Genomic DNA, 72,089 nt, shown 5'->3' on the forward strand with positions numbered 1-72,089 from the left:
TCCCAGGACACCCTGCGAGGCCCACCTAAGTCCAAGTGGCCCGGGTCACTAAGGGCTTCTCCCTGGGGGGACCTCGGGCTTCCAGTGGTGAAGCTCTACACCGCCTCTGTCTCCTTCTGTGCTCCGCCCCCGGGGCAGTTCCCGCACTGTTCCAGGACAAAGGGTCCACCTCCGAGTGCAACAATTATAGATAAACAATTCTATGCCAAAGTATTAAATATATTGGTCTTTTATTTGATTTATTCATTTTTATGGTTTTTACGATTATAGATATCTTATAGTGGCTTTGGGATTTTATAATTATATATATGTTTACTACTAAGGAGGTTTTATGTTGTACACCACTCCAAGCTGGCCTACTAGCCAAGAAGTGCAGTTTATAAATGCTCAAATGAAATTAAATTTATTCCTTTATGCACTGCAAACAAGCCGAACCGCTCATGACATTTTTAGTGATATGACACTGTGTTTACAGATATCTTTTTTTTTTTTTTACTATCAATAAATGGATCATTTCTCTCTGTTTTAAAAAGATTGATAGCAGAGAGAGGGGGCAGGAGTTAACCTATACGTGAGGCTGGAACTAAGTGCCATCCCTGTTGTGGGGAGAGGGAGAAAGAGAGAGAAGAAAGGAGGGAAAGGGTCTCTGTGGGGAGAGGATCTGGGAACGAGTAGAATGATGAAACCTATCTTGCCATTTGTCAGAAAGTACTAAATAGCAATGAGGAACAAGCAAAGGGTGGACAGAATGAGGCAGACAGGTAAGTCTTCTGGGCCTTAGCAGCAGGAGATTAGAAAACATTTCAATATCAGTGACCAGGGAAAGTAAGCTAAGGAGGGGATGGAGAGGGAAAGAGGAGGAGGAGAAACTTGAACTGGCGTCTCTCTTCATGTGTCAGCCTAGAGAAAATATAACAAAAAGAGCAGGGATTGAATTTTATATACAGTTAAAGGGAGCAGCGCTTTTTTTCAATTATTACGCAGCTAATTTAATTAATGCTTAATAACATTTCAAAAATTGTACAGTTTATAATTTAAAAATTTCAAACTCATAATCACTGTATAAGTTATGTTTTTTTTCTACCTTTGTTGCCTTGAGTTTTTTCTCCTTGTCACTGTTTTCATTCTCTCTCTCCCCCCTCCACACTCTTTTTTCCGGTTTCCCCATTTTATCTTCTTTTTTTTTTGCTGCTTCCCCTTTCTCCTAACATCCTCCTCTCTTTTATTCCGCGCCTCCCCTCTCTGCCTCTCTCCCCTTGATAATCTCTTCACCGCAGAAAAGAAAAGGATACAGGAGAATGGTTTCTAGGAAGGAAAAGGAACAGGAGCACGGCAAAGTAAAGGGTCAGGAGAAAAGCAGGAAGAGAAAGAACTGGAGCTGAAAAACAAACAAACAACAAAACAAAATGAGAAGGAAATCACAGGATGGTTTGTGGAATAGGAAAAAAAAAAAGGAGATGGAAAGAGGCCGTGAAGAGAATCAGAGATGGAGCAGGAGACCAAGTGATTACAACTGCAGAAAATATTTTATGCTCTATAGTGTCTTTGAAAGACCCCTTGAAGTATGGAAAGCTTTACAGGACTTCCTAGAGTTTCCTGACATGTTGACGGCTCTTACTGGATATATTCCCTTGCATGGCGTTAGCGACGCCATAAAGCGATGCATTACACACATTACAGGGCTTGTCAGTCCCATGCACGTTACGACCCCGCATTGGACGGGATCTGTGCTTCTGAAAGCCCAGGATGTGTCCAGCTCCAGAGTTTGCCTCCTGACTCTGACCTCAGCAGATAGCCTGGCAGCCCTCAATATCCTGACCTAAGGCCCCCTCTCTGAAAAAAAATAATAATTCAGGTGACATCCTGTTATTGTTATGTGGTATCTAAATAACAAAACAAAAACAAACAAAAAAAACTGGCCGGAGATATTACCCCTTAAAGATGTAACAGGGGAAATCACAGTCATGCAGAAAAGCAGACATATTATAACATTTTTGCATCTGTTTTTACTAAAAAAATCCATTAGCAGAGCATGCTACAATCTATAAACTAATACATTACAGGACGCTGGAGAAAATAAGCTTTACTGGGGTGGGGAAAAGTGACTTGAAGCAAAGTTAATAACGCACCAGGTCCAGGTGGAACTCATCCAAGGGTTGTTAAAAACACAGTAAAGTCCTTGCAGGACACTAGCCTTCCTCTTCCAGGGCCTTCTCAGAGGGGGCGAATGTGTCAGAGTGCACTAGTTCATAGGCTACCTACTGACAGGAAGAGCTCTAAACCAGTAAAGCCTCAGTGCCACTCCATGAGGGACATTAAGAATGAGGCATAAAGTGAGGAGAGAATCAGCAACACGGATCCGATTCAAAGCAACCTCAGTACAAGCAGATCCATTGGTATATGGGTGAAAAGATAGATATGCATTATTTGGACTTTTCTAAAACTTGAAAGTTTTCTTCACCACAAGGTAAAGAAAAAAATGGAGGGAGAACCAATATGGCTGCCACACTGTGAGCACGAGAAATCCTCTCTCCTGAGGCTCTCTTCTTTAGCTTTTCTAAATATTGAGTTACCTTTGAAATTTTTTCCTTATGCCTCATTCAAAAAGGAAAGCAAAAATCCAGGAAGTTCTTACCTCAACTCCAGATACTTTTTCTCGACAGCCGAGGATTGAGGAGATTTTTCGTCCTGCACAACAGACGCCGGAGAGCGTGGCCGCTGGCGTCGGAGGCGGAGAGAGGCCGCCTGACGCCTTGGCCGATGAGGCATCGTTAAGCCCCGGAGCACCAACAGTTCCTTCTTTGATCTACAGGTCCCCGGTTGGAGGGGGAACGGAACATCTGAATATGCCATGGCTATTGACATCAGATGGCCGCGCTGAAACCCAGAGGAGAGATGGAGAGATACCACCGACTCCGGAGAGCCCGATGGCTGAGGGCTCCAGGGACAGTAGCGGCGTAGCACGGCAGAAAGAGGCAGATAAAGAAGGCCCTTTGCAATCAGGAGGTAAGGAGCCGGAGATACAAGTGGTGTTAGCTCCTTTGGAAATGCCCGAAAAGGTGACTCTTGTTGAGATTTGGAAAGTCTTAACCAACATAAGTGTGGCAATAAATGATTTATCTAAATCTGTTAAAAGGAATATGGAGGAAACCCAAAAGCTTGAAAATAAAGTACAAATACTTGAGAATTTTTCGACTAAAGTGGAAAAAGAACTTAAAGATGTGAAAGAATTGCAAACTAAATTTATAAAATCTGAGAATATGGTTATGAGGAAAATGGACTTTTCTAGAGAACGAACTGAGGAGGAATAATTTCAGATTTTTAAATTTTCCCAAGACAAAATAGGCGAAACCCGCAGACCTTTTGAAAAGTTACTTAGTCAACATTTTGAGTATTCCAGAAACGAGTATCCCAAAGATTTCCAAGATTTATTATGTTCCAGGAAATGATAAAAACAAGCAACAAGAAGAACAAGATAAAGTTTCCTTCGATAATTTATCTGATTTTTTAGAAAAATCTTATGAAGCAAAAATAGAGTTGAGAGCTACGCTGTTGGTGTCGTTTCTGTATAATAAAGACAGAGATGATATATTGAAAAAATCTTTTCAGAAACATACACAGCTTTTTTATGGTGCCTCAATAAGAGTATTCCCAGACATTACCAAAAGGACACAGGAGATAAGGAAAATATTTTTATCATTGAAAAATCAAGTGCTCTCTAGAGGGGCCAGATTCTACTTAAAATTCCCTTGCAGGTGTATGATAATTTACCAAAATGATAGATATATTTTCACAGACTCAGAACACCTACGTGTCTATTTAGACTCCCACTCCTGAAAATATTGCAAAGGGTGTTGGTCATTGTATTTATCTGTTGAGCAACACAGTGTTTCAGTTATATATTGTTTAAGATGAAAATAGAGTCTTATGAATCCGCTTAATTAATGGTTCTCCCCTATATTCTTATAAAGTGGAATTGAAATACAATCTGTATAATTTATGTTATATTGATGGAAATTTTTCTCCTTTTTTTTCTGTTTTTGCATTGTTTTCAATGTATTTATATTGAAACTTCAATAAAGAAAAAAAAGATAAAAAGAAAAAAATGAAATGGAAACTCCATTTGTCGTGGGATCAGAACTGTCTTGAAGCAGTCTCCAGCGAATCCTAGGATTGCATGGAGGGCAGTGCTAAGCCTCAAAGCTTCCGGTTAGATATGTTTTTATTTGACTTGATCGACTGATTGAGTAAATCTAATTTAATTTATAAGCTGCCTGCCCTATATTTTGGTCCAGCTTTCAGGTCAATCAGAATGTGTCTTTACCAGCGCTATGGCACTATAAGCCTTCATCTGCCACTGTTTGGGAGTCTTCCTTATTTTTAAGCTTTTCTACACTCCTGTTTATCCAAGCTAGTTCAGCAGCCGTCTTCAATCCCTGGACAACAGACTGCAATTCCCTCTGAAACCCAGTTCACAAGCAATACGAGTTTGGTTAGATGGAGTCACTGATGTATGAAAACTGGCCTCCCTGCTCACTTGGGAGCGAATGATGCCTTCACAGCAGCCCTGATCAATCTGAGGAGTAGAAGACGCTCAGGAATTGAATCTGCATCCAGATTTGTCCCTAATTAACCATACATGATCAGGAAAGATCAATTACCGGAATCATATAGCTAGTTTCAGGGTTGTTAGGTTGTAAACACTATTCAGACATGACAGTAAAGTTTTTATACAAAGGAATCAGTTCATGCTTGGTAAATACATTGCCAGCCCTTAAAAGGTGTTTCATTTTGCTGTGGTTTGATTTCAGTTTTGCCAATTATTGGTTATACAGGCAGGTTTGCCATTTCCATATGGCGCCTGAGACTGCTGAGATATCTCGAAGGCTAGCACTTCAGGTAGCAGAGCCATAGTGTGCCAATGGCCAATATGGCTACGGCCAAAAGCGCCTCTACCAAAAGGCACCATGTGCCAATCAGAGCAGTACGGTCGGCCGGCCGCCAGCAGGTCCTCAGCAAAAGAAAAGCAGTGCAGCTCTATCAAAACTGACAGCATGAGAAGCACGGCCTTAGCAAGTGGAAAAGCAGCGTGGTCCCGCTGGCAATGCTGCCGATTCTGGCGAGGCCATGCTGCTTTTCCATTTTCTAAGGCCACACTTACCACGCCGTCAATTTTGGCGGGGCTGCACTGCTGAGGAGGAGGAGCGCCCCTGATGGAAGTAGTCCAGTTCTAGAGCTGGCTTGGCCCCGTGGCCAGAAGTCGTTCCCATGGCCACGGGGGCTGAAGTAGGAGATTGCTGCTGCCTGCTACTTCAAGGAGGAAGTGAGTGAGAAAGAGAGCATATGTGTGGGAGAGTGAGCATGTATGCTTGAATGCGGGAAAGTGAGAATGAGCATGTGTGCAGTATGTGTGGGAGAGTGAACATGCATGCCGAAGAGTGAGAGCATATATGTGGGAGAGTGAGAGCATGTGTGCATGTGTGTGGGAAGAGCATGTGTGCATGTGTGGGAGAGAGAGAGCATGTGTGCATGTGTGGGAGAGAATGAGAAAGCATGTATGTGAGAGAGCATGTGTGCATGTGTGTGGGAGAGAGAGAGCATGTGTGCATTGTGTGGGAAGAGCATGTGTGCATGTGTGGGAGAGAGACAGCATGTGTGCAAGTGTGGGAGAGAATGAGAAAGCATGTATGTGAGAGAGTGAGAGAGCATGTGTGCATGTGTGTGGGAGAGAGAGAGCATGTGTGCATGTGTGTGAGAGAATGAGAAAGCATGAATGTGGGAGAGTGAGAGAGCATGTGTGCATGTGTGTGGAAGAGTGAGAGCATGTGTGCATGTGTGTGAGAGAATGAGAAAGCATGAATGTGGGAGAGTGAGAGCATGTGTGAATGTGTGGGGGAGAATGAAAAAGCATGTATGTGGGAGAGTGAGAGAGCATGTGTGCATTTGTGGGAGAGTGAGAGCATGTGTGCATGTATGTGGGAAAGTGAGCATATGTGTATGGGAGAGAGCATGTGTGCAGGAGAATGAGAAAGCATGTATGTGGGAGAGTGAGAGAGCATGTGTGGGAGAGAGAGCATGTGTGCTTGTATGTGGGAGAGTGAGAGCGCATGTGTGCTTGTAATTGGGAGAGTGAGAGAGTATGTGGGAGAGTGATAAACAGCATGTATGCAAAAGAGAGCATGTGTGTTTGGGTTTTTTTTAATTATAATTTTTATTTGTCATCATAAGAAGAAAATACATTACAATGATGAAAACATGACAATAAAAATGTTCTTAATATACAGAACTTACCCCCCCCCCCAACTGAGAACATGATAGTCACGTAATTAAAGATCAAGTACTTATTATAATTTTACACAGTTTCAAATAAACAGACATAGGTCATGTACCATCAACAGTTAGCCCTGGTGTATCTTTATTAATCAGTTGCTTGCTCTTTCTGCCATGTTATGTAGGGATTCCAAATCCTATAGAATCTGGGTAGGCTGTGATTTTTTAACGCAGTCAATTTATACATTAAACAATTATGCTCTAGGCGGGTACCCACTTCCGCCATTGTAGGTTGGGTGGTCTGTATCCAATAGAGAGCAAGCTCACATCTTGCCACTAGGATAATTTGGTGAGCCGGCAACCACTTTGTAGTTTGTAGTAGGTACATCTGGTGGCATATTCAGCAAAAAATGTTCGGAGGCATAAGGTATGGGTTGACCAATAATGGCTGTAAGAAAACTGATGAGTGTTTTCCAGAACTGCTTCAGAGGAGGGCAACTCCACCACATATGGAAGTATGTGCCTTTCGCTCCACACTTTTTCCAGCAGGTGTCACCTATCATTGGCCGCATCTTATGGAGCCTTTCAGGCGTGAGATGCCATCTCATGAGCACCTTCCAACTATTTTCCGACAATAGGGCGGAGAGCGAACTACGTTTGGTATTAGAAAATATCAAATCCCATTGTTCCGCGGTGAGTGGTTTACCCAAATCTCTTTCCCATGCCATTACATATGGAGCCTGTATCTTCTTTGCATGGCCAAGAAACCCATAAAGAGTAGCGATGACACCTGTCATGTGGTCAGCCTTGTTACACCAGTGTTCCAATTGTGTCTTGCCCTGTTTTAGCTCTATCCCGATTTTTTCCGCCATCACAAAGTGATATAATTGTATATAATGGAAACAGGCCTCCCTGCCCAATTGATATTTCTCCATGAGTTCCTGTAAGGTGTAGAACTTTTGTATTCCCCAGATATGCTCCAGGCGGACTATGCCCTTACAGAACAGCGGTTGAAAGTTTGCGAGTTCTCTGCCAGCCGGGAATTTAGTATTATAATCTATGGCCGTACTATAAAAGTAATGTCATGCTATTTAATGCACAATCACTTTCCAAGAAATCACTGATCTTAAATGACCTTCTCCTAGATTCAAATCCAGACCTCTGTGCTATAACAGAAACATGGCTTAAATCTACAGATATAGCTTTGATTAACCAGCTACCAACTGAAACATACGACTTTTTCTCCATTCCCCGACAGAAGAAAAGAGGTGGGGGCATTCTCCTAGCAGCTAAAAAAGATTTTAGACTCACACACCACCCAATTAAATCGGACTCAAAACTAGAAACAGGCCTGTTCACATCAGACACTCTCCAAATCCTTCTAGTATACGCCCCTCCAGGCCTCCTAGAAGCAGACGCTTCGCCTATCCTAGAAATTATAGCATCTTATCTCAAACCAGACTCCCCAACGATAATCCTAGGAGACTTTAACTTACACGTAGACAACCCCACACTCTCAACCAGCTGCGAAACATTCCTTACCGCTATGTCCGCAATGGGATTCAGACAAATAATCAATGAACCTACACACAAGGCAGGTCACACACTGGACCTTATCTTTCTGAACTCAGGTATAACAAATTCAGCACACCACATATGTAAACCAGTTCCCTGGTCGGACCATTCACTAATCTCCACAACCTTGTCGATGACCCAAACGAGCAACAAACAACCACCTCAACACTCATTTATCTACAGAAAAGTATGCTCATCTGACGAACTCAGCAATCATCTAATCACAGATCTCTTACGCATAGACTATACGACACCTAATTCAGCGATAAATTCCTGGTCAACCATAACGGAAACAGTGGCAAACAAACTATGTCCACTGATAACAAAAAAAGTCAAACAAGGTGCGACAAAAAGACAGCCTTGGTTTACAAACGAACTAAAAACCCTTAAACTTAATTTACGTCAGAAAGAAAGTAAATGGCGTAAAGCCCCTTCCGCTACTACACTCTCTATCTACAAACTCGCCCTCCACTCATACAAGAGTTCCACCTTAAAAACAAAAAGAGACTATTACGCACACAAGATTCATGACATCATCTACGACCCCAAAGCGCTTTTCACTCTCGTCTCCAATTTAACTCAGGCAAATACACCGGACATACCATCTAACCTAGCTCAATCAAGAGCGGATGAGCTAGCACTCTTTTTTAGTAATAAAATCACGAACCTTCTAACACAACTTAAGCCCAGTACAAGCACAACAGCCAGCACATACGTACTCCACAACAAGGAAATAACCCTCCAATCTTTTGAACTCACCACATCCGCAGAGATCCAAACACTTCTGAAGAAAATGAAACCCTCTTCCCATCCCTTCGACCAAATCCCATCTAAACTACTACTTCTAATCCCGGACACCATAAACAAAACTCTTGCAGACATCATAAATTGCTCATTCTCCCAGGGTCACTACCCCGATGACCTTAAACTAGCTTCAATCAAACCGCTTCTCAAGAAACCAAACTTGGACCCCAAAGATCCTAATAGTTACCGTCCAATTTCCAATCTTCCTTTCATTGCCAAGGTGATGGAGAAACTAGCAAATACGCAACTATCGGATTACATAGAAGAACACAAAATTCTATTCCCTACTCAATTCGGTTTCAGAAAAGCCTCAAATACCGAATCACTACTCATATCACTGACGGACTACCTGACTTTGGGCCTTGACAAAGGACAGGCCTTCCTTTTGATTTTATTAGATCTATCTGCAGCTTTTGACACTGTAAACCACGCCATATTACTAAACCAACTGGCTAACATCGGTATTGCAGGATCAGCGCTGACTTGGTTTAAGACTTTTCTAGAAAACAGAGGTTTCAAAGTCAAAATCCTGAACAAAGAATCCCATAGATACCCATCATCACAAGGAGTTCCTCAGGGCTCCTCTCTCTCACCTACACTCTTCAATCTATACCTTCTCCCACTTTGCCAACTTCTAAACAAATTGAATCTAAAACACTTTATTTATGCCGACGACGTCCAGATTGTGATCCCCCTCCAAGAATCCATTAATAAAACTCTAAAACTGTGGGAAAACTGTTTCAAAGAAATTAATGACCTCCTATCCAGCTTAAACCTAATTCTAAACCAATCAAAAAGTGAATTCCTGCTAATCTCACCGGATAACTGCAAAATCACTACGAACCCGCCAGCCAACTTACAAATATCAAAAGTAAGAGATCTAGGAGTATCCATAGACAACAGACTAAACCTAAAAGCATTTATTAAGCAAACAACTAAAGACTGCTTCCACAAACTACACACATTAAAAAGAATAAAACCCCTATTTCATTTCCATGATTATAGAACAGTGCTCCAAACAATAATCTTTGCGAAAATAGATTATTGCAACGCTATACTACTAGGCCTCCCATCATCCCATACCAAACCTCTCCAAATGATTCAAAACACGGCAGCAAGAATCCTAACTAACAAGAAAAGAAGAGATCACATCACGCCGGTCCTTAAAGACCTTCACTGGCTGCCAATTCACTTCAGGATAATCCATAAATCCCTAACCACAATCTTCAAAAATATCCATGGACTAGCTCCACTCCATCTACAAATAGCACTTAAAAAACACTCCTCCAACAGACCCACTAGAGAAGTGTACAGAGAACTTCTACAGGTACCACACGCCAATACCACCCAACACATAACCCTGAGAGACAGGGCCTTCTCTACAGCAGGCCCCCCACTATGGAACTCAATCCCCTTAGAATTACGACAGGAACCATGTCTTCCAACCTTCAGAAAGAGACTTAAGACATGGCTGTTCAAGAAAGCCTTTCCGGACTCTGACTGATGATCTCACCAAATACAGAAAGACGGTCTATCTCCCACTAAACTGATACGGACATACCAAACACTACACGTTCTTATTCTTGTTAAATTTCTATCGTCTTATTCTTCTTCTTTTCCCAGTTAGAACCATCCTTGTTTTATTGTAACTGATTTTTTCTGCGCACTGTTATAACTTGTTATAATTTGTAAATATATAAAATGTATACTCATGTTATATTTATACACGTTTATAATGTATTGATCACCCCTGTTTTATGTAAACCGACATGATACGAATCTCCGTGAATGCCGGTATAGAAAAACTCAAATAAATAAATAAATAAATAAAATGCTCCCACAAAATATACACGCCATTTTCCCCCAAATATCCAGGGTTAATCGCGTGGTGGGAATCATATGAACTGTCCTGGGCCAGATGTCCCTGGGTTGCCAGACGCTAGTCTGCAAAGGCACAGCCCGCACCTGTTCTTGCTCTATTTTTGCCCACTGTTGGAGTTCTTTGTCTCTGTGCCAGTCGATGAGTGCCCTCAGCTGGGTCACTACCCAGTACCATTGAAGGTTTGGGACTCCCAGCCCTCCCCCAGGAGTGGGTTGATACATGACATCTCTCCTGATCCTGGATGGCTTCTGTTTCCAAATATAAGGAAAGATACGCTGCTGCCAACATTTCAACATAGCATTAGGTATAGAGATCGGAAGGGCTTGAAATAAATATAAAAATCTAGGGAGTATATTCATTTTCACTGCTGCCATCTGACCAAACCAGGAGAGCAAGTATGGGGCCCATGTTTCCAGTTCTTTTGATAAGATTTGCCAAAGCGGTTTATAATTCAACTCAACCAAATCTTCATAATTCTTGCTGATCCTGATGCCTAGATATTTTATACTTTGTTTAGCCCATTTAAAAGGAAGCTGTGATCGTAATCTAGCCTGCTGCTCCTCCCCCAGTGTCAGATTTAATACCTCAGATTTTTCTAGAATTAACCGGAACCCTGAAACCCTACTAAACTCCTGCAGTAAAGCTATAGTCTCTGGTAATGAAGTTTCCGGTTGTGTTAAGGTAAACAATACATAAGCAGCAGCATGTGTGTTTGTGAGAGAGGGAGAGAGCATGTGTGCATATATGTGGGAGAGTGAGAGGCAGCATGTGTGTATGTATGTAGGGGAATGACAGAGGGCATGTGTATGTATGAGAGGGAGCATTAACGTCAGGGGGAAAAGAGGAAAAGGGGAATTAGATTCAGACAGCAACCAACAAGGACAATGAATTTTACAGTCTGGGAAAACAAATAAGAACAGGTAACTTCCTGATGCGGCTGTTACTACCCTTAACCAATAAGCCTGATACCTTTGATGCAACTCCAACATTGCTCTCTGCTTCAATGGCAAGAGGTAACAGGGAACTGGAATCAGACAGCAATCAACAAGGGCCCTGACTTTGACGGTCTGGGAAACTGAGTATGGGGGTGACCTGTATGGCGCGGCAGATGCTACCATAAGCTTGCTGGGCAGACTGGATAGACTGTTTGGTCCTTTTCTGCCGTCATTTCTATGTTTACCATGTTACTCTGTCTGCTAATCCATGACAATTTCAGGGCATCTGGACATCAAAAGTTCCAAGGTATGGATAACGGGGTTTTTAAAAAATCCTTATTTTAATTGTTGGGTGTTATTTGATGTGTCTATTTTGAAATATTGTATTGATGTTTGCAATATTTTTATATGAGTTTTAATTATTGAATGTTTTTCTATTTATTAAAAAGTAGATTTTTAAAAAAATGAGTGGACGTCCATGTGTGTGCAGTTCCCAGCATGCGCAAATGGACGTGCTGATTTTATAACATGCGCACGCCACCTCACACATTATAAAATCCAATGCCCACGTGCACATGCACGCCTGATTTTGTTTCGGTGCACGCATGTGCGCGCGGGTGACCAGTTGGGCGAGTAGGCAACATGAGTAGGCCTTTCCCAGTTCACCGACAGTTCACCGACTGTCCGCTCCAATTCCCTATCCCCCTATCTACCCTTCCTACCCCTCCCCCTCTCCTCCCCGACCCCTAACTATTAGATTTTTTTTTGTTTCAAAACTTACGTCATTTTCTGATGTGAAGTAAGTGTTGCGGGCCGGCAGCCAGCCGGCTCGCACTTCCCCGGGACAGGGCCTAATGGTCGCCGTCCTGGTCGGCCCCCCCCCATGGCCTGCCCCTTTCATAAAGCCAGGCACTTCTATGCATATCTCCTGATACGCGCATGGCTGGGCCATTTTTTAAATGCGCTCAGCACGCGCACGGCCCAGCCACACGTCTAACTCCCATTTGTGCACGCGCTAGTCCTTTAAAATTTGAGCTTAATTGATTAGAATTATTCTTTTTATTGGTATGGTTTTACTAATTTTGTTTTATGAGCAATGGTAATGTTTCTGTTTTTTATATTGTTGTAGTACTTACAGAATTTGGCTTGTGGTTGTTTCCAGTTCAGTTTTTGTCTGCACATTTCTGTTTGTACTGTATGGTCTCTTTATTCTGTATTTGAGGGACTATCTGTGTTTTTCATGAGTGACTGAAGTGAGTTATTCTGTTAGTGTGTAGTTTCTATGTAGGGATCTATAGCAGCTTGGATTGTTCTGTTTACCTAATAGGGGGTTTAAGAACATAAGAACATAAGAAAATGTAATTTTTATAGTATTTTTATAGTATTAACTTTCTTAGGTAGGGCTGTTGCTGTTTGAGTGGCTCTCTGAGGGTCATGCCCATGCCCAAGACGCATTACAGTAGGCCCAATACATATAGGGGCGTATTTTCAAAGGGTTACGCGTGTTACAGGCAAGCTCTGATGACGTGCTGCTCTCTACTGCGCATTTGCGGCACGTCGGTCAAGCTTCATTTATCTAGTAGATAAATGCATAATTTTTAATTGTGTGTGATGGGGGCGGGGGTGCAAGGCTGTAAGGTTTTCTTAGGGCACCTTGTACTGGCCATGGGCATTGCTGTACAAACATTGAACAGAGTCTCCCAATTGGTGGTGTCATGTGTTGTGTAATGGGTGAGGGCACAGTTTTTCACTTGGGCTATGGCTCTGGCAGGGAGAGGGGCGGCAAGCAGTGGAAATCCACAGCTCACGGGGAGGTGCTTAGGTTGGAAGAACAAGCATGCAGAACAGAAACTAAATGGGCAGTGATTTCTGCAATCATCCAGGAAAAGCACTTAAGGCAACAAGCCAGGGATGAGATTTAAAAAGCCTTGTGGCAGTCGCTCAGGTTGGAAGTGTGCGGTTACGTTTCCAACCTGGATGCATGGCATGGCCTTCCAGAGGAGACAAGGGAGGCAAAATCAGTAACGCAAAAAAGCTTGGAACATCAGAAAGGAATCTTAGCTGCAGAAAAGTAAAGAGGAAGCCAACGATCAACTGGGGTTCTATGGCAATGCTTCAGAAGTAAACCGGGCCATCATATTCTATGAACAGAACTAAGGGACAAGGAGATTATCTTGCGATCACACAGGACCCTTGTAAAAAAAAAAAAAAAAACACACCTACAGTATGGTTCTGGCTATCTAGGAACTAAAAAAGGTACAAAGAAGATCAATTGACTTAATTTGAATTAACGAAAGAGAAAGATTTGCCCTATAAGGAGAAGCTCATCAAGCCAGAGTAAAAAAAAAAGATTGAGATAGACCATGCTTATAATTTGCAAACACATTAAAGGGGAAGGGTAACATAAGGTATGTTTTCAGAAGACGTTGTGCAAGCTACATCTACTAGGGACATCTTTAAAAGATTAGCTGAAAGAAATCAGTGAGTAAGATGTAACCTTCAGGTGCTGCTCTAAGGAGATGCCATTTTGTGATCATGAAACTGCTGCTTCCACCAGGAGACAAATGATGGTCATAAAAGAGAGCTTCTTTCTCTCTTCCCCTGAATTGCCGCTAGAGAGATGATAAAGGCAATCAGAGAATTGAACTCAGTGAACGTTTGGTCTCAGTAAAACCCAACAGAGCAAATTTCTATGCAGTTAGAAGGCTATAACGGGATCACAAAGGACCACGTGACTCAAGATGGCGGTTTAGCGAGGCATTTGGGCGTCTGGTTTCCTTACCTGATTTTTTTTTTCCTCGCAGATTATGCCACATTCGGCCCGAAAACATAGGGCGAGGGAGCGCCTAGCCCCGGAGACATCCTCGCCACAAGTTTTGGTGGGGCCGATGGACGTATATCGGGTCACAGAAAAAGCCATGGAGGGCTCGCTGGGAGTCGAGCAAGGGGCAGAGGAGCCTGCACCCTCCCCTGAGCTGATGACAACGTTATCCCCGGTTGAGAGATCACCGCCCAAGAATCCAGCGGAGGCCAGACCCCAACATCGGTGGAGGGACTCGGAGGGATAGGAAGTCAGTGCCCTGGGTGAGTCCCTTGTTCCGGAGCCCCCGCTATTGGAAGGAGAGGCCCCTTTGTATCCGGGTGAAATTTTTGCTCCAACTGCCCTATTCCAGGACTGTGGGACAGAATCCAAATATTCCTCATTTCAGATAACAGAGTTGGTGAGGCCTCCTCAGTTTAACCTTGAAACGATTTGGGAAGCTATCAATACTTTGAATATCAATGTTTCATCACAAGTTATTAACATTTCTAAAACAGTGCAAGAAGTGGATAAAAGATTGGGACTAGTAGAAAAATATTTGGGTGAAATTAAAAAGATTCCAGACTCACATTGTACAAAAATTGAAATTTTAATGCTCACCCAATAAGAGATCATCAAGGAGAATAATTCATTTAATTTCAAGTTGGAAAACTTGGAAAATATGGCTCCAGCAAAGAATATATGTTGCATAAATTTTCCGAAGATTCCATATATTTCTCCTAAAGATATTTGGAAAAGGTATTTAATAGAATCTTTAAAGATTCCAGAAGAAACACTTCCTATAGTAGCTAAAGTATATTACATGCCACTAATAAAGAAGGTCTCTTCTCAAGAAGAAAAAGAGATTCAACTGAAAGAAGCACCAAAGATGAATATTTCTGATAATCGGATGAAGATGTAGCAGTGCCATCTACGTTGATTATAACGTTTCTACTTGATTCAGACAAGGAGTGGATCATTAAAAAGTATTTTCAACATCGAAAGGAACTTTTCTTGAATTGTAAAATACAGATGTTCCCTGATCTCTCCAGGCATACGCAGAAGCGTAGGCGCCAATTCTTGTTATTAAGACCTAGAGTTTTACAATTGGGAGCAGTATATGTTCTTAAATTTCCATGTAAATGCTTCTTGAAATATCAAGGGGTTTCATACCATTTTTTTCCCTTCCTTCCCAATTAGTAAATTTTCTTAGTAATAAGGGGGAAGGTATGGGTCAGTTCCCAGTCACTGGTTAAAGGAGATTATGGAGTGCAATTGATCTTGTATTAGTGTAATTGACCCGTTACCGCTAATTTCTTGAGCATTTCCCCTAGATTGTGAATATCAGGTGCACGATTGGTCTGTATTGAGGTCTAAAATATAACGTGTATTATTTGTTTTTTTCCTTAAAATCTCTTTATTGATGTAACTTTGCTTGATCATATGTTTTTGCATTTCAATTGTTTTTTTTTGCTTGATAAATAATGTAAAAGACTGATAAATAAAAAAATAAAATAAAAGAAGGCTATAACGGACTGGCGCAATGGTATAAATGGCGCAATAATATAAATGTATTATTTATATTTACATGTTATATGTTACTCATATGTCAAGAAACGCTGTTTAATGTAACGCCTTTATTGCGACAGTTTTGTTCTATGTAAACCGACCTGATTCGATACTTGTATTGAGAATGTCGGTATATAAAAATCCGAAATAAATAAATAAATAAATAATGGCTTAGTGGCAGCGTTGCTCACCGCCCTGCAGAAAATCCCCAGTTAGATCCCTAAGTTGGGTCCTGCACCCTCCGGCTAGGGCTGGTGATATTGGCGGAGGCAGCATTCACGGCTCCCTGCGGGTCATGATCATTGTTTAAGGGGGATGCCTACTGGCTAGACTGTGGGTCCATAAATGCAGGGACCCAGAAGGAGCCCTGAGCCTCCAGCCCAGGACCAATCACCAATGACCAAACTAAGTATGTTGGGTGTGGGCAAGGGGAATATAAAACAGGAGAAAACTCCCCAGGTATATGGGAGCAAATAACTGCTCATGGTATCCCATCCCTGGTTCCGAATAAGCTGGAAGTAGAAAGGAGGAGGAAACTACTGGGTCAAAAAAAAAAAAAAGAAGAAGATTAAATAAACACATTTGGTAACATCTGGACAGGGGATGGCCGTCCATCCTAATCCCTGTGGGAAAAAGTGACTCCTGGAGGAGGACACGAGGGCAGGACAGTGCATACTCATTTATTCTGATACTTGGGTTTCAGTACATACTGACCACATAGTTTGTCAGCATCTGTAACTTCAAAGCCATGGCCCAGCTGTACAAAAGCAGTTAAAACTTTACCATTTAGAAGGGCTGATGTAAATAGCTGAGCCTTAAAACTATGCGCCGAAATTCAGGACATCGTTTCTGAACACACAAATATGATTTATGCACAAAAAAAAAAATGCTTTCTGTTCAGAGCATTTTTTGTGCTGCTCATAATTCATATTTTATGCACCGAAAACATGATTTGTGCACAAAACCCATGGTTTCTATGCATAAAATTAGATTTATGCACACAAAAATTGTTTTCTATGCAGAAAGCATTTTTTTGTGCGCATAAATCATATTTCATGCGCAGAAAATATGCTTTTTGTACACATAGCATGTTTTTTGCCCACACAATACTGGCTACAGGTACCTGAACTCCAGCTTCTGGTGTGGACTCACAGAAGTGCTGGAAACTTCACTCCATCTCAGACCAGGAGTAAAACGAGCAGCTTTAAACAGCAGGGTTTAAGTCAACACGACTCTCTCCACTGGGGGTAATCAGGTCTTCATTTGCTAAGCAGTACATAAAGATCTACACAGACAGTTTTTATGCGCAAAACGTCTTGCTGCATCAGGAATAAAGTTTGTGCAAAAAATGCGTGTGTGCACAACTGCAGGTACAACTGTGCGCCCTGCTGAGCGCACCTTGTTACATCGGGCCCACGGTACGTGGCATGAAATCTAAGCTGGAAAATGTAAAGCACCTGCAGTCTTAACCCCTATTAAGTAGGATAAAAATCACATTAAGGGGCTGACTTGCGACACTGTTAACGACCAGCAGTCAGTGTTCACGTTGTACCGCAGCACCAGAACATCTGGCTTTGGCTGCTGCATCCAGCAGACTACTTGGATGGGATACACTCTTCACTGACACAATAATATAATAACAACACACCGAGTCTGATTAGTGCAGGAACTTCGGAATGCAGACCTTTACAGAGACAATAAGGCCCACGAGGGTGTGGGCGCGTGCTTCTGATCAGCTAGTGACCTCACTGGGTCTTTACAAAGACTGTGAGAGGGCCAAGTCTCTTTAATCTGCACCCCAGGGCCTAGCTCTCACTTCACCTCTTCACTTGCCCTGTGTGATTAAATGCTTGGGGTTTGTTTTTTTTTTGTGGGCAGTATTCTGCGGTTTGGAGCCAGTTTAGGCTGTTGAATGGTTTCCATCCATTAATCCAGCCTTTGGAAAGCTGCTCGGTCAGTCAGAGTTGTATTGTCAGGTGAAAGCACAGTTCTCCTGAGGGGTGGTGGAGTAAGGGAGGCAGTCACGCAGTGTGGAGATGATCTGATTCAACGTGGAGATAGCGCCCTAAACCAGGATGCTGTACAACAAATTACATACAGGTACAAAAAGTTCCAACGGAGTACTCGAGGCAAGCAGAGAAAACATTATTTGTCCAAGGTCACAACAGCCCCCATTTTGTTTCTCTTCAAATTGCTAAAAGGAGTATGCTCACACATACACACATGAACACAGACACCCTGTACCCAGACTGACAAAGAGCGAAACAGACACCTCATACCCAGACAGACACAAGTCACTCCACACTCAGACAGACAGAGAGTGAAACAGACACCTCATACCCAGACAGACACAGACACTTCACACCCAGACTGATAGAGAGTGAAACAGACACGTCATACCCAGACAGACACAGACACTTCACACCCAGACTGATAGAGAACAAAACAGACACCTCATACCCAGACTGATAGAGAACAAAACAGACACCTGATACCCAGACAGACACAAGTCACTCCACACCCAGACTGATAGAGAGCAAAACAGACACCTCATACCCAGACAGATACAGACACTTCACACCCTGACTGATAGAGAGCAAAACAGACACCTCATACCCAGACACAAGTCACTCCACACCCAGACTGACAGAGAGCAAAACAGACACCTCATACCCAGACAGACACAGACACTCCACACCCAGACTGATAGAGAACAAAACAGACACCTCATACCCAGACAGACACAGACACTCCACACCCAGACTGATAGAGAACAAAACAGACCCTCATACCCAGACACAAGTCGCTCCATACCCAGACTGACAGAGAGTGAAACAGACACCTCATTCCCAGACAGACACAGACACTTCACACCCAGACTGATAGAGAACAAAACAGACACCTCATACCCAAACACAAGTCACTCCACACCCAGACTGACAGAGAGTGAAACAGACACCTCATACCCAGACAAACACAGACACTTCACACCCAGACTGATAGAGAGCAAAACAGACACCTCATACCCAAACACAAGTCACTCCACACCCAGACTGACAGAGAGTGAAACAGACACCTCATACCCAGACAAACACAGACACTCCACACCCAGACTGATAGAGAGCAAAACAGACACCTCATACCCAAACACAAGTCACTCCACACTCAGACTGACAGAGAGTGAAACAGACACCTCATACCCAGACAAACACAGACACTCCACACCCAGACTGATAGAGAGCAAAACAGACACCTCATACCCAGACACAGACACTCCACACCCAGACTGATAGAGAACAAAACAGACACCTCATACCCAGACACAAGTCACTCCACACCCAGACTGACAGAGAGTGAAACAGACACCTCATACCCAGACAGATACAGACACTTCACACCCAGACTGATAGAGAACAAAACAGACACCTCATACCCAGACAGACACAAGTCACTCCACACCCAGACTGACAGAGAGCAAAACAGACACCTCATACCCAGACAAACACAGACACTCCACACCCAGACTGATAGAGAGCAAAACAGACACCTCATACCCAAACACAAGTCACTCCACACCCAGACTGACAGAGAGCAAAACAGACACTCCACACCTAGACTGACAGAGAGCGAAATGCATGTACAGACAAACATAGAGGGAAAAACAGCCCATACCGAGACAGAGACAGAATCCCAACACCCCAGACAGGTAGAGACACAGACACACCACACCTAGACAGAAAAACTCAGACATGTCACCCCCAGACAGAAGACAGAAACCCAGACACACCACAGACAGACACAGAGAGAGGCATAGACACAACACAACCAGTCAAACACAGACAGTCACACCACATCCAGACAGAGAGAGAAATACAGGCAGACAGACCACACACACAGACCAAAGCACACCAGACAACACAGAGACACTCTCTCCACACCACATTCAGACACACAGGCCACACACCACACACCACAATGGTAAGCGTGGAAAAATTTTTAAAAACTTTAGATACCAGCCAAAATTGTTTTTTTAGGAGCTGAGAAAAACTCCATTCTGCCCTGCCCAACTTTTTTGTTTTTTGCTTTTTTCCTGTTTTCACTAATTTTTGCTGTTTTCTCTATTATTGTATTTTCTTGTCTTTTTATTTTCTCATATTTTCCTTTGCTTATTTAACTTTTTTTTTTTTTACACTTTTTGCCTTTATTCTCCCTTCCCCATCTCCTCCCTCTATCCTCTCCAATTCCTCATTCTCTCTGGCCTCTTCACCGGAGGCCAGGCCGGTGGCAGCTGAAGAGCGGAGGCCAGGCTTATTAGACCAAACAATGAGAAGAGGCTCCACGTGAGAGAGGAAACTTGCTTTTGTGGGTATGTGAGTGGCAGCTTTGTGTGTCTGTATCTGTGTGAGTAGCAATTTTATGTGTGTGTGGTAGAATGGGTGCCTGAATGGAAGCTTTGTGTGTGTTTGTGTGGTAGAATGTGTGCCTGGGTGAGTGAGTGGCAACTTTGTGTGTGTAGTAGAATGGGTGCCTGGGTGCCTGAATGGCAGCTTTGTGTGTGTTTGTGTGGTAGAATGGGTGCCTAATGTGTGGAATACATCTGGTCTGAGCTTCCAAGATGGTATTTCTATACATTGTCCATGCCTGATGTAAACTTGTAACCTTTGCAGCTACTCCTTTCAGTTTATTCCTAAACATTTTCCACATTTTATCATAGTCACTTTTCTGAAAGTTAATTGCTGTCACAGTAGATTTTTTTTAGTGTCCTCTCTCCAGTTAAGTCAAATTTGATCATATTATCTGTTATCTGTACCCACTTGTTATCTGTACCCACTTGTTTGATGTAATTTCCAACTTTGGTTCTATGTAAACCGACGTGATATGTACTAGTACATGAACACCGGTATATAAAAGCCTTTAAATAAACAAATAAACAAATAAACAAATAAAATAAATATTGTGATCACTATTGCCAAGTGACACTAACACTGTTATCTCATGCACCAAATCCTATGTTCTACTAAGGACTAGGTCTAAAATTGTTTCCCCTCTTGTTGGCTCTTGTACCAGCTGGCTTGTCTGGCTTGTCCTGATGTGACATCCAGCCAGTCAGTACTGGGGCAAAGTACGAACAATTAAACACCCACACACACACTGCAGTAATCACTAAGGGGTAGATCTTAAAAAAATACGTGATCGCGTACTTTTGTTCGCGCACCAGGCACGAACAAAAGTACGCTGGATTTTATAAGATACGCGCGTAGCCGCGCGTATCTTATAAAATCCGGGGTCGGCGCGCACAAGGGGGTGCACATTTGTGCAACCTGCACGCGCCAAGCCCAGTGGCGCTGCCTGTTCCCTCCGAGGCCGCTCCGATTTCGGAGCGGCCTCGGAGGAACTTTCCTTCACCCTCCCCCCACCTTCCCCTCCCTTCCCCTACCTAACCCACCCCCCCGGCCCTATCTAACCCCCCCCCCCCTACCTTTGTCGGCAAAGTTACGCCTGCTGAAAGCAGGCGTAACTTTGCGCACGCCAGCCGGCAGCCCTGCTCATGTTCCGGTCCCGGGGGCTGGTCCGGAGGCCTCGACCACGCCCCCGGGCCGGTGCCACGCCCCCGGGCCCACCCCCGAAATGCCGCGGCATGCCCCGTCGTTTCGGGAACGCCTCAGACACGCCCCCTCCCGCCCCTTTTCAAAAGCCCCGGGACTTATGCGCGCCGGCGGCCTATGCAAAATAGGCGCGCGAGGGCCCTGCGAGCGTAAATCCAGAAGGATTTACGCGCACAGGGCTTTTAAAATCCACCCCTAAGTGTGTAGTTTTTTTTTTTTTTTAATAGATAGCGCATCACTAAAGGATAAGTTACAATTTCAAAGATAGTTTTGTACTTAAAACTGAGTGAGACCCAGATATGATTCTTCACACTTAACAATTAACATTGATAAGAAACTATGTTACTGAACCTTATGGCACCCGTGCAAACTGACAAAGTTTAGCATCATTACTTTTATGTGCCTTATTCTAAACCGTTGTGACGGTCCCCACCGAACGACGGTATAGAAAAGATTTAAAATAAATAAATATGCTGCTGATTTTGTTAGCTTCCCTAATTTCTTTTAGCATGTGTCTGTTAGTTTATTCTGACCAGGTGGACAGTAAATCACCCCCACTGCTATTTTATTCCCCTTTTCACCCAGAATTTTTATCCATAACGATTCAACATTGCATTTTGTTTCCTGCAGAACTTGTATCCTGTTTGATTCAATGCCCTCTTTAATATATAGTGCCACCCTTCCACCAATTTGATCCATCCTATCATTTCGATATAATTTGTATCCTGGTATCACAGTGTCCCATTGATTATCCTCCATCCACCAGGTCTCTGAGATACCAACGATATCTACCTCTTCATCCAGGGAGGAGAATACCCGGAGTGAAGCTGGGGAGATGGGGAAAGGGGAGGGGGCAATAGTGCCTGGAGAGAGGGAGAGTGAATGCATGGATGGAAAGGAGATGGGTTAAGGGGTGAGACTATCTGAAAGAGGGAGGGAAAAAGAGGAGAGAATAGATGGAAAGAGAAAGGGGGAGGGGGATTTATTTTGCTTCTTCTACCTATTTGCCGCTTCCTGAGGCCCACGGTGAATTTACAACCACATACAACATAAAATACATCAAATATATATAAAATATAAAAGCCAACCACCACGGAGGAAGGGGTGAAGGAAAGAATGCACGGAAGAGGAAGGGGGCAATGTCTGAAGGAGAGAGATTGCCTGGAAGGAAGGAAGGAAGGGAGCAGAGTTGATGGAGAAAGAGAGACGGGGGAAGGATGCCTGGAAGGAGGGAGAATGGGGAGGGGAGGGGAACACATTTAATTATTTTTCCCTCAGGGTGCCACTTGCTCTGGAGCAGGCCCTGATGTGGCATCCTTCTGTTTTACCTTCCCATCTGTTATCCAGTTCTTATCATGGATGAGGAGTTTAGCTCATCTCTCCATGAATTCTTCCGGCTGAGGCTCTGCCAGGGGGTGGAGGAAACTCTACCAGTCCAGCACCCTCCTCAGTGCAGTAGGGAATTCTTCCATCTTCATCACTGTGCCGGAGGAAAGACAAGGAAACTGCCTTTAGTGTACAGGGATGGGGGTTACCCACAGCCTACACTGGCCTGCATGCTATGTGGCATTGATTGGACGTTTTCAACTCTCGGCTGTAGATTTTGAGCACAGGACGCACACTGGAGAGCAAAAGAAAATATGGGACCTTGAGAATGTGCACAGTAACCATTAATGCTCTAGATGCCAAGCCTGCTGCATCTTGTGAGAATGCACCAGAGCGTTCTTATTCTGGGAGGATTTACTGGTCTAATTGAATGTACTTACTTTTATTTTACTTGGTTTTATTATTTTTACGGTTCGGCGGCGACCCATGAAGGTAAGTAGTAGCCTAAGGAGGCACCACAGCGGCAGCGATAAGTTCTAGCTGTGAAAATCCATCAAACCCAGCAGGGTCCTTTCACGGGTCCTCGCCGCTCCAGCCACAAGGTCCCGAGCCCAGCTACGCCCAACCCGTTTCCAACAGCACCAGCTTGAGAGCAAGCACGAGCACACAGGCTCTTTGGTGAGCCCACCTGCCTGGCATGGAGTTTCCCAGGTAATAAGAAGCCCGCGGAGGAGGAGGGGAGGGGCTGTTGTAGGTTTCTGCGTGTGCATGCGTGTGTGCTGACTTATAGGTCCCGCACCAAAGTTTTAAAGGCTGGTGCTGTTCGACTAGCTGGGCCTGGGACCCTCCAGAATTCGGGTGCGGCAAGATGAAGATACCGAAGGGATTCAGCAGGGTCGGATAAGTGAGAGGGAAAGGACGCAATCTCCTTTGAAGCAAGACCATTAAATCTGACTTCATGATTTGAGAGACTAGTGTGCATGTGTGTCAGCAAGCATATTTGTGTCTTGTACAAACTGAGTATATGCTTTATATTTCTATGGGGTGTTATACTCTGCAGTGCTCGCATTTTCTGAATGTCCGTTTCTATGTACTGTGTATGGACGTGTTGGGTATATTTGTGATTTGCGGGTGTATCTTGTATTTTGGTGCATACTGTATGTACAAGATGGGTATGCAGGCCATGTGAGTGTAAGCCATGCATGCTGTGAGGATGTTGCCAGCATATGATTCTAGACTGTGTGAGTATATGTACGAGTGTCGACTGTGTGTGTGTGTATAGGCTATGTGTACACACAAATTATACATGTGTGTAAGCAGAATGTGTTATTTACATTTTATTTTCAATTACAGTTGCTTAACCATACAGTGATGGTGACTAGCATATTGCAAGGTTTTGGATTGGGTGTTCCGTACCAGAAACTTCTTCAGCCTTCCTAAAATAGCAATGTCATTATACAAAAAACTGGGGAACCGAGACTTTATATAAAATGCCCGACTGGAGGTGGTAGGTGGCAAGCATTTTTTCCCTGTCCATATTGTGTGTGCGTGTGCATGTTTGCATCCATGCTTATGTATGTGTGCTAGGTCTGATGGTTTATTATTACTTCTACTATAACATTTCTGTAGCACTGCTAAGCATACACAGTGATAAATAGATCTACATAAGAGAGCGACTCTGCTCTGTGAAGCTTACAATTGGATTAATATTGAGTGGGACCCTATCTTAAGGTGGCCAAACAGGTGGCTAAAGCGACAGTGAAAGGCAGAAAGATGCTTGGCTGCATAGGCAGAGGAACTGTCAGCAGAAAAAGGGAGGAGATATTGCCCCTGTACAGGTCCCTGGTGAGACCTCACTTGGAATAAATACTGAGTACAGTTCTGGACACCGCACCTTCAAAAGGATATAAACAGGATGGAGTCGGTCCAGAGGGTGGCTACGAAAATGGTCAGTGGTCAGCCTATGGGGATAGACTTAAAAATCTAAACCTGTACACCCTAGAGGAAAGGCGAGATAGGGGAGATATGACAGAGACATTGAAAGGTTTCCATGCAGAGGAGGCGAGCCTTTTTCAATGGAAAGGATCAGGGTGAATGAGAATAGATTCAGGAGTAATCTTAGGAAATATTTCTTTACAGAGAGGGTGGTGGATGCATGAAACAACCTCCCAGTGGAGGTGGTGGAGACAAAAACAGTATCTGAATTCAAGAAAGCATGGGATAAATACAGGGGATCTCTAAGGAAGTGATGAGAATTATAATTCTAAATTAATTGGAGGGATGGGCAGACTGGATGGATTATATGGTCTATTCCTGCTGTCATAGTTCTGTGTTTATGTGCTTATTGCCAAATATCAGTAATAGGCACTTAGGTTAGGGAGCTGCTTCCATCAAAGGTGCCGAGGCATACCTGGCATGCAGATCTGCTCTAAGACGGAAGACGGCAGAACCAGTCTCATTCCTGAGGGTGTCTGCACTCCTGAAGCAGGAGCCAATAGCGATGGCAAATTCTGAAAGACCCTCTCTTACAGCTTGGTTATTGAGAGGAGAAGCTTTAACAAAAGAGGGTGTTCAACCCAAGTAATCGCTACTCTGTTAAAGGCCAGAAAGAGGACCACCTCCTTCACATGTTTGTCGCATTTGGTGAGTTTTTCGAAGCCTGGTGCTAAGGTAGAAAGTTGGCTCCGATGAAAACAGAGAACGCCTCAATCCTGCAGTTTTTACAGGAAGGGCTAGACAAAGAGCTAGCAGTCAACACACTGAGGATACAAGTAGCGGCAATCGCATGATTCAGGGGGCCATGTAGAGGAATCTCGTTGGCTGCTAACACAGACAGGGTGTATTTTCTCAGGGCAGCAAAGCAGGTGAGACCGCCCCGCATGGTCGTAATGCTGCCATGGGACCTGAACTTGGTGCCGGAGGCGCTAGCCGAAGCACCATTTGAACTCATTAAGGAAGTTTCACCAAGAGATCGAACACTGAAGACGGTGATGTTGGTAGCTCTGTGTTCAGCCAGAAGGATATCGGAGTTGCAGGCGTTGTCTTGCAGGGATCCGTACTTATCCTTCCCAAAAGAAAAAGTGACAGTCAGCCTGGTACCCACCACCTTCCTACCCGAGGTGGGTATCGGACTTTCACCTCAATCGGCCCATCTCTCTTCCTGGATTTAGGAAGGCAGAGTGCATAGGAAAACACGGAGATTGGAGGTTCCTAGATGTTCGCAGGTGCCTGTTGGAATACCTGGAAGTGACCAATAACTTCAGGAAGTCAGACGGGCTATTTATCCTGTTCGCAGGGCCCAGAAAAGGAAAGCCAGCGTCCAAGGCCTCAACGGCAAGATGGATCAGGGAGACAATAGCAGCAGCTTACATAATGGAAAACAAAACAGTACCGGAGGGGCTGCAGGCATATTCTATGAGAGCATAGGCAACGTCTTGGGCAGAACTCAGAGCAGCTATGCCTGGGGATATCTGCAGGGCGGCCACGGGGGCATCCATCCACACTTTTACACAGCATTATAGATTACCCCTCCAAGAAAGAGAGGAAATACGTTTTAGTCAGTGGTCCTAGAAGCAGCACCTGGGGTCTTACCCAGGGCAAACACAGCTTAGGTACGTCCCACAGGACGATGAGGAAGATACAATTAGATCTTACATACTAACTGGCTTTCCTCGAGTCCTGACAGACCAGTCTAGATCCATAAAAGAAAAAAAAGATATATATATATAAGTAAATAGATAAATAAATAAAGAGGGTAATTCATACCCAGATAAGAAAATGAGAATAGAAGAAGCAAGGAAGCACAGTGGAATGTGAAGACAGGCTGTTCTACTCTTTTTCATTACCACTTTCATTAAGTTTAGTTTTTTTTTCTGGATTCCCTTGTTGCAAGAAGTAGGGAACCAGCTTTCTATAATACCAGTGGAATCATCACCTTGCGGAGGATGAACAAACAAGGGAGCAAGCTGGATGACGAGCTGATAAGTCTCCTTAAAATGAAAAAAAAAAAAAAGAGAGAGAAAGAGGGGGTTCAGAAAAAGGATATAAAGGTACAAACAACAAGTCACGCTTTGGCAAAAGACTACTGTCTTCCCCTCTGCTGAGTCCGCCTTTATGGTAATGAGGTCAGAGGAGGAAGCTTTTGCTCTCTGCCCCCATCTGCTGGTGGGAGGGAGAATCCCACAGGTTACTGATCTGTTGGGACTCGAGGAAAGCCAATTAGCAGATAAGATCTAATTGTACCTTTTCAATGGTCTAGGGAGCCGATGTGGTGTCTGGCTCAAAGGTCCAGGGAGCTGGCCTTGTCTTTCTAGGATGTGGCTCCTGGCTCTGCCACCAGATCTCTTCACTTACAGGACCCTTAATTCATCAGTGCTGTGGCTCAGAGTGCAAGGCACCCTCCCCCATCTGAGGAGTTCCGTCGACAACCGATCTTGAAGGTTTCAGTTAGTCTTCTGCTGGAAGTACCCTAAGAATCCACATTCTTGTGGTACCTTCAGCTGTGGTGGTGTATTGTCTCCCTGTACTCTTCTTCCAAATTGTAATCTGCTTACTGATCTCATGGAGGATGATGAAGTGGGGTGAGAAGCCGTGGCAAAAGTGAAAAGACTAAAGAGAGGTGAAGAACGTGAGCAGAAAACAAGAGGTGAAAGAGAATAAGGGGCAAGGGAAAGAGAGCCCCGAATTCCATCCCTGAGATTAACCATTGAACCCAAATGGAGGATCTGTCAGCAGAGAAAGCTGTGCTCTCGGAGCTTTGCTGGAGATTTTCACGCCCGTTGTTCTGCCCGATGATCTGTCCTGGACATTTACAGGCAATTCCTGCAAAAAACTGATTCCCTGAATGCGGCAGAGACTTGAATTGTGGGGAGACCCATGCCAGACTCTGCTCTGCTTGCCTTTCCTGAAACTTTTTCTGTGAGGTTTGAATTCGTTTCAACAGTTCAGCCTATCCTGTACCACCCAGGGCCACTGAAGCAAGAGTCACAGCTTTGGAATTAATTAATAGCACTTCTGTAACATTTCAAGGAATACTTTTCTTAATTTGTTCTGAGCTTTCATTTCATTCTCCTTGGCTTGGACATCGCAATCTCCTCTCACAATCTAGCATTTCTTTCTAGTCAGCAATATTGCCCACCCAACCTTCCTTGGCCCGGGACACTGGCACGGTGGGGGGGGGGGGTTTCTGACATGAATAATTACATGGATTGGGCTGTTCTCCCCCCTCAACACACCCCACTCTTCCTGAAGAGAGTGGATTTATGCTTCTGAACTCTGCTGAAACCAGTTTCCTAATGGGGGCAATTTTGAAATGGCCCGCCTAGGGGCCAGCTGTGTGGGCGTTTTTGTTTGTTTGTTTGTTTTTTAATGTGCGTGCTTTATGCAGATTTTCAAAGAAAAACTGCCTGCATTGTTTCTCTTTAGAAATTAGTACATGCAAAGTTCTGTGCATTAGAAGTATTTGCATACATGATACCTGCTCCTTGTGTGAGAGGCAGAGCTTTGGGAGGGGGGGGTCAAATAACCACTCATTCATTTGAAAATTGAAGGTGAGCACACTGTTTTTCTTCTCCGGCCTAGGCACGCCTTTGAGAATTCCTCTTTCTGTCGCTGCTAAAAGCACACGTGCTATGGAAGCCCAAACTCGCCTTGTAGCTGGACTTGAAGAAGGCCTGCTTCCAATCATACCATTTTGTCGAGGGAAATACTTTTCAAAACTGGCCTCTTTTTTTTAAAATTTTATGTATGTATTTATATATTTCTGAGACCTGCCTGGTCATAGGATGCAAACCCCACAGCGGGAGGGTTAGAAAATGCTTTGCATGAACAGGTGATCCACAAGCATATGCATCGGCTCTGGTATTTCCACTGAACGATCCGTAGGCTCTGGATGTAGCTGAAGTGACTGAAAGATGTATTCAACTTTGCAGGAAACAGGGTGTTATACTGGGAATTTTATAGTGATTGGCTTTCCCAGCTAAGGGTTAACTCCTGGCACCATTTTGGGCAGGTAGGGATTTGTAGGTAGGGATTTCGTAGGTAGGGATTTGTAGGTAGGGATTTGGTAGGTAGGGATTTGTAGTTCCTTAAATGCATCAAGTTTGCAACGTGGTAAAACAAGGAGTGCATCTGTCTGTCCTGAAAATATGGAGAGAGAGTTTTGCTAAATTCTTGCCTAGCGGTTCCCAAACCTGTCCTATTGACTCCCCACAACCAGTCAGTTTTTCAGGATATCCACCATGAACATGCGTGAAATAAAGCTGCACGCATTGTAAAGTTTTACCTCGGGCACGTTCATGATGATTATTCTGAAAACTCGTCTGGCTAGGGGGGAAGCACTGCTGTGACCCAGCCTAGCCTGGCAGGTACAGGTAGGGATAAGCAAATTTATAAAAAAAAAAAGAATTTATGAAACTTACATCCAAATATTGAGGCTCTGCCTTGTTCACTGATGAGAAATAAATGGTAAACCTCATACCAATGTCCCCATGAACAGATACTGGGCCAATAAATGGATCTTTGTCCAAGTAGAAACTTGAGGAGGACTGGAACTATTTATGAATATTCAAATGAGAAATGGCCAAACTCCAAATTAACTTTATGGAGCCAAAGTACATTGGCTTCTAGAAATTGAACCTGGCAGGACTTTATCAAGTGGATTTGAAAACTGGATCCTTGGCCCCTCCCTGGGTACAGGGGCTGATTTGGGTCATTGCAGACTGATGTTCAGTCCTAATGTGATTCAGCAGATATTGTTAGATAATACATCGATAATACTTCTGTGTCACTGCTACAATGAAAAAGATTTTCAAAGTCCAAGCAGGCGCCATGCTTTCCTCATACACCGCTTTGCTGCTGTAGGGAAATGATGGTCTTGTTTCATGACAGAACAAATAGCAGAATGCTTTGGAATAAACTACAGAATGAGGCTACACCTGTCGGAGCAGGGTTTCAGCAAACACCTGACTTTCCATTCAAGCTGGAATTAAACTCCGCCAGCAAAAGGAAAGTCGGGTTTCCTGGGAGTTAGAGACCCCCGCAGAGGAAATGCCTGGAAGTTAGAGAGATGTACAGAGGACGTCATCTGACCTCCTGCTTTTCCCAGAGCTCCTGCGCATCGGTGTGGATGACAACAGCAGTATGAATTTGCCGTGGCTACTGACTGCAATATGAATGCACGCCACGAAACATGTCAGGAGCTTTGGACAGGCTTCGCTGCCCTGCCCAGAGAGCGAACAGCCCGAGAGGGATTAGTACCCCCTCGTGCTGCGTGTGTGAAGGGGAAGGACCGGTGTATCCTCCTAGGGGTGCCAGCAGAGATGCTGTGGCTGTGTAAAGAGGGGTCAGAGGGCCCTCCGTGCTGTGGGTGGGAAAGGGGACTGGTTCTCTCTTAGCTTCCCTCGCACACGTATGCCTGCTCTCCACTGATCCGTTTGCACTCTGGCCCCCCGCCAAACATTTTTCCTTTTAGGTTGTAACAAACATACTCAGGCCCCCTTTTGTTTCCCATGCTGGATTCCTAGAAGACAGGAATTCATGCTGTAATGTTCCCTGTTCTCTGCACAACGACAGCTCCTGGTGCGCCGAGCCAAGTTCAACACCGCGAGACGGTCTGTCCTGCCAAGGGGAATAACAACTGTTATTTCAGCGGTCGGCTGGAGTGAAATTAAAAATAATACTCCAAAAAGAAAAATCTAAAGGACATGATACGTAGCCTCAGAAACCCAAGAAAGAGGTGGCATATTATGAAATCCTGCTCTCCACCACCCATTTCTGAGTGGAGTCACATCAAGATCCATCTCCTTAGGTACACCTGAGTTAGTCCTGGGTTGTTGGTTTTTGGGTTTTTTCAGCTCCTCCCATTTCAAAGTCAACCATCCTGGGAGCATTCTGGGAAGCTCCCAGGATGGTTGGCAGAAGAGAATAGAAAGCCAGACCTGTCCCATTGGTTCCTTGTAGCTGGAAGCCCTGGCGATTACCTGTTTTTTTTTGAAGCTCTTGGCCTAAGGGACAGAGAAATTGCCTTAAACTAGTTTGGTTCCTGGTTCAGGAAGTGTGGGATGACTGAATGTCACCTGGGGCAGGATTTATATCTTCATGCATGGAACAGGATAAAACCAGAGCTGGGTGACATGGGGGCCATCCGATGGGGGAGAGGTGTCAGAATGCCTCAGTGTCTCTTGCCGAGAGAGCCTGGGTGCAGAGGCAGGATGAAGGCTGTCTTGTGGGGCGTGCTGTGCTTCTTCATAGACCAGCAGGAGTCTGGGTCAGTACTACTCAGTAGAGGTCATGGGAGCAGCAGGTGTCAGGACCAAATCAGGGTCACGGGATAGCAGGACTGAGGGCAAATAGAGGGTCACGGGGCAGTTGGAGTTGGGGGGGGGGGGCGGTGTCACGTGGGTCACAGTGGCAGCAAAATTCACTCAGTACAGGGTCATTGGGAGTAGCAGGAATTGAGACTGGTATATGGTCATGGGAGCAGCAGCAATCAGGATCAACAAATGGACACGAGGACAGCAGGGAATGGAGCCAGAACAGAGTCATGGGAGCAGCAGAAATCAGGTCAAGTACAGATCCTAGGGCACAGTAGGAGCTGGGTTCAGAACAGGGTCATAGGGATTGCAGGAGTCAGGGGCAGTTTAGGGCAGTTTGAGCAGCAGGGGTGAAGGTCAGTAAGACTCAAGTGAAGAGCAGTAGCCAGAGGCAGCACAAGTCAGGATCGGTGCATAACTATAACTAGGGGGGGTGACAGTATCCAGGGTCAGGGCAGTGCTGGGGGAGCAGCAGGAACCTGGGCTGGTTCAGGGCAGGAGGTTTGCGTGACGCAAGGTTATGGGGGAAGCAGAAGCCATTTTGGAATTAGGGTATGCTGTCATCGGCAGAGTATGACACACTGTACAGGGGAAAAGGGCATGCTGTGACCGATTTACATGGTAGAAACGTGTGTGCCAGCAGCTATCTTCGTTTGGGTCAGATGGCCAGGTGCAAGGTATTTTTGGCCCCAGCTCCACCACAGGGATGTTTCAACAAAAGTGGGAAAGAGAGAGAGAAAGAAGCTAGTACCTTTCCCTGATGAGAGCTGGGAAGTGCTTTTAGCTCAGATAAATCTGTGGCAGGATTAGAATCCAGAACAGTGGTTAGATTATCTATCCTTACTGAAGTGGGCTCTGGAAGGCACAGCCATTGGGTACTAATGTCAGTTCAAGAGGGAAAGGGCTGAGCTTCATAAACCATTGTCTCCCTGCAGTAACCAAGGGCGCAGACTTTCAGAGTTGGAGGGTCTGCTTCATACATGCTCACTTGCCACTCTCGGACATGCTTTAATTATTCATTCACACCCGCTAGGTCCCTAGGGTGGAGTTCTACAGGGCACTTCCTGACGCTGTTGCATGCTTTTCAACAATCTGTTTTTTTTTCCCTGATGCTGGGATAAAGGTGGTTCTGGAGCTGGAAGCAGTTTCGGTGCCAGCCAGCCCCTGCTGCCTTATCCAAGAGGAAGCTGTTCCTGCTGGCTGCCCCTGAGGATTGCACCCTGCATGCCCTGTGTTCAGCACAGACCCTCCCCACCCCTTCCCTTGGCAGGAGACAGTGTGAACCAGGGCGGACCTTTCATTACCTTGCTCTCGTTTCCTGTTCTCAGACAGGGGAACATTCACACTAGGCACGTCCACAGCACTCTCCATAAACCCCAGATGTGAAGTGCTGAGAGTTAGGGATCTAGTAACAGGCAAAAGGTCAGGAATATGGTGAGAGGGTATTTAAGCATCCAGCAAGCGTGGGCAATTATCAGGGTCAAACATATCATATTCTGTGGCATCATGTGACCCATGAGTGGCAAAACTTTCTAAATAATTTTGTAAAAATACCCTTCCTACTACTGAATCACTTTCAGAGCATTCTGTGATTATAATTGTATGTGTTCTAGAACTTTTATCTAGATAAGAGAATAATCAACATAAGTTTGTCAGATGTATTAGCCTGACAAGGGCTAGGATGCCCATTCCATCTGCCAAGTTTCAGGGAAAAATACCTGATATATTTGCCTTATGCAGCTAGGGAACATCAGAGCCCATTTGCCTGTAACCCCTGTTTATTACTGCTCCTTTCCATATAAAAATATCCCTTATTCTGCAATATTTGAAGCTGTGCAGAAACGTTACCCGCAGGAGTAAATCTCCGTGAGACGGAGTCAATTATTCCCCAAGACGGGTGGACTGCCTTTGTTACAGCACCAGAGGATTATGCAGCAAGCTGTTCCTGACATCCCTCCTTCAACAGGACCACTGGCCTCCTCTGCCTAGGAGGGTTTATCTGTATGTTGCCTAGGAAATCTCGCTAGGCAAGTTACAAACTTTTATAAATAAGGCAGGAAGCTGCTGGGAGGGGGATGCTTAAGGGTGGGCGTGAGATGTCCAAAGACATCTTTTATTAGGAGAACGTGGTAAAATTCTAGGTGCATTTTTGACAAACAACAGGGAGTTTCCTTCCTATGGAACGAGACTGCAGCGTCAGCTTTGTAAATATTAGAGCACTGACCTCTAGGAATCCATCCAGGTCCTTGCGAAGTGCCCAGAGCTGTGACCAGTAGCAGTCACTGAGCAGAGCCATTCCCTACATGGCATGCCCTTTCCTCTTGTGTAGCTCCAGCCTCCGGCCCTTCTACGGCAGCAGGGCATCTCTTGTTCTCTTCCTTTGGATATGGACCTGCATGTGTGTGGGAAGCCGATAGTGCAGTCAGTCTTGCCTGTGCCTGAATCACTTTATACCGTACTTATAGAAACATAGAAATGACGATAGAAGAAGACCAAACGGTCCATCCAGTCTGCCCAGCAAGCTTTCACACTTATTTTTTCATACTTATCTGTTACTCTTGTCCCTTATAAGTAACTTTTTGATTCCATTTCCCTTCCACCCCGGCCATTGATGTAGATAGCAGTGCTGGAGCTGCATCTAAGTGAAGTATCTAGCTAATTGGTTAGGGGTAGTAACCGCCGTAATAAGCAAGCTACTCCCACGCTTGTTTACCCAGCCTGTGCAATTCAATCCTTGTTGGTAGTTGTCTGAATATAAATCATCTTTTCTTCATTCCCCCTGCCGTTGAAGCAGAAATATATGCTGGATATGTATTCCAAGTGAAGTATCAGGCTTGATTCGGGGTAGTAACCGCCGTAACAAGCAAGCTATTCCCCTGCTTTTTTGTGGATGCAAATCCTTTTTTCCACATTTCCTCTTGCCATTGAAGCATAGAGCAATGTTGGAGTCGCATTAACCATGTATATGTTTATTGAATAAGGATATTAATCTCCAAGTAGTAGCTGTCATTCCCGCAAGTCACCCCATGCCTCGTCTCTTCATTCACATCCTCTAGACTTTATGGATCCACAGTGTTTATCCCACACCCCTTTGAAATCCTTCACAGTTTTGGTCTTTACCACTACCACCGGAAGGGCATTCCAGGCATCCACCACCCTCTCCATGAAGAAATACTTCCTGACATTGGTTCTGAATCTTCCTCCCTGGAGTTTTAAATTGTGACCCCTGGTTCTGCTGATGTTCGTGCAACGGAAAAGTCATTTGATGAAGACCATCCACCTTTTTGGTCGCCCTTTTCTGTACCGCCTCCATCCTGTCTGTCCCGTCAGAGATACGGTCTCCAGAACTGAATACAGTACTCCAGGTGAGGCCTCACCAAGGACCTGTACAAGGGGATAATCACTTCCCTTTTCTTTCTCGATATTCCTCTCTCTATGCAGCCCAGCATTCTTCTGGCTTTAGCTATCGCCTTGTCACATTATTTTGCTGACTTCAGATCATTAGACACTATCACCCCAAGGTCTCTCTCCTGTTACGTGCACATCAGCCCTTCACCCCCCATCAAATATAGTTCTTTCGGATTTCCACACCCCATATGCATGACTCTGCACTTCTTGGCGTTGAATCTCAGCTGCCATATCTTCAACCACTCTTCCAGCTTCCTTAAATCCCATCTAATTCTCTCCACTCCTTCCGGCATGTCCACTCTATTGCAGATCTTAGTATCATCTGCAAATAGACAAACCTTACCTTCTATCCCGTCTGCAATGTCGCTCACAAAAATACTGAACAGGACCGGTCCCAACACCGATCCTTGTGGCACTCCGCTCAACACTGCTCTCTCTTCAGAGTAAGTTCCATTTACCATCATACATTTTCTGTCCATCAACCAGTTTGCAATCCAGGCCACCACCTCGGCACTCACTCCTAAGCTTCTCATTTTATTCACTAGTCTCCTGTGCGGGACCGTATCAAAAGTCCAAGTAGATGACATCAAGCGCTCTTCCTCGATCCAATTCCTTGGTTACCCAGTCAAAAAAGTCTATTAGATTTGTCTGACAGGATCTTCCCCTGGTGAAGCCATGCTGCCTCTGGTCCAGCAATTCTCCCGACTGTAGATAGTTCACTATTCTTTCTTTCAACAGCGACTCCATTACTTTTCCCACCACCAAGGTGAGGCTAATCGGTCTGTAGTTACCAGCCTCCTCTCTGTTCCCACTCTTGTGAAGCGGGACCACCACCGCTCTTCTCCAATCACTCGGCACCACTCCTGTTTCCAGGGATCTATTGAACAGGTCACACAGCATTGTCTGACCAGGGTTGTCTGAAAATCAGTGTGGAGAGCGTGTGAGGGAGTGCTGTAGTAGTGTTACATTGTTTATTTTAGAAATTTTTATTGAAATCTTGCACACAAACTACACCAGATTAAAAAAAAGTCACAAGATATTAAACCATTAACAAAGTGACCTTGTCATAATAGAGAACCGTAGCATTGCTAGTTTTCACATGTAACTCCCCCTCTCCCCCTGCATATAAAACTATCCCCACAATACTGGTATGAACAGAAAGAACAAAATTCTAAGAAACTCCTCCTGACTGGCTGACTCTGGTCCAGCCAAGCTACTATACACTCAGAGAAAACCCAATATGGGCCTCTAAGCACCCCCGATCCCTCCCACCCACCCAATCCGTTTGATAGCGATCCCAAGAAACCTACCAAAACATACGGGTTAAGATTAAGCATAACCAGCCAATTCGAAGAGCCAAAAGACTAGCTCTAAGTTATTTAATAGTAAACTCCTAGCCCTACCGGAAAGACTCTGAATATATTTATCCCAAATGAGCAAGAGTTTGGGGAGACATGGGCAGCCATAGATTCCATAAACATCGTGTTGTGTAATGCATTCCTCCATTGCCAAAACAATGGCGGAGTCACCTCCCTCCAGTGCAATAAAATAGAGCGCTTACCCTGAACCAGTACTTTTCGTATCGAAAGTCTTATCGCCTTCTTTCCGTATACTAAAAGAAAGGCCTATCCCAAATAGCACCCTCTCTAATTCCATAGGAATTCTGAGGGCCAAGCTGACCTCCAAATACTTGAGAATCTTTTCCCAAAACTGTTTAATAATAGGACAAGACCAAAACATATGGGTAAAGGTTCCTGTTTCTCGCAAACACTTTGGGCAAGCATCCGAGAGTGTAAGTCGTGCTTCATGAACCAGGACAGGTGTAACATATGCTCTCTGCAGAAACTTAAATTGTAGCTCCCATAGACATACATTGGAAGAGACAGATTTCAGCAGCTGAAAACAAGAGAGCACACCTCCCTGGGAAAGAGAAAAGTTACTCTCCATTCTCCAAGCCTCCCACAGGGATCGCGTCCAAGTTACCTGCCTCAGTTTTTGGAGCCCTTTATAAATCCATGCAAGCGAAAGCTTACTATGCTCTACCTTAAAAAAAGTCATCAAGCAAAGTTACCTTAGCCACATCTAGCACTTCCTTAGGTGGAAAAGAAACATAATGTCTTAATTATAGAAAAGAGAACAAATCAGAATCTTGCAGGGCATACTGTTCTTTCAACTGGGGGAAAGACAATACGCTCCCATCCTCCACCAAAATATGTTGAAAAGTAGAGATGGCCTGCCCGCTCCATTTGAAAAATGTCCGGGAATGAGAGTCTGGGGAGAAGTCAGGGTTGCTCTGTATGGGTAAATAAGGGGAATACTGACCATTCATCTTCAAAAGAACTGTCAAACTTCACCATGCCCAGTGCAGGGGGCAACCAACACATTACTGGCCGGCCCTGCTGGTAATTTACTAGCAGGAGCATGCAGTACATAACGTAGATCTACAGTAAGGATCAAAGCTTTGTTGCTCTCGATATCAGTAAAGGTAGAATCATCATACAACCAATTACGTACAATGAATGCATAATACACTCACAAAATTATAAAGCTCCTTATCAGGGAGTCCCAGTCTCCCTTTCATCCAGTCAAGCTTTAATTTCTTTTAACGCAACTTTTTGTTTTTTTACCGACCCAAATAAAGTCTGAAAGAAGCCTATCCAAGGTGTTTACATCTTTCTTACTAAGACGAATGGGCAAAATCTGTAATACATGTAACCAGCATGAGAATAAAACCATCTTAAATAGATTAATTTGGCCCACCAGGGATAGAGGTAAAGAATGCCACACTTGTAGTTTAGATTTAGTAAAATTAAATAGGGGATGCACATTGAGGGGTAGATTTTCAAAACTAGCAAGCGCATACACACATGGATACGCGATTTTATAATATAATAATATTCCTCAAACAAATTCTATATGCCCTTGTTGTTGTTAACTATCCTTCCCCCAAGGCCTTTTAAATACTAGATAAACCTAGGCCTGGAAGTGGATTTAATCAGGGTAGGCATGAGCTTCCCCGCTTTATTACTATCTAACTAGATAAATGAAGCTTGACCGACGTGCCCACAAATGCGCAGTAGAGAGCAGCTCTACTGCGCATGTGCGGGCGAGCACGTCAGTCTTAGGCAGCGTCAAAAAAAACCCAAAAAACATGGCGGTAGCGGGCGGCAGCGGCGGCGGTAGCGGCAGCGGTGGTGGGCGGTGGCGGTAGCGGGCGGCGGCGGTAGCGGCAGCGGGGGCGGGCGGCGGCGGCGGTAGCGGGCGGCAGCGGAGGCGGTAGCGGCGGGCGGTAGCGGGCGGCGGTGGCGGGCGGCGGCGGTAGCGAGGGAGGGAGGAGAGAGAGAGAGGGAGGGAGGGACGGACTAAGTGGGAGGGACGAAGAGAGAGAGTGGGAGGGAGTGACTGAGTGAGAGGGAGGGATTGAGTGAGGGGGAGGGACTGAGTGAGGGGGAGTGAGCGGGACTGAGGGAGAGGGAGGGAGGGAGTGGGTGGGACTGAGGGGGAGTGAGTGGGACTGAGGGAGAGGGAGGGAGGGGAGTGGGACTGAGGGAGAGTGAGTGGGACTGAGTGAGAGGGAGAGGGAGGGAGGGAGTGGGACTGAGGGAGAGTGAGTGGGACTGAGTGAGAGGGAGAGAGGGGGAGGGAGGGACTGAGTGAGAGGAGAGGGAGGCTGGGGAGGAGTGGGTGAGTGGGTGGGAGGGAGGTAGGGGAGAGAGAATGAGGGAGGTAGGGGAGAGAGAATGAGGGGGAGGTGAGAGACAGAGGGATGTAGCCCGTTTTAACGGGCTTAACGGCTTGTGTTGATATAATTGGAACTTATAATAAAGTATACTCTTTTTTGCTCTTTGGTATAGTAAGGTGTTCAACGCAACTTGGGCAGACTGTTATGCTTCCTTATTAGCGGTAGAAGGAGCCACAGCTAATTTAATTTTTTGTCACTGCAAGTTAGACTCTAAAGTCAAGATTTGCTTATTTAAATCTCTACATTTTTTAATAAGAAAAGCTATTATGTCCCCCCAACAATACAGCTTTTAGCCATATACCAGAACAAAACTGGGTCAGTTTCCTGATGGACAGCATTATGGATAGAATAGTCTTTCCATTTTTATCTGAGATAGTCTTAGACAGAAGTGTCAGTAGCCAAATAATATGGACATTTCCAGTGCAAACCTGCACCCTGGTTACCAAAGGTATTCAATCTTATCCAAATTGGAGCATGATCCGAGACCTTAATCTCCCCAATACCTGCCTCTTCAACCTTAGAAAAACGATCTGAAAAGGTTAAAAAATAATGAATTCCAGAGAAGGTAGAGTGCGCCCCAGATAAATGAGAGCAACTGTGTTCTGTAGGGTGAAGAACCCATCAAATATCTAAAAGATGTAATTCTGATTGTAACAAAGGAATGCCTTTACCACCACCAACTGGCTACCCCTTGGGAGATTGAGATTTATCCAATGAGGGATCCGCAACCATATTAAGATCTCCCCCCAAAATAATAAAATCTTCTAAATTAGGGAGCAGGGTACATATCAAATTCATAAAAAAAAACCATGATCATATTTATTGGGGGCATATATGTTGCAGAGAACCACCCTCTCGCACAGGGTAATAATATAATGACCATATGGATCCTTAATTTCTTTAAGAATCGTGAAGGAAGAATTCCTATGAATCAATGTGGCAACCCCAGCCGATCTAGTAGAGGCTGAGGCAAAGCTGATCTGACCTACCCACCAGCGTCTGAGCTTCAGATGTTCTTGATTACTTAAATGTGTTTCCTGCAAAAATACTATATCTGCTGACATGTTTTTTAAAAGAGTAAGTATTTTAGTTCTTTTAATTAGGGTATGGATACCACACACATTCCAGGAGACTTATCTTCAAGTTGGAGCCAGCCATTAACCCAAACAATGTTTAAACTGAAAGCAAAAAAAGGAACCATGCCCCAAGACAAGAGCCTCCCCAGCTAAGGCCCCCATCCACCATCTAGCAAAAACATCGATATTGTTGGTCATTATAACCCAAAACAATTCTCCAGTACCCATATTAATGAAAAACCTAAACCCCCATCCCTGTAACCCCTTGCTTGCCATCCCATCTCAAATAAATCACCCAAATATTCATAGAGAACACGAATAGCCCCAAGACCTCCAACAATCATACTCCTCCCCACCCAATCTAATGAAATATAAAGCAGAAATTACAAAATGGCCCCAGGGCACAATATCGGGAGATCAGAAAACACACAAAAACGAAACCCCATGTTTTCATTGAGCTAAACCTTATATGTGTTGTGTTCCGCAGCCGCGGACAACAGCAGCCGCGCCCCCCCTAACTCACCGCGATGGCAACCCGCCACGGCAACATCAGGGGAGACGTCTGTTCTCCATGCCCGTTGTTCCCGCGCGGGCCTCCAGGTTGGCCGCTGGGTTGGGAGCCATCCCTGTTCCTCCCTCGCAGTATCAGGCAGCTCTCCTCTGCGGCCCTATCCAAGATGGCCACCGCCATCTTAGGCGCGAGGCCGCGCCGCCTTCTGAGATTTAAAGGGACCTCACCCCTTTAACTAATCACAGCTGAATCCTATGAGCCAGAGCAGAGGAAGTATTTAAGGAGACTTCCTCTGCCTCTTCTTTGACTTGGCAACGTCCTTCCAGCGTTGTTTGAGTCTGCTCGCTTCGGTGAGTCTTCTTGTGTTTCGGACCCTTGTTTCTTGGTTCCTGTCTCGTCTTAGTGATTCCTGGTGTGTGACTTTGGACTGGCAAGCGGCGAACCCTTGGTGTGTGACCTCGGACTGGTAAGCGACGACCCTCTGGCACTTGACCTTGGACTTCTTCTGGACCATCGTCTCCAAGGGCCCACCTAAGTCCCAGTCCCAGCGGCCTGGGTCCCTACGGTCTCCTCCCAGGGGGACCGTGGGCTTCCAGGGGTGAAGCTCCAGTTAGCCCTTGCATCGATCTCTCGACTCCTTGACCTCTCAAAGGTCCACCTAAGTCCCAGCAGTCCGGGTCCCTACGGGCTCCTCCTGGGGGGACCGAAGGCTTCCAGTGGCGAAGACACAGTTCCTCTCCTTAACGTCACGACTCTTCATCTGCTTCCACAGTTGCCTCAGTCTCCAGTACCGAGGGTCAGTTGGTCGCATCTTCTGCTCTGCCTCGCCACCTGACGGGAGAACCTACGGATCCACCTCCTCATGTATACCATCCTCCCGTCGGTCCAAGGGTTCACAAGCCTGAGCATAACAATATGATACTAATCTATGCCTGGGAAATATTGTGCAAAAATGTAAGAGTTCCCACATGTAGCAGAACTATACATCTGAGAATAATTCACTTGTTGGGCAACTGTCCTAGCAGGAGAAACAATTAAGACTCCGATTTGCAGAAGGGCTTCGCAGAATTATAGTCAGAGGTGAAAGGAACTGATGAGACTTGTAGATGTTCCAGAATTATCTTTGCATTCCCGGTGCAAAGATTCCTCAAGAGTCTGCAATTACCCAAAGACTGAAAGTATCAGGAACATAAAGAATAGAATGAGCCCAGACAAGTAGAGCACTAGAGACTGTCCCGGCCCAAGTTAGTGTGTAGGACTCAGAGAGGGTAATTTTCAAAGGAGTTACGTGCATAAATGTAACTACTATTGTAGCAATTTTCAAAAGCCATTTACTCATGTAAAATGCACTTATGCGAGTAAATCCTATGGACGATTCAATGGCATATATTGTAGCAATTTTCAAAAGCCCACTTACTCGAGTAAAGTGCATTTACATGCGTAAAACCCAGTTTTACGCATGTAAATGCTTTTTAAAATCAGACCCAGAGTGTCCAGCTTATGGAAACAGTCACAACAGTGAAATGGGAAACGAAAAAACGTATTCCCAGGCAAGTGGGCCAATATACAAAGCTACAACGAGAATGCTGAAAGCACAGGACATCCTAAAAAAAAAAAAAAAAAGAAAAGGTCCGTGCACCTTGGAAATAAAAAAAAATTACATAATAAGAACAGCATTCTGAACGTGACTCTTTAGTGGTGAAGAAAGGCTAAATGATCAGCACTGCTCACGTTTTCTCTGGCACCTTGGCTGCCGCCATGTTATCCATGAACTGCAGTGCCTCCGTTGCCAAGTTAAACCACTTAATTCCCTCGAGATGGGACACTTGCAGCTTTGCCAGGTAAGTGAGAGTATATCCAACTCCAAAAAGAGTATAATCGCTTGCAAACGGATGCAAATTCCCTCCTCTGGGCTGATAATTTAAGGGAATAATCTTGAAACACCAGAACTTTAACATTATTGTAATTTAATGTTTTTCCATTCCGGATCGCTTGCAAGATTTCAGTTTTGTAGACAAAGTCAAGAATCTTAGCGATCGCCACCCTTGGACGTCCAGAGTTATCACACCGGCTGCCGAGATGATGGGCCCGCTCAATCTTAAGTGGACTCTGCGTCAACGCCAGGCCTAGTTCACTTGCCAGCCAGGTTTCCAAAATCGGGCACAGTTTTTTGTCTCCCAGCGACTTGGGGAGCCTAATGAATTTTAAATTGTTATGGCGAAAACGATTTTCAAGCTTCTCAAGCTGCTCCTCGTTGCTGAATCCAGTTTTGAACACCTTGCAGATCATCTGGGGTTGCAGTAATGGCGTCCTGGTTGTCTGATACCCAATGTTCAATCTCCTCACATCGGGATTCATAGGTAGTCATGTGGGTGGTGAAATTCTCGTTTGTCGACAATTTTCTTAAATTCAGGAGCCAGCGCCTTGACTACTGCCGCTTTGATGTCATAAGCCCCAGTTCCTGTAGCGGAACTGCATTGGCTGGGGAAGTTGCATCCGCCATTTTACTGCACCCTGACTTCTCTTTATCCTTCTCCTTCTTTGCCAATCGAGTCCGTCATTCCTCTGTTAGTGTTCAGAAAGCTATGCGGGCTTCCTCAGCCCGCTGAACAATGAAAAAGCAGCTTAAAATGATCAATGGGGGGTGGATGGTGAGACAGTGGAGATCATAGCGCGGCATGTCACATCCTACCAGCTCAAGGTGTCATGTGATCTCCTCTGTTACATTGTTTAACATGTTCACACAGTGCATGGCCTTACTGTGGCGTGGCATGGCGTGATTTCATGTGTCTAGGGCTGCTATGGTATAACGTTCTTTAAGATGTCTTGATAGCAGGGTAACAGTGTTGCTGTGGCGTAACATTTTAACACCTTCAATAATCTCATTTCTTTGTACGAGAAGCAACTCCCAGTAAGATTTTTTTTTTTTAACATGACGTATTGCAGAGTACTGTGCACCATGTTATTGTCCTTGCTGGTGCATCTGGGTTGCTGTGATACCTGCTGGGTAATATCCAACAGATCCTCCCCAAGTGAGTACAATACACTATCCACAATCAATTCACCTGGTATTCTTCCTTTAATGAATTTAAACAAGTGATTTCCTATGTCCCCATAAAGCAACCCCAATCGTATAACCAATCGTTGTTATATATTATAAAATAATTAATGATGGTGAATGATTGTTTCATATATTTAAAGTCACCATCCTGGTGCCATGTTAGTGCTGTAATCATTAACAACCAACCACCATCCAAATTTTAATCAATCAACGATTTTTTAATTTTATTTTTATTTTATACTAAAATTGCAATAATGGGACACAGGAATCACCCGAGTCCTTTTAATACTAATATTCAACTGTGTTGTCTAAATTCCTCTCCGTGACTAGCACTTTTTAAACATTTGTTTTCAAACCGTCAAGTTACCGCCGCCGCTATTACTTAGCTTATAAGAATGTCCATCATACTCCCGACTTGCGCAAGTTTCGACGAAATGTCTTCTTCAGGGTGTATTCATTCTCTTTGTAACGGTACTCTCTCCGATATTTTATTTCCAAATTTTGCGGTGCTCATGAGCCTCCGTTGCCATTCAATCTCCTGACGGCATTTTGTTCGCTATGTCTTATTTCCTGTCTATCTTTAAACCCACTTCCTGGATGCTAGGATAACCAATCGACAGCCTTCAAACCAGAGAAAACCAATCTAATTGGTCATTTAGCCCTCCTGGTTGTTCAGTATGAAGTCTGAATATCCATGCTTGTTCACGGCGGTTGAGAATTAAATGTCCCCCCTGACCCTCCGTAATGCTGTCAATAATCGTCCACCTTAGTTGTTCAAAAGTATGCTGTTTCTCTATACAATGCTGAACAATTGGAGCTGTAATGTTTGCGTTGTTTATGCGGGAACGGTGTTCAGCTATTCTAAGCTTAACTGACCTCCTGGTACGTCCCACATACACCTTCGGGCAATCACATACTATCACATATATCACAAATTTGGTGGTACAATCAGTATTGGCCTTCCTAAAAATTTTGTATCCTGACACCGGATCAATCCACATATCTCCCTCAATGGTCAATTCATATACAGTGCATTTACCACATTTGCTGTGTCGATTTGTTTCTCTCTTTTCACAAGGTTGCGATTTAGAATGGATAACATAATCCCTAATATTCCTTCCTCTACTGGTAGTTATGAGGGGTTCCTCTCCCAGTACGCTGTGAAGAGCTACAATATGCCAATGTCTTTTTATGGAATTCATTATGGCATTCGTAGACGTACTGTGTGGTAATACACATACCATTCTATTCTGTGTGTCAACAGATCTGTTACGATTGGTTATATGATTGGGGTTGCTTTATGGGGACATAGGAAATCACTTGTTTAAATTCATTAAAGGAAGAATACCAGGTGAATTGATTGTGGATAGTGTATTGTACTCACTTGGGGAGGATCTGTTGGATATTACTTGTCAGATTGGAGAGGATCCGATTATATAACTTTACCCACTATGGATACGTGGAAGAACATCTTCAGCTTTTCAGAGGACCAGATAGCAGATATCAGGAAAGAAACATCGTTATTTTCTGAGGATGCGGCGATTAGTGAAAGTCAGCAATGGGAAGATTGGTTGAGATTAAACAAAAAATTAATTAGAATGGATTTACATGGAATTACTTTAATTGAGTACATAAAACAACAATTAATACCCAGAGGCCTGAGAATTCAGAAGGCACCAATGTTGTACTCGGAAGATCAAGAATTTGTCCATCTGTGGTTGTCAATATTGAACAAGTGTTCAATGGACTTAATGTTGTTGATAATAAACCGTGTGAAGAGAGATTTGGAGGAGATCAAGTCGGAAATAGAGGAAATACAGAAGCCTATTTCGGCATTTGCAACATATGAAGAGAAACTTGTGGAGTTTAAAACCACATTGGATCAGCTTCGGGACACTATCAAAGAATCTAAAATAAAAAAATTCAAAAGGGATCAAAATGATTATTCTTCAAATAAGGTATATTTATGGATGCAGAATAGAAATAAAGTACAAGGTAGGAGAGTGCATTTTGACACCTCGAGTGAGAGTACAGGAGGTTCTGATGAGTCGGATGAACAAGATAATGAGGTTTCGACGGTGAAAGAGGCAAGGAAGGAAACAAATAATAAAAAAAAATTTTTACCGGACAAGCAAGACACAGCAAAAAAGTATACAAAAAAATTAAAACCGGCATTAACAAATACCGATCGAACATCAGAACGTACGACTCGAACGAGGAGTCAACAGCAATAGTTAATTTGTCTACAGTATCATTAACAAAGGTTCAATTACAAATACTAAACAGTGGGTTATCGTTTGTTCCGACTGTTATGCACGACCCCTTTGAAAGCCGGATTGCATTGTATAGACTTATAAGAAAATTAAATCTTAGATTATATTTTCAAAATCAGAACACAGAATTTGTTGACATGTCCATAGTTAAGTCCAAATCCCGGTGGAACCCCCCGGGACCCATGGACTCTAATATCAAAACATTTTTGCAGTTGGTATTAAAAGATATAAGTGATTTTGAATTACAGAAAAAATGGATGCCTCAGAACATCACCAAAGAACAAAGGCAAGCATTGAAATCTTTAAAGGAAATGGATGAAATCACAATAAAACCTGCTGACAAAGGGGGCGCCATCGTCGTAATAGACCGCATCAAATATGAGGAGGCGGTATTAACACATTTGTCTGAACCGAAGTATTACAGTATTTTGGAAGAAGATCCAACACCAATTTTGACAACATTTATTGCAGAATTGGTTGAGAAAGCCATGTTTTTGACAACAAAAGAAAAATCGTACTTGGTACAAGATTCGCCAAGAATTCCAGTAATTTATGCCATTCCAAAAATTCATAAAGATATAAACAACCCTCCCTTCAGACCTATTGTATCTTTAAATGGTTCCATTCTAGAACCTCCGGCAGTGTTTGTCGATAAACATCTCCAGGCTATGGTACAGAAAAAACCATCTTATTTGAAGGACACCATTCATTTTTTGAACATTCTAAAGGAAGTCGAGGTCACTCAGGAAACTGTGTTACTAGTGACCATGGACATACAGTCCTTGTATACACAGATACCTCAAACAGCAGCTTTGGAGGTTGTTAAATGTGAAATGATGGATAATGAGATATCTACCAGGATACCGGCCCATTTTTTGTTACAGCTGACAGAATTGGTGTTGTTTAATAATTATTTCACCTTCAAAGATAAAATTTACCATCAGGACCATGGAATCCCGATGGGATCTTCATTAGCTCCTGCAGTAGCTAACTTGTATGTAGCTAATTTTGAGGCTAACATAATATATACATCACAATGGTGGAGATTAATCACAAATTGGCATAGATTCATAGATGACATTTTTTTGATATGGCACGGCACTAAGCAGCAATTGGACGATTTTATTGAATGGATTAACATGCAGGATGATAATTTAAAATTCACCCATACGAGCAGCACTAGCAGTATTGCATATCTGGATGTTCTAATACAACTCAGGGGAAATACCATTCATACCACGGTTAACAGGAAGTCAACTGATAGAAACAACTTATTGCGCTATGAGAGCTTTCACCCTGTGTCATTTAAACGGGGTTTGCCAGTTTCCCAATTCTTTCGGATACGAAGGATTTGTGCTACATTGGATGAATTTAAGCAACAAGCAGGAATTCTTAGTGAAAAGTTTGCTGAGAGAGGATATCCCCGGAAGGTTATCCGTAAAGCTTACAAGCGGGCAAGATACAGTGATAGAGATTCGCTGTTACAATACAGATCTGTTGACACACAGAATAGAATGGTATGTGTATTACCACACAGTACGTCTACGAATGCCATAATGAATTCCATAAAAAGACATTGGCATATTGTAGCTCTTCACAGCGTACTGGGAGAGGAACCCCTCATAACTACCAGTAGAGGAAGGAATATTAGGGATTATGTTATCCATTCTAAATCGCAACCTTGTGAAAAGAGAGAAACAAATCGACACAGCAAATGTGGTAAATGCACTGTATGTGAATTGACCATTGAGGGAGATATGTGGATTGATCCGGTGTCAGGATACAAAATTTTTAGGAAGGCCAATACTGATTGTACCACCAAATTTGTGATATATGTGATAGTATGTGATTGCCCGAAGGTGTATGTGGGACGTACCAGGAGGTCAGTTAAGCTTAGAATAGCTGAACACCGTTCCCGCATAAACAACGCAAACATTACAGCTCCAATTGTTCAGCATTGCATAGAGAAACAGCATACTTTTGAACAACTAAGGTGGACGATTATTGACAGCATTACGGAGGGTCAGGGGGGACATTTAATTCTCAACCGCCGTGAACAAGCATGGATATTCAGACTTCATACTGAACAACCAGGAGGGCTAAATGACCAATTAGATTGGTTTTCTCTGGTTTGAAGGCTGTCGATTGGTTATCCTAGCATCCAGGAAGTGGGTTTAAAGATAGACAGGAAATAAGACATAGCGAACAAAATGCCGTCAGGAGATTGAATGGCAACGGAGGCTCATGAGCACCGCAAAATTTGGAAATAAAATATCGGAGAGAGTACCGTTACAAAGAGAATGAATACACCCTGAAGAAGACATTTCGTCGAAACTTGCGCAAGTCGGGAGTATGATGGACATTCTTATAAGCTAAGTAATAGCGGCGGCGGTAACTTGACGGTTTGAAAACAAATGTTTAAAAAGTGCTAGTCACGGAGAGGAATTTAGACAACACAGTTGAATATTAGTATTAAAAGGACTCGGGTGATTCCTGTGTCCCATTATTGCAATTTTAGTATAAAATAAAAATAAAATAAAATCGTTGATTGATTAAAATTTGGATGGTGGTTGGTTGTTAATGATTACAGCACTAACATGGCACCAGGATGGTGACTTTAAATATATGAAACAATCATTCACCATCATTAATTATTTTATAATATATAACAACGATTGGTTATACGATTGGGGTTGCTTTATGGGGACATAGGAAATCACTTGTTTAAATTCATTAAAGGAAGAATACCAGGTGAATTGATTGTGGATAGTGATACCTGCTGGAGCATGGTCATTTGATGGCCAATTTACAATGGGGGGGGGGGGGGCAGAGCGGCTAAGATAGCTGGCTAGTTTGCAACTTTAATCTGGATGGCCAAAACAGAACTAGCCAGATTGAAGCCAGCTGTTGCTTCATTGAGGTTTGGCCAGCAAACCTGCATCTCCCAATCTAACCCCTCCCCCCAGAGCACCTGTTTTTTGAGCAGTAATATTCAGAAGCTCCGTGATGGAAATTTTCACCTCCAGAGATCCAGCTGACTGGACGACGAGACCCCTTTTAAATATTGGCTGCTCCGTGACTGCAGACAACTGGAAAAATAATTGCAGGGCAAATGTCCTTTTTAAACAATGGAAAAAGAAAATGCAGACAATGTGGAGCACCCGATTTGAGCATTTGTGGGTGACGTCTCTCTTGTATATAGAATAGAAGTAAATTTAGGAAATGATCTAATTGACTTGGCTGGCGGGTTTTAGTCTTTCTGCATGTCACTGCCTTCCAGTCGCGTGATATGCGCTCTTGGTACTGATGCAGATCAGCTCTAAAAAGTACAGTATATGAGGCGGGCGTTCAAACTGTGACAAGCTATTATTTTTGGATAATGTTTGACATGCCTGCATTTCTTTATGTATATATAAATGTGTGTGTGTGTATATATAAGAGATGCAAATGTGTCAAGTTATCCAAAAATATATATATATTCTAATTGAGCCACATTGAAATGTCAATAGAAAAATGTTTTGCTCATGTTTGGAGGGCCAGAACTTCAAAGACTTGTTAGGTTTAGGGGTGGGGATTATTCTCCTTGCCTATGCCTGTGGGGCAAGGAATGGAAGAGGTGAGATGAACTTTCTCTCTTGTGTGTGCACACACATGCGTGCACATGTGCATATTCTCTCTCTCTCTCTCTCTCTCTCCCCAGCCCGATGGCAGCACTCCTCCCAGCTCAACCCCTTTCTCATACCTACCTCGCAGCTACAGCTTTGTCTCTCCTCCAGCCTATGTAGGCCAATTCAGCCAGCACAGCAGCTTCTCTCTTTCTTTGGCCTGCTCAGATTGCCATCTTCCCATCCTTCTGGCTAAGCAAGCGGCATGGCCAATGCCTCACCGCATTCTGAACGTGCAGCCAATGCATCTTCCTTGCAGTGAACACAGCCTCAGCCTCCTGCCATGGTGATGCCAGCTTGGCTGTGGAGAGTGGAAGGCTGTCTTGGTGCATGCTAAAATTCCTTAACACATGCTAAAGTGGATTAGAGGAAATGTGAGAGGCTTGCATTGTCACAAGGTGTCAGAATAATAGGATGGGCAAACATATGTGGACTTGTGAACTGCTGGCAGTGCCAACATATGCCTTGCAGATAGCTGAGGCAGCACAGGTTTCTCTGGTTGAAAGGAAATTGGCATTGCCAGCACCTCAGAGCGTTCTGTTGGGCAGCAGGTTATCTAGTGATGACACCAGCAGGAAGAGCACAACCTAAACAGAGTAATCCATTGCCATTAAGGAGTAAGCGGGAGGGTATCAGTGATTCTCTAAACCAATGTGATCTGGAAGATAGAGAGAGGATATACTTGGAATCTAGGCCTGTCAGTTTTCTAAAGTTACTTATAGTAGAGTTGCTTTTTTCAGGGTATGGAGAACAGACCCTGAGATGCAACATTTATTGCGTGCATCCTTCATGTTCATGGCTAGGTGAGCAGGGTGACCACTGTATACAAGCAAACTAGTCTATACCAAGAGGAGGCACAGCTTAGGGGTTAGAGCAGCAGGCTCAGAACCAGCAAAGCCAGAGTTTAAATCCAACTGGCACCCTTGTGATTTTAAGCAAATCTCAGGTTCAAACTGAAGGCCTATTTACTAAAAGTTTTCTCCCATTCTGAGTCAATGGAAAAAATGCATATTAACTACAACCGTTAGCTTAGATTGTAAGCTATTTGGAGACAGAGAAATACCCGAATGTAACTTGCCTTGAGCCACCAATGAAAAGGGATGAGCTAAAGGTACATTTAAAATCAGAGAATTTACAATTTGCTTTGAAAATTAATACAAATTTCTATTTATGTAAACGAGACATCTGAAGAAGGAACATTTTTGCACACTGAGGGCTAGATTTTAAAAGCCCTGAGCATGTAAATCCTCCCGGATTTACGCACGCAGGGCACTCACGCGCCGGTGCGCCTATTTTGCATAGGCCGCCGGCGCGCGCAAAGCCCCGGGATGCGTGTAAGTCCCGGGGCTTCGTAAAAGGAGCGGGAGGGGGCATGTCCAGGGGCGTGGCGACAGTTCAGGAGCGGGCCGGGAGGGTGGTCCTGAGTCCCCCGGCACTGTGGCCTGTGCCGGGGGATGAGAGGCGGCGCGCGCAAGTTACGCCTGCTTCAAGCAGGCGTAATTTGCCCAAGAAAGGTAGGGGGGGATTTAGGTAGGGCCGGGGGGTGGGTTAGGTAGGGGAAGGGAGGGGAAGGTGGGGGGACATGGAGGGAACGGAGGCAGGCTGCTCGGCGCACGCAGGCTGCTGATTTTGCTACGCGCGTATCTTATAAAATCCGGCGTACTTTTTAAAGATCTACCTCTATGGAAAAGTTCATGTGCAACATTGTCTTTGGTTAGTTCTGAGTACTCCAATTAAACCTAGCATTAACTGCAACAAACTCAAGAAAGCAAATTGATTTACAGTTCAGTGTCTACCCTGTTCATTTTCTGCACAAAAGACAAGACCATATATCAGTTGGATTATCTGAGCATGCTCAAAGGGCTGTACTGTGGCTTGTCACCTCTTGTACATGGAGGTTGAACTACATTGAGAATGAGATGTGTTATGTGGTACTTGATGACACTTATTGTATGAGAGAAAGCTGGTGGAAGAAAGTGCGAGTGAGATGTCTTAATCTCCCCTTTGATATTCCTCAGTCAAGGAGCTTTTAAGAGGGAGAAGGTGGAAAGGATGATATTTTTGGCCAGGAAAGCGGGAATCTTGCTCCTAGAGAAGCACAGTTGGCACGATCTGCGCATAGGGTTCTAACAGACACATTGATGTAATATATTCCCGAGTATAATCCATTGCAATACATTTTCAAAGGTTTTTTGGCCAGATATATTGATGCCTCCCATTTTGTATCTATTAGAAAAATCATAAGAATGGTATTGACGGCTTCATTCAACTATGTAATACTGCAACAGAGGTAGAAGTATGGAAAAGTGAATGAGATTATAAAGCAAAAAAAAAAAAAAGACATAAGGATATATGGTATTTAATTTTAAAACAATTCCACAAACCATAAAGGCGACAAGTTCGTCTGATCTTATTTAGGATCTGAAGAGGCATCAGAGAAAGTGAAATCCTGTCTCCTCAATACGAAAGGCATATGAACCCTCCAGGGCATAAGCAGCAGTGTCAGTTTGTGATGTACAGGCTCGAAGGTTGTGAGCCAGGAGGCTGGAGACACACTGCAGACTACAAGGAACTTTGGAGCACAGAACTAAAAAAATGTTGAGAAATAATACTTGCATTAAGAAAGCAGAATTGTTCTTGGCTTGGAACAGAGTTGTATCTAATTCAGAGACCATGAAGGGACTCGAAATAGGCACTGGGCCCATTTTTCAAGCCATATGTTTGCCAACCTTCATATAAGCGGGGATGCCCAAGGTTGCAGAAAAGGACTTGAGAAAATGCTGGAAGCCCGCAGTGATGGTGGCAGCAATAGGCCGGAGTATCAGCACAGCACAGCTTTATGGAATGGGCAAAAGCTTTGCACTGTTCTTGCATTGCTTTTTTTTTTTTCTTTTGTATCCTAAGGTTTTGCCCTCATTGTTATTCTCCTTTCTCACTTTCAAAAAGACCAGTCATTGAGATGACAATCCTTAGGGCCAGATTAAGGATTTTTGGGCCCCCATCTCATCGATGATAAAGAAAAAAAAAATCTCTATGTAATGTTTTTCTTTCTTAGGTGACTTGGGGGACCTGAGTGTCTTCTCTCCTCCGCTCCCCCAACCACCCTCTGCTAACATGCCTTCACGCCCAGCTCCTGTACCTTCCTGCCTTCCCCTCCCTGTCAATTTGTGTACCTTCACTCCCTGTCGCTCCCCCCTCCCCATGCAAAACAGCACCTTCACTTCTTCTCCCACCCGGCTTGGCAGCTCTCTTATTATTATTTTTTTTAATCAAAGCAACCCAGGTGCTCTCGGCAGCAGCTCTCTCTTACCACAAGGACTGAGCGTCTGGGTGCTCAGAGTCCCTGCAGAAGCCTCACCCACCTGTTTCTCTCTCTGGGACTTCCCTTTCAAACAGGAAGCAGCACTGGAGAAGGTGGGGCCAGTGCAGGGAGCAGGAGAGATTTGTATTAGTGTATGTTGCATTCCCATCGAGAGATCCACTGTGGATCAAAATGCAGATGAGTCTGGGTGCTTGTCTTGTTGTCGGCTCTTATTTTGTCACAAATTATTTTTTTTATTTGGGTAGCTTTATGATTTGACACACAACCTCTATTTAAACAGGTTTTGTTTGCTTTTAGCACATGTTTGCTAGTGTATATATATTATATTTATATTTTTTATTTTGCTGTTGGGGTTTTTTTTCGGAGTGTGTGTTTCTCTTTTTGAGTGGCTGAGCTCTGTGAGCCTTTGTGTGAATTGAGCATACCTTTCTCTGGGATGATTTAGTTTTTCCACCTGCATTCTTTGCTATTGCTATATTTTATTTTATTTTTTTTCATCTTTAGATATTTGGTACTAATGTGAATTAATTACACACAATGTACACTTGAAATTTTGCGACTGTATTTCAATTTTTTTTTTTTTGCCTAATCCTTATATCTGGCCTTAAGACAGGTGTGCAGCTTACATCCTCGAAGGCTGCCAGCCAGTTGGAGTTTCAGGATATCCCTAATGAATATGCATGAGAGAAATTTGCATGCACATGGCCTCAGTTGTATTCAGATTGATTTCAAGCATTAGGGATATCCTGAAAATCTGACCGGTTTGTGGCTCTTTAGGACCGGAATTGATCTCCCCTGCCTTAAGAGACTTCAGAATTATTTATAAAAAGTAAAAAAAAAAAAAAAGCTAGTGGTATCTGGGAGACCTAAATAAATAGTTTTGTTTGAAAAGGTGAGGTGAGAATGAGGACATATAATTTTAAAGCAACCTGCAGGAATCCCCTGACAGGAGCCAACAGAACCAGTGCTAGGCGTAAACAGACTAAGCAATTGGTTTGGGCCCCAAGCAGTTCCAGTGGGCCCACCGACTTTCTTATTCTCTTCACTGACCTCTATTCCTTCTCCACAACCTCTTCCCCAGCTGCAACCAAACTGAAGGAAGCAGCAGTCCGAGGCTGCAGGGCGAGCAAGTCAGCCCATTGCTTACAGGCTCCGCAACAACCCTGCCCATCTCCCTGCATGGTTTCCTGCTAGAAAGGACGGGCACAAGGCCTGGGAGCATATGGTGATCCGCCTGTCCCGCGCTCACTGGCTGCCAGCGCTGCTGCTGGCACCACTACCGTCCTCATAGGCAGGAGCGTCCCCCAGGCTGGGTAAGTGGGGGAAAATCTGGGGAGGTAGAGGAGGGTGTGAAAGCAGGAGAGGAACTGGAGCTCCATAAAGGGGGGGGGGGGATAATGGAGCTGTGGGAGACCTGAGACTATGCTGGGGGGGGGGCATGGAGAATGGAAAGAGGGCCAGGATAGGGATCAGGCTGGTTGGGGGGGGGGAAGACAGGAGAGTGAGCTCTGGAGAGAGGGAGGATTTTGTACGCATGCTAGAAAAATACCTTTCTATATTTTAGTTCATATTTACTTCCGATATTGTTCATTTACTTTAACGTGGACTATTTAGATAAGTTTATTGAACGCGTTGTGTTGTGTCGCGGTTCCTAATAATGGTCCCCAGTGGGCTAGTACCGCCTTTTAACAGCAAAGCCCCGCACCCAACGTGGAAGTAACGGTAGTGAAATTGGTAGCGAGTCCCCCGTCTTCTCAGCGGGGAACGGCATTACAACTCCCCAGGGAAGAACAGAAGGAACGCGCAAGGCTTCCTTTGGTAGCAGGGCAAGCCACTGGCAACGATCCCCAGGTAACAAACGTCCGCTGGAGCAAACATTTCTGCACCCGAGGTGGAGCAAAAAAGCTGTGCCATCGGTGATCCGACTGAAAAAGCTGACACTGACGCGCCAAGAACTTCTCCAGGAAGTGCTTCAAAATGAAGGCCGGCCAGCAGGAAGGAGCAAAAGGGAGGGGGGAGGGGGAAGAGTGAAAAGGCACCTGGTAATGATGGGCAATGAGATGCCACTGCCCACCCAAGGAAAATGGAGGCCTCAGGAAGGGAGGAAGACCTGGGATCTCACGTTTCGCGACAACGTGAAGCACCACACAAAAGTTAAACCCCTAGAAACTGGGGTTATAGACGTACCAAAGGGGCCTAACTATGCTCCTCGTCGTTCTCAAGGACAAGCAAGGTGGAAGGTCAGATGTTCCAGAAAGACTGGAGGTCAAGCAGCATGGCCTACTTTGGACATCCGGCTGTAATTTTCGGCGAGTTAGACATCAGTCCCGGGCAGGAAGACGAGAGAAGGATGTGTAGGGAAGTCGCAAAAGTGTGAATTTTATCGAAAACCAGAAATAGCAGTTGATAAGTGAGAAGGAACATTTGTCAAACAACTGAATATGAAGAAAATGAAGAACTGATACTGAAGCCAAACTGAACTAAGAAACAAACTATCTATTAATGAGAAACAGCCTTTGGATTACAGAACAACATGTCAAGATAAAGATGGATTGATCAGCAGTGTCCAAAACTTTACACACTGGTAGAGCAGAGAACATCAGCAATACAACGACTGAAGAAGAAGAAGAAAAAAAAGCAATATAATATTCTATGGCAACAGATTTATAAAAATAGGGAGACAACACATTGGTTTCATGAGCAAACACCTTCTTTGGACATTTCAGGCAAAGCAAACTAGTCAGAGCTCACTTGAAAAAAAAATGCTTTTGCTGTCCCCACCTTCGAAAACCGTTAAAGACACTGAAAAATGTCATCCACGGACTGCTATAAACTGTCGGGCAAGACTCTGCTGAGTGCCTGTACATGCAGCTACAAGCTTACTGACTTATGGAGGTATCTGTTTATTAAACCAGAAATTATTGTTGATTAGCGAGGCATTCGAAAGCTAATATATGCTATTTTTAAGATCGGGCATTGGTACAGATTTTTAATTTCAAATTCGGTATAATTGCTTAAAGTTTCTCACCACTGTCTTCGGAGTACAGATATCATTTAAAACCCGTCATCACTACTGCCCGTCGTCTAAATTTCAGTCCCCGATATGCATCTTCTTGTGTGGTACTTTGCTGCTAATGATCTCTCATAGTGAGTGGGCTTCCTAATATGTTGCGCCCCCGCCTTGAGTGAATTTTCTCTTCAAAAAGGCAGGTAATAACTCCAGATAAGTAAATGCAAATTTGCCGGATATAACATTCTCATGAACAGCCCGAGTCCAAATTCGAGTAATGCGGAGAGAGAAATCCTTCCTAAATGCAGGATGCTACCATCTTTTTCCCCCCTCCCGCTGTCTGGAGATCGCGTGGCCTCTTCCTTTCTGGAAAGGATTTCAGGATTCCTGCACAAACGTGGCAATCGGAGCGGGAATGCTGAACTTTCTAGGAAGTGACTGCAGCTCTCTGCTCCTGATCTCCTTTACCACTCTTCAGAATGCGTGGGTGGGGTTTTTTTTTTCCCTCTTAGGAGTTGGTTCACACCCAGTATTTTGGCCTCCAGGCACCAGATAGCAGCTGAATATTGTTTTTTTTTCCTGAACATCTACTGTCGTTAAAAGGGATATTTGGCAGCTTTTTGTGTTTTCAAACTCTCAAAATGTAATTCACAAAGGCCTTAACAAAAGTAACTGGAGTGAGCAGGAGCCTATGTTTCCATTATTGTGGTGACTGTTCCTAACCAGAAATGGCTGTTTCACCCACCTAGATCCACATTTTTTACCTGCCTTCCTGAGGCCTCTACCCTGAATAGATTTACTCCAAAGTCTCTCTTTTGCTACATAGCTCCTATTCTTTACTAGGGGAAGAAAAAAAAAAAGTATATTTAGATTTTTCCTTCCCTATGGAAAATCATGGGATCTGGCTCAAGCCACTCTAGTTCCTTCATTCTATCTGATTCCCTTGGAACGGATTTGGGGGACAAGAATGTTCAGGAAAAGTTGCAAAAAGTCCCATTTGGAACTGTTACTCATTGCTTTTTTATAAAGACTAGCAGAAAGCCACAGAAATTCCCCAGGGGCCCTTATTTACTGTCCTACCCCTTCTCTTCTCAGCTTGTCCTCAGTCCGTCCCCAGCGTACTCTGATCCCAGACCCTAGCTGCTGCACAGACATCTCAAACCGCTATCCACACATGTCGCCCTGGTTCCCGCCTAAACCATCCTGATTCTCACCTGTTTTTACAGTCACTCTCATAGATATACACTGTTAGGTGACCTGACCCTGCACACATCATTCAGACACACACAGCACTGAGCTTACCAAACACCAAATGTTAAACAAAACAATTCTTTGTTTTTTTATTTAGAAAAGTTAAAAACATGTTACTGGGCTTTTCTCTCTTCCCAGGGAACATAAGAACATAAGAAATTGCCATGCTGGGTCAGACCAAGGATCCATCAAGCCCAGCATCCTGTTTCCAACAGTGGCCAAACCAGGCCACAACAACCTGGCAATTACCCAAACACCAAGAAGATCCCATGCTACTGATGCAATTAATAGCAGTGGCTATTCCCTAAGTAAGCTTGATTAATAGCAGTTAATGGACTTCTCCTCCAATAACTTATCCAAACCTTTTTTGAACCCAGCTACACTAACTGCACTAACCACATCCTCTGGCAACAAATTCCAGAGCTTAATTGTGCGTTGAGTAAAAAAGAATTTTCTCCAATTAGTCTTAAATGTGCTACTTGCTAATTTCATGGAATGCCCCTTAGTCCTTCTATTATCCAAAAGTGTAAATAACCGAGTCACATCTACTCATTCAAGACCTCTCATGATCTTAAAGAAATGAGGGTGCCAGGCTTTCAGAGCTTCTGTGTAGGGCAAGGATCCTCTCTCCCACCTCTGAGTAGGCCAACACTATCTCCTACTACCAAAAGTAGCACATAAGCATGTCTGGATGAGGATGAAAGGAAGAAAAAAGGACAGTCGCTCAGGATGCCTCTCTGCCAAATCAGGAAGCAGCAAGCAAGAAAGAAGGTGGTGCATTCAACTACATCTGCAGTAAGGGGCATTTCTTCTACTGCAGAGCAAACCCCCATGGAATGCATGCCTGCAAGACAGTGGCCCTTTAGAGAAACTGCTGCATGCTCTGGGTAGTCAAGAGAATTGAAGCAGTAGGAGGAAACTGAGGTACAAGGTGGTAACAGTTATGCTAACAAGAACAAACAAAGAGCCCGAAGGCACCTCTGCCCCTCCCCACCATGCTACAGCCCATTGCCCAGCATCTCTGCTTTCTTCCCCCTCCCCTTAAGCTCCCTGCCAAGCATCCATTCAGCACAGTTTCTTAATGCAGACACTAAAAAGAAAATGAATTCCTAATGCAGTAAGCAAATAGTATGCAAATGCATTGGGAATTTAAAATGTGGACAAACACAAAAACGTGCACACAAACCCCTGCTAAAATGTGCACTCTGCACAGGCTGCTTGCCCATTTTAAGTCAGGTGGCAGGGAGAGTCTCTCGGACAGGATTTATGCACACAGAAATCGTTTTGTTGCTTTGAGATAAAGAAGATATGATAAGAGACAGTTAAATGCCTCAGAGGTATCCATGAATAGGAGACATGCCTCTTTCAATAGAAAGGAAATTCTGGAACTAGAGGTCATGAGATGAGGGTGACTGAAAAAAAATCCAAAGAAGAATTTCTTAACATCAAGTTTCTATGTTAGCGAAAAGTGGGAAGCACACACTAGTGCTGCCTTAACAAACAATCAACTGCAAATCAACTTTCTGGAGTGGAGAGGTTCCCGTTTGGCTTTGAGGATTTCTCCCATGATCTGCCTTCAAACAAGAGACAGACAACCAGTAAGCCATGTACACATGCAGAAAGGAAAGAGCTTTTATGTCCTTTGTGAGGAAGCCCGCCAAATCTGTCATAGGCCGGTCATGACAACGTGCAACTCCAGGTGACTTACTTACCAGTGGACCATCTCAGCAGAATTCTGTAATGGCATAAGTGATCTTTGAATCAGGAGGTCTCCAACAACTTGTTCTGTCATTGGGAGATTACCAGTGATTGACCTTTTCACCTCGGAGATCAACAGGAAGATCGAAAAGTTCTATTCCATGTATCTAAGCAACTACAGATTAGCTCCCAAAGCTTTTGCTTTAGACTGGAGTGTCAGTCTACATTTTGCCTACCTCCCAATCCCTCTCATTGCCAGAACTGTCCAGAAATCTTACAGACAAGGCAAGAGTAATTCTCATAGCACCAGTCTGGCCACAACAAATGTGGTATACACGTCTCATTACACAGGAAGGTGACTTACTCTATCATCCAAATCTACTATCGCTGGCCCTTGTTGAATGCACAGTAGTCTTAGTTTTTCTCCTTCCTAACGAGATGGAAGATATGTGAATCTCGGCCATAAAACCTTCAACCAGAAGATCCTATCATTTCAAGTAGAAGAGGTTCTCAACATGGTGGGGGTCCAGCTATTTGGATCCTTTCATCTGTGGCACAAGAAATTTGCTTCAGTACCTGTTCTTCCTTTCGTTCTCAGCCTCAGCTCTTTTTTGGTCAAGGTTTATTTGAGTATCATTGTGGCGTATCACCATTAGGTGGAAGAGGTTCCGATCTCTCTCCATCCTTTAGCATGTAAGTTCATGAAACGTCTGTGGCATTCTAAGCCTCCAATCAATAAATCTCCAGGATCTTGGGACCTCAATGAAGATCTATCTCAACTCTCAATCCCCTTCCCTTCTAATATCACAAGTCATTTGATTTGAAGTTTCGTACCTGGAAACTACTGTTTCTTTTTTCCATCATTTTGGCAAGAAGAGTGAGCGAATTACAATCCTGGTTTCATATTCATCATATCTGCAGTTTTTCCACAACAGGGTGGTTCTTCATACTTGCTCTAAATTCCTTCTAAAAGTGATGTCCATTTTCTGCATTTACCAATCTATTCTGCCAACTTTATTCCTTGGATTGCAAGACAGCCCTGGATTATTATCTAAGGAAGACTCAGCATCACTGTCACGCTTCTCAGCTATTCTTGTCATTTCATCGCATTCATCTGGGAAGGGCAGTTGCCAAACGAATTCGGTGTAATTGGCTAGAGTACTGTATTGCACACTGTTATGCGCTGCCTTAGATATTGCAAACTGATATTGCTGCTTTAGATATTGCAACGCCATGATGACTTCAGTGGCTCCTTTTCCGGGCCACTTCCATCGTGGACATAAGCAACACTGCTACTTGGTCATCAGTTCACACCTTTGTGCTCTTCTACACTTGAGGGAGATTAATTTTTGGACAATCAGTTCTGTACAGTCTATTCACCCAGTAGTCCACTTTCAACCTAGTGGGGCCAGATTTAGCAGTTCGTGCACAAGGCATCCCTCAGCTTGAGATTCCCCATGGATTATGACCGATTCATGCCTGCTTGTTGATGGAGAAAGCAAGTTTTCTTACCTTTTAACAGGGTTCTCATTAGACAGCAGGATGAATCAGACATATTTAATACCCACCCACCCACCTCTCTGGAGATTCGCTAATTTAAACACTGGAAGAGTCTGAGAGGCTCCTAAGGCAGCCCTTACATGCTGAGTTAGACCTTTAAAGGTAGAATTTAAAACCCACGTGCAGGTGCCCATGTATGCGCGGCTCCCAGCGTGCGCACTTGGACACACCGATTTTATAACATGAGCATGCCAACGCATGCATGTTGTAAAATCTGCTACCCGCGCACCCAATTTTATATCGGTGCGCACAAGTGCCGACTCATGCACGTAAGTGGGGGTAATTTTCTAAGAAGCGCAAAGCAACATGATAGGGCCTTTCCCCAGTTCCCTCCCAGTCCACTCCAATAAAGGAGCGGATTAACTTTCTAAAACCCCTAGCTAACCTGCCGCCCTTTTTCCCCTATCCTCCCTGATCCCTAAAACCCCTCTAGCTATCTTTTTTTCTTAATTTTTATACTTAACTGCTCTCTGGAGCAGTAGTAGGTTACATGGGCCGGCCAGCTGCCGGTGTGTGCTTCAGCAGGACAGCACCTAATGGCGCTGTCCCGGCCCACCCACACCCCACCCAGACTCTGCCCCCGGTCCACCCCTTTTTGTTGACGCTGGTCTTCAGCACGTATCTCCCAGTATAAACATACATAGGCCTTTTAAAATCAGGCCATTACTGAGCACTGAGAGCTGGGTCTGTGTTGGTGCCATTGGATGACATCAGCCATGTGTTATGGCTAATTCATCCTGCTGTCTACAGAGAACCCTGTTTACAGGTAATTAAACTTGCCTTCCACAGGTTAAAACGGTGTAGGAGGGGTGAAATGCTAAGAGAAATTAGGGAAGCTAACCAAATTGGTAGTGCAGTAATAATGGAAGATTTCAATTACCCCAATATTGACTGGGTAAATGTATAATCGGGACATGCTAGAAAGATAAAGTTCGTGGAAGGAATAAATGACAGCTTTATGGAGCAATTGGTTCAGGAACCGACAAGAGAAGGAGCAATTTTAGATCTAATTCTCAGTGGAGCACAGGACTTGGTGAGAGAGGTAACGGTGGTGGGGCCACTTGGCAATAGTGATCATAAAATGATCAAATTTGTATTAATGACTAGAAGGGGGACAGTAAGCAAATCCATAGCTCTTGTGCTAAACTTTCAAAAGGGAAACTTTGATAAAATGAGAAAAATAGTTAGAAAAATACTGAAAGGTGCAGCTACAAAGGTTAAAAGTATTCAACAGGCATGGACATTATTTAAAAATACAATCCTAGAGGCACAGTCCACATGTATTCCACACATTAAGAAAGGTGGAAAGAAGGCAAAACGATTACCGGCATGGTTAAAAGGGGAGGTGAAAGAAGCTATTTTAGCCAAAAGATTTTCATTCAAAAATTGGAAGAAGGATACAACAGAAGAAAATAGGATAATGCATAAGCATTGGCAAGTTAAATGTAAGACATTGATAAGATAGGCTAAGAGAGAATTTGAAAAGAAGTTGGCCGTAGAGCCAAAAACTCACAGTAAAAACTTTTAAAATTATACCTGAAGCAGAAAGCCTGTGAGGAGTCAGTTGGACTGTTAGATGATCGAGGGGTTAAAGGGGCACTTAGAGAAGATAAGGCCATCGCGGAAAGATTAAATTATTTTTTTGCTTCAGTGTTTACTGAAGAGGATGTTGGGGTGATACCCGTATCGAAGAATGCTTTCATGGGTAATGATGCAGATAGACTGAACCAAATCACAGTGAACCTAGAAGATGTGGTAGGCCTGATTGACAAACTGAAGAGTAGTAAATCACCTGGACCGGATGGTATACATCCCAGAGTTCTGAAGGAACTAAAAAATGAAATTTCAGACCTATTAGTAAAAATTTGTAACCTATCATTAAAATCATCCATTGTACCTGAAGACTGGAGGATAACTAATGTAACCCCAATATTTAAAAAGGGCTCCAGGGGCGATCCGGGAAACTACAGACCAGTTAGCCTGACTTCAGTGCCAGGAAAAATAGTGGAAAGTATTCTAAATATCAAAATCACAGAACATATAGAAAAACATGGTTTAATGGAACAAAGTCAGCATGGCTTTATCCAAGGCAAGTCTTGCCTCACAAATTTGCTTCACTTTTTTGAAAGGGTTAATAAACATGTAGACAAGGTGAACGGTAGATGTAGTGAATTTGGATTTTCAGAAGGCATTTGACAAAGTTCCTCATGAGAGGCTTCTAGGAAAAGTAAAAAAGTCATGGGATAGGTGGTGATGTCCTTTCATGGATTACAAACTGGCTAAAAGACAGGAAACAGAAAGTAGGATAAAATGGACAATTTTCTCAGTGGAGGGGAATGGGCAGTGGAGTGCCTCAGGGATCTGTACTGGGATCCGTGCTTTTCAATATATTTATAAATGATCTGGAAAGAAATACGACGAGTGAGGTAATCAAATTTGCAGATGATACAAAATTGTTCAGAGTAGTTAAATCACAAGCAGATTGTGATAAATTGCAGGAAGACCTTCTGAGACTGGAAAATTGGGCATCCAAATGGCAGATGAAATTTAATGTGGATAAGTGCAAGGTGATGCATATAGGGAAAAATAACCTATGCTATAGTTACACAATGTTAGGTTCCATATTAGGAGTTACAACCCAAGAAAGAGATCTAGGCGTCATAGTGGATAACACATTGAAATCATCGGTTCAGTGTGCTGCGGCAGTCAAAAAAGCAAACAAAATGTTGGGAATTATTAGAAAAGGAATGGCGAATAAAACAGAAAATGTCATAATGCCTCTGTATCGCTCCATGGTGAGACCGCACCTTGAATACTGTGTACAATTCTGGTCACTGCATCTCAAAAAAGATATGGTTGCGATGGAGAAGGTACAGAGAAGGGCGACCAAAATGATAAAGGGAAAGGAACAGCTACCCTATGAAGAAAGATTAAAGAGGTTAGGACTTTTTAGCTTGGAGAAGAGACAGTTGAGGGGGGATATGATAGACATGTTTAAAATCATGAGAGGTCTAGAACGGGTTAATGTGAATCAGTTATTTACTCTTTTGGATGATAGAAAGACTAGGGGGAACTCCATGAAGTTAGCATGTGGCACATTTAAAACTAATTGGAGAAAATTCTTTTTCACTCAATGCACAATTAAATTCTGGAATTTGTTGCCAGAGGATGTGGTTGTTATGGTTTTGAGATGTTGGAGTGGATTTTTGGGCACTGCGGTGATAGCCACTCCCATGGGGAGGAGCCCCCTGAGGAACCACAGTACTAAGCTAGACCCGAGACACGCAAACACAGAAGATTTGTCTTTTATGATACAGCTGAATGATACCACCAGAGGTGGCAGTAGTGAGGTGATCCAGTAGTAGCAGTCAAGGGGCCCTCTGCAGAGGAGACCTGTCTCACAATGGTAGATGTTAGCAGCACACAATAGTATAGGGAGTTCCGGATGCAGGTTCCCAGTGCTGAGCTGTAGATGAGACAGACTGACAAAGGTTAGATTACTCACTCTTAGTAGTTGTATTGATGGAGATCCCAGCAGGCAGAAGTGGTTGGATTGCAGGCACCCAGGCAGGGAGAGCCGGCCCTCAAGGAGCGAGTACCTGGTATCCCAGATAGGCACCTGAAAGAAAGCAAAGGGTCCCCGAGGAGTGGGTACCCATGTTAGAAGAATAACCCCAAAGGGCAGAGAGAGCTTCCAGCGGCAGCATGGAAGCGGCAGAGTAGCTCAGACCGGAGGCATTCCAATCCTTGCTAACTCAAATTGTTAGCAAATGAAGGGCAGGCTAAATACCCGGATGGCGTGACGTCACTCTAGGGGAACACCCCTGAGGTTCCCGCCATGACATGAATAAAGATGTGGGTGGCTTGCGCGCGCGCACCCTAGGAGGCCCTCAGGAGAACCATGGCGGATAGCCTTGCCATTGCTGTTCTGGGATGCCAGAGAGAGCGGCATGAAGACGCGGCGGCAGCCATCTTCCCAAGGCTAGCAGAGAGAGCAGGAAAAAGGTGAGGCACAGAGGTCGAAGCCGTCTGAGACCAACAGACGCAACAGTACCCCCCCTTCAAAGGGCCCCCTCCAGGTACCCTACCTGGTCTAGGTTTTTGAGGATGCGATCAGTGGAATTGATGAAGCATCTCTTTGTCCATGATATTAGCCAAAGGTTCCCAAAAGTTTTCTTCAGGTCCGTATCTCTCCCATAACAGGAAATAGCATCCTTTCCACATTGCTCAGTTCTCAATCCAGACCCATCTCATTTGACCCGACTTCCCCCTCCTTCAATGAATGATAGAGCCAGTCCAGGCAGGCCAACATGGACACAGCTTCTACTCACAATTATTTCCTAATCTCCAAGAAATCTGGCATTGAGACTCCTGAACAACATCTACACTGAGAGAAATTCTAAATGAATTTACTCAACATGATTCTCCCCTCTATCCAGAAGGTAGAATGGGTGTTCGCTCTCAATCTGAAATATTTGTATGCTCACATAACCCATCCATCCTTTCCACTGACGCTACCTTTGCTTCAAGGTGGATTCTTCACATTATCAACACAAAGTACTCCTGTTTGTCCTATCAGCAGTTTAGAGAGTTTTCACCAAATGCCTTGTAGTGATAGCAGCACACTTGTGTCATCAAACGAGTCAGGATTTTCTTTACCTGGACAACTACCGGTAGTTAGTCACAGCAACCTCTTAGAAAGAGGTGTTGCTCTCCTTGCGCAAAATGATTCATCTTCTTCAGGAACTGGGGTTTCTGGTGAGCTTCGAGAAGTCCAATCTAGTTCCGACTTCTCGAAAACTGGCTCAAAAAATAAAGGCAAAAAGAATAGCATTCAGGAAGTATAAAGGAGCCCAAAAAGGTGGAACATAAGGAAAAATACCTGCTGAAACTGAGGGAGACAAAGAAAGAAATCAGGAAAGCAAAAGGTCAAGTGGAAGAAAAGATTGCCAAAGAGGTAAAGCGAGGTGACAAAACATTTGGGAGGCCCATATTAGTAAGTGAAATTGAAAGGTGAAGGGGAGCAATGCGTGGAGAAAGAAAGAAATAGCAGAACTATTAAACAAATTCGTCAGTTTGGTGCTCACTAAAGAACACCCTGGAGAAGGACCATTGCTGATTAAGAAAACCATGGATGCCTGGGAGTGGAGTAATTGCAATCATGTTTATAGAAGAGAATGTAGGAGAAGAACTAGGAAACCTGAAAGCGGACAAGGCCATAGGGCCAGATGAGGGACATCCTAGGATACTGAGGGAGCTCAGAGATATGCTGTTGGCTCCGCTGAAAGACCTGTTCAGTAGATCCCTGGAAACGAGAGTGGTGCCAAGTGATTGGAGAAGAGCAGTTGTGGTCCCATGTCACAAGAGTGGTAGCAGGGAGGAGGCTTGAAACTACAGGTTGGTTGGCCTCACATCTGTGGTGCGAAAATTAATGGAGACTGCTGAAGGAAAGGATAGTGAACTGTTTACAATCCAGTGGGCTGCTGGACCTGAGGCAGCATGGATTCCTTAGGGGAAGGTCCTGCCAGAGAAATCTGATTGATCTTTTTGATTGGGCGACTAGAGAACTAGATCAAAGAAGAATGCTTGATATGATTTAACTTGGATTTCAGCAAAGCTTTTTATATGGTCCCATAAAAGAGGCATGTAAATAAAATGAGAAGTTCGGGATGGGGCGCCAAAGTAGTGGAGTGGATTATTTATTTATTTATTTTATTTAAGTTTTATATACTGCGAATTGGGCAGAATTCTGAACGCCAAAGCGGCTTACAAATATACATACATAATAAAACAGATAAAGTATAATACATGTTACATATATAAAGTTAACAAGCAGCAGAAAACCATTAAAAGAGCAGAAATGTTTCTTTAAGATTTAACTAATTTATAAGCCAGGGTAAAAAGATGGGTTTTTAGGAATTTTTTAAACTCTTTCTTATTGGCTGTCAAACGAAGTTCTTCTGGAATTGAATTCCAAAGGATGGATCGTGCAACAGAGAATGCTCATTTGCGTGTTAACGCTAAACTTGCTGTTTTTATAGATGGAACTTCCAGGATACATTTGTCCAATGATGGGAGTTGTCTTGTAGGTTTGTAAATTCGTAGTAATGAGCATAGCCAGACTGAGTTAGTGTTGTAAAGGAGATTGTGAATTATTGTTAAAATCTTGTATGTAATGCGGTAAGTTATAGGAAGCCAGTGGAGATGTTGCAGATTGGAGTGATATGGTTTCTTAGTGTTAGATTAAATAAAATCCGAGCTTTTGCATTTTGGATAAGTTGAAGTTGTTGGACAGATGATATGGGTAGACTTAAGTATAAGGAATTACAATAATCTAAATTTGTTAAAATTAGAGCCTGAGTGACTGAATGGAAATCAGATGGAAATAGCAGGGGTTTTAGTTTCTTTAACATTTGCAATTTAAAGAATGATTTTTTGACTAATGTAGAGATGTTGTTAGCTGTGGATAATTTCGAATCAATGAGGGTGCCTAGGTTTTTTGCATGCAATTTTATAGGGATGTCTTGTCCTTCAAACGTGAAAAACTTGGGGGGTTGATAAATTGAATCTGGATTACTAACTGGTTGGCTTGACAGGAAACATTGTGTAATGGCAAATGGAACCTGTTCTGATGAGAGAATGGAGCTAAGTAGAGTAACCCAAGGATCAGTTTTGAGTCCAGTTCTCTTCAGTATCTTCATAAGCAACATTGTGGAGGGGTTAAAAGAAAAGGTTTTCCTTTTTGCAGATGATACTAAGATCTGCAACAGAGTAGACACACCTGAAGGAGTAGAGAGAATGAAAAGTGACTTAAGAAAACTTGAAGAGTGGTCGAAGATTTGGCAGTTGGGATTCAATACCAAGAAGTACAGAGTTGTACACCTGGAGTGCAGAAATCCAAAGAGCTGTATGTGATGGGGGGGAGGGGGGGGGGGAAGGCCATCATACACGAACCAGGAGAGGGACCTTGGGGTCACTATGTCTGGTGACATGAAGGTGGCAAAGCAATGTGACAAGGCATTAGCTAAAGCCAGAAAGATGCTGGGCTGCATACAAAGAGGAATAACTAGCAGAAAAAGGGAAGTGAGAATGCCCTTGTACAAATGCTTGGTGAGGCCTCCCTTGGAGTACTGTGTTTGGTTCTGGAAACCGTATCTCAAAAAAGATAGACAGGATGGAAAAGATGGGAGGTCTGTTTCAGAAGACCTATGAAGAGGTTGAAGGACCTAAATATGTAATACTCTGGAGGAGAGGAGATGTAGGGGATATATGATACAGACTTTCAGATAATTGATAGGGATTAATGACGCACAAACTTCAAACCTTTTCTGCTGGAAAGGAAACCATAGAACTAGTGGTCATGATATGAAACTCCGGGGTGGGAGACTCAGAACCAATATCAGGAAATATTTCTTCATGGAGAGGTTGGTGGATGCCTGGAATGCTCTCCCAGAAGAGGTGGTGAAGATAAGAACAGTTCAAAAGGACATGGAACAAACACTGCGGATTCCTAAAGGCATAAAGAAAGGGATAGTATAACATTTCTGCATGGCAGTAACCTGCACGGAATGGCAGTTACTACCCTTAACAGAATGCATGGGGGTAACCTGCATGGAGCAACAATTACTACCATAAGCAAATTGCTGGGAAGACTGAATGGACCATCTTTTTTTTTTTTTCTTTTAATATTCTGCTTTTTGACACTTCAAAGTGGATTACATTCAGGTACTGTAGGTATTTATCTACCTATGTTACTATGTTACTGACTCTGTGGATAAAATTCATTGGAGCGTGGACAGATTTGCTACAAGCAAATGTGTTTACCATCAGAGCAAGCACCAAGAAATCACTCATTTTCAAACTGCTTACTGCTCAGCACTTGACAGCCTGACAGATTCTTGTGGCCTTAGGTCATTTGGTGACAGCCATACATGTGGTCTCAACCACTTTCACATCAGTTGTCTGCAGTGGGATCTGCAAAGTCAATGGGATCAGCTAACTCAACCACTATCAATGAAATTATGGGATTCAGGAGAAATGAAACAGGAATTGCGCTGGTGGCTAAACCCCCATGTGCTTCAGAATGGAACTCCACTTTGTGCTCTCCCCTATCAAGTAATTCTAGCAATGGATGCCTCCATGAAATGATGGGGTGCCCTCACTTAATACTTTCGGACACAGGGTACTTGGTCTTTTGAAGAAAGCCATTATCAGATAAATGTGCCGAAACTAAGAGCGATAAAGTATGCTCTGAAGATGTTCATACGTGTTCTTCAAGGAAAGAATATCTTGATTCAAACCAACAACCAAGTGCAACGTTTTACATCAACAAACAGGGAGGCACAGGATTGTCAGCCCTCTGCTAGGAAACTTTAAAGATTTGGCCATGGGCGAAAAAGAACCGAGCTGTTCTAAGGCCACTTTATCTTCTAGGGATATCCAACATGCTGACAAATCATCTCAGCAGGATATTCTACCCACATGAGTGGTCTCTACAACAATCCATATTTGACAGGCTATTCAACTTACGGGTCTGCAGTTGGTCAACCTATTCACATCGGAGAAGCTCAACCAATTTTGTTCAATTCTACCCAGCATTCTTCCTGCTCGATTGATGAACGAATCTCATGTATACTTTTCCACCAAAACCACTGATTGCCAAAACAATAAATAAGCTGCTGCAGGACTGCACCCACTTGATCTTCATAGCTCTAGTGAGCCCAGACAAATATGGATTGTGTATCTCATTCAACTCTCCAGCAGTCCTCAAATACATTTTAAGGCAGACCCTACCTTGCCAACTCAGGAATGCTGTACCATCTGAATTGTCCATTCCTCAACCTGATGGTGTGGATGTTAAACGCTCAATCGCGGATCTCTTTTTGTGCAGAAAGATTGGTTTTGGCTAGGATACTAGGCAAAACTATGCTTTTAAATGTCATAAATATTCTAGGGCATATCAGCAAAACACCTTGGATCCATTCTCTTGCAAGCCCAAGCATTTGTTATCCTACTTGCTCTTTCTTTCTGACTCAAGCCTCACTATATTCTTCATCAGAGTACATCTCAGTTCCATAGTAGCTTATCATGTCATGATAGGCAACAAGCTCATCTCTATTCATCCACTGGTTTTGAGATTTATGAAAAGTGTTTGGCATGTGAAGCCTCCCATGCAGAACTCTCCAGTTCCATGGGACTTAAACATTGTCTTTTTTTGTCAATTAATTAAGCTGTCCTTTGAACCTTTAGAAAAGGCTTCTCTTAAGTTCTTGACATGGAAAGTTTTCCTGGTAGCAGTAAATTTGGCTAGAAGAATCAGCAAATTTTAAGCTCTCATTCATTATCCGTCGTATGTGCAATTTTTCCATAACAGGGTAGTGCTCTGCACTCATCCAAAGTTTCTCCCAAAGGTGGTCTCGGCCTTCCATATCAATCAGTCTACTGTAATGCCTATCTTAACTGCATGCACATGAAGGTGAGAAGCCCTTCACGTGTTAGATTGCAAAAGAGTTCTGGCCTTCTACAAGAAAAGAACTTAGCCACATAATCAAACTTCGCAGTTGCTTGTTTTCAGCTGACTCAAACACACTTGGAATAGTGGTCAGCAAATGTACGTTGTCCAACTGGATAGCAGGATGCATTCAGCACTGCTACACTTCAGAAGGCTTTCAAATCACAGATGTTATCAAAGCACATCAAGTGAGAACAGTGGCCTCTTTCATTGCCCATTTACAAAAAATACCCCTTGAAGATATTTGCAAAACTGCAACATGGTTGTCCATTCACACCTTTATGTCCCATTACTGTCTGGACAATCTCTCAAGAGCTGACAGTAAATTCAGGCACCCAGTTTTGTGCAATCTGTTTTTACAGTAGTCTACTTTCCACAGTGGAGTCTGGGTTGCTTACTCAGTAAATGTGCCGCTGCAACCCTCAGCTTGGGACTCCCCACATGTCTGGTAATTCAGCCTACTTATCGACGGAAAAAGCAAGTTTGCTTACCATAAATGGTGCTTTTTGTAGATAGCAGAATAAATTAGCCATGCAAAATATCCACTCTCCTCCCTGGAATACCTAGCTGGATTAAGCTCTTTATCAACTGAGGGTCACAAGGCAATGCCCATATGGGAACTTCTACACAAGCTCAGTAGTGCTAAAAGATCTACTAGCTAGGAGAGGCAAGTCCATTCAGTGCCGCTGGATTACGTCACTCACATCATGGCTAATTTATCCCGCTAATTGTGAAAGATACCATTTATGGTAAACAAATTTGTTTTCTCAATCACAGATTAGGTAGGCTGACCGGTGAGCAATACTCACATGCACCACACTGTGGAAGATTAAACGATGCAGGGGAGATATTTTCTCTTTTTGAGTTTTTTTAAGCACAAAGTACACAGGTACTGTCAAGAGGGCCGAGAGCCTGCACGTGGGACTCATTTCCCTAATTGTGACCAGGCTGCAAAGGCCTGAGAGATCACCTGCTGAAAGACACTAACAATCAGCAGATGTGAGCTCATTTTGTTGCGCATACATTTGCTAAACACATAGAATTATTCTGATCAGAGTAGATATAGAAATAGGGCTCTGCTAATTTTAATTAAAAGATTTTAAATAAGTTTGGGAAACACATGGAATCACGTTTTTTCCATCAAAAAGCAGGCTTATTTAGCCATGCTGTCTGGGTGACGTCATCCACACATCACAGGGCAGAGCTGTCTCTCAAAGCTTGACGAATTTTCGTCTGTGCGGCTGCATGACTTTTCCTGCGCGTCTCAAGCGACTCTATTCAGTTTGATTTTTTCTGCTCTCTGCACGGACGTGTGGAGTAGTCTCTCATAACTTTTTTCTCCTCAGAAGAAATTTTTGGAAAACAAAAAGCACTTTTAAGTGCTACCATGCCGAAAACCTCTGGCTTTAAGTACTGCCAATGAGGCAAGATCATGTCTGTGACCAATGGGCACAATTACTGTTACTTGTACCTCGGTCCCAAGCATGACCAAGTGGTCTGTAGAGACACTGGAACACCACAACCATTAATAGACCTGCAGGAAGGTCTATGACACCTGCTAAGAACCATCTATGAAGCCTATGACACATCGGCTCGATCTTCAGCGACCTCCATCACAGCCAGACTCATTGCTTGGCTCTGCTCCAATGCAATTTGCAAAGACGTTCATGAAAAATTAGCGAACATACCATGTAAAGGGGATAACCTTTTTGGAGACAAGCAGAGAGAAACAGTCTCACAAATAAAGCAACAGAATGTGGTAGTACAGTCATTAACTTCACCCACAATCTATGATCAGAAAATATTATTCTCAGTACAAAAGGGGATTCTTTCACTGTAGACCATACAGGAATTATCATCATATTACCATCCATATAGGTGGTTTCAGCCTTCCATTTAAATCAGTCAATATCATTACCCATCTTCTTTCCTAAACCTCATGCAAATAAAAGAGAGAAGGAACTTCACACATTGGACTGCAAGAGAGCCCTTAAGTTTTACAAAAGAAGAACTCAAGCAATTAGATGTACATCCCAATTTTTCGTCTCATTTAACCCAAATGGAGCCTGGGAAAGCAGTAACAAAAGGACATTATCAAATTGGATAACTCAATGCATCCAATTGTGTTACACATCACATTCAAGGGTGCTCCATAATCCAATTAAAGCAAATTAGGTCAGGGCTGCAGCTACTTCATTAGCACACTTGCATGATGTACCAATTCAGGATATTTGTAAAGCAGCGTGGTAGTCATCAATTCACACTTTCACATCCCACTACTGCCTCAACCAGCAGTCTGCGACTGACAGCGCATTTGGATCTGGAGAGTTACATCACATCCAACATTAGTAGCAGCTGTCCACAAAAAGTAGGTTGCTAGTTAAGACAAAGAAATGATAGACTAACACAAGCAACCTCAAGCGTGGGGCTCCCAGACAGCATGACTAAATAAGCCTGCTTATTGACGGAAAAAAAAGCAAGTTTGCTTACCGTAAACGGTGTTTTACGTACATAGCAGGATGATTTAGCCATGTGTCCCCTCCCACCTCCGTGGACAGCCATCTGGGACATTCTAGCCATACATCTGCTTAATAATCAACTGAGGAGAATCGCTCAAGAGACGCGGGAAGAGCCGCACAGCCACAGAAACAAAAATTCTTCGAGCTCCGCCTCGTGATGCCTGGATGACATCACTCAGACAGTATGGCTAAATCAGCCTGCTATCTATGGAAAACACCGTTTATGGTAAGCAGCCTTGCTTTTACTTGCCTGCTGAGGGGAATCTGAGTACCTGGAATAGAAAATGAGTTTTTAGGAAAGACATTGAGTTTGTATAAAAGTATTTGTGAGTTTTAAGTACTTATCTGATGCTTGCTTTTGGGTAACAAATGTGTTTGCTTTTTGTGATTTAGCTGTTAAAAA

Source organism: Rhinatrema bivittatum, chromosome 8 (genome assembly GCF_901001135.1).
Source record: "Rhinatrema bivittatum chromosome 8, aRhiBiv1.1, whole genome shotgun sequence".
NCBI classification, from domain to species: domain Eukaryota; kingdom Metazoa; phylum Chordata; class Amphibia; order Gymnophiona; family Rhinatrematidae; genus Rhinatrema; species Rhinatrema bivittatum.